At 43.6% G+C, this 71,769-nt stretch overlaps 1 protein-coding gene and 2 long non-coding RNA genes across 7 annotated transcripts; 1 reads left to right on the top strand and 2 right to left on the bottom strand.

Annotated features, from left to right (window-relative positions):
- Window positions 1-3,761: 3,761 nt before the first annotated feature.
- Window positions 3,762-9,949, bottom strand: LOC119701776. Of its 3 annotated transcripts, none has more exons than XR_005257179.1 (4): window positions 9,882-9,949; window positions 9,413-9,493; window positions 4,890-5,035; window positions 3,762-4,376 (listed from the first exon to the last, which is right to left on the bottom strand). It is a non-coding gene; the product is annotated as an uncharacterized LOC119701776 (long non-coding RNA). The 3 variants fall into 3 exon arrangements; XR_005257180.1 differs by lacking the exon at window positions 9,882-9,949 and adding an exon at window positions 9,672-9,690; XR_005257178.1 differs by lacking the exon at window positions 9,882-9,949 and having other exon boundaries at window positions 9,413-9,846.
- Window positions 9,950-15,266: 5,317 nt separating this feature from the next.
- On the bottom strand, window positions 15,267-17,727 carry LOC119702132. 3 transcript variants are annotated; one of them, XR_005257259.1, is made up of 4 exons: window positions 17,392-17,708; window positions 17,080-17,135; window positions 16,364-16,509; window positions 15,267-15,881 (listed from the first exon to the last, which is right to left on the bottom strand). XR_005257259.1 is itself a non-coding variant. In XM_038139663.1 (3 exons), the coding sequence occupies exons 1-3, from the start codon at window positions 17,680-17,682 to the stop codon at window positions 15,774-15,776; spliced, it is 735 nt and encodes a 244-aa protein (XP_037995591.1). In that variant the 5' UTR covers window positions 17,683-17,727; the 3' UTR covers window positions 15,267-15,773. The 3 variants fall into 3 exon arrangements, 1 of the variants encoding a protein (XP_037995591.1); XR_005257258.1 differs by lacking the exon at window positions 17,080-17,135 and having other exon boundaries at window positions 17,392-17,687; XM_038139663.1 differs by lacking the exon at window positions 17,080-17,135 and having other exon boundaries at window positions 17,202-17,727.
- A 4,913-nt stretch (window positions 17,728-22,640) lies between these two features.
- Window positions 22,641-39,527, top strand: LOC119702189. The gene is made up of 3 exons (XR_005257277.1): window positions 22,641-23,140; window positions 33,226-33,366; window positions 34,827-39,527. It is a non-coding gene; the product is annotated as an uncharacterized LOC119702189 (long non-coding RNA).
- Window positions 39,528-71,769: the final 32,242 nt, after the last annotated feature.

The following is a 71,769-nucleotide window of genomic DNA, read 5'->3' as shown; positions in this document are numbered from 1 at the left end:
TCAAATAAAACCCCTGCCTCTACCCAAATGCAAGCCAAAAAGAACCCCTTTCTTTTAAACAGCATTTTAGTTTGAAAACATGCCCTATTTTTACATTGCCATTCCCATTTCAAATGTCTATGGATGGGTAGTGCTGTCTGTAGTCTATATTAGGTCTCTTCGGCTACACTCGGCTGTTCTCGACAACACTCGGCTATGGCCCGCTCTTCGGCTGCACTCGGCTACGGTCGGCTATTATCGGCTCTTCGGCTAAAGCCGGCTATTATCGGCTGCACTCGGCTCTTCGGCTGCACTCGGCTACCGTCGGCTACGCTCGGCTCTTCGGCTGCATTCGGCTACTCTCGGCTACGCCCGGCTACGCTCGGCTCTTCGGCTGCACTCGGCTGCACTCGGCTCAGCTGGATTTGCGCGCCCTTTTTGCCGCCATCTTGAGAAGGTCAAACCAGTCCGCGACACGCCACACTCAACAGGGCGGCGGGGAGGGGACCTCGGCAGGGAGATAGGCGTTTAGCGCCAATGCCTGTCACAAACCCGCCGAAATACGCCCGCCCGCGGCGCCGCTGAGCCCACAGCCCGTCTCCAAGGTACCCGAAGCGCCACAGAAAATCCCGCTCGCGCCGCGCCGGCGCCGGTGTTCCGTTCCGGCAGTCCAGTAGACGGACCGCGGTCCTCCGATTTGCGCGCCTTTTTTGCCGCCATCTTGAGAAGGTCAAACCAGTCCGCGACACGCCACACTCAACAGGGCGGCGGGGAGGGGACCTCGGCAGGGAGATAGGCGTTTAGCGCCAATGCCTGTCACAAACCCGCCGAAATACGCCCGCCCGCGGCGCCGCTGAGCCCACAGCCCGTCTCCAAGCTAGCCGAAGCGCCACAGAAAATCCCGCTCGCGCCGCGCCGGCGCCGGTGTTCCGTTCCGGCAGTCCAGTAGACGGACCGCGGTCCTCCGATTTGCGCGCCTTTTTTGCCGCCATCTTGAGAAGGTCAAGCCCGTCCGCGACACGCCACACTCAACAGGGCGGCGGGGAGGGGACCTCGGCAGGGAGATAGGCGTTTAGCGCCAATGCCTGTCACAAACCCGCCGAAATACGCCCGCCCCGCGGCGCCGCTGAGCAAACAGCCCGTCTCCAAGGTACCCGAAGCGCCACAGAAAATCCCGCTCGCGCCGCGCCGGCGCCGGTGTTCCGTGCGGGCAGTCCAGTAGCTGGACCGCGGTCCTCCGATTTGCGCGCCTTTTTTGCCGCCATCTTGAGAAGGTCAAACCAGTCCGCGACACGCCACACTCAACAGGGCGGCGGGGAGGGGACCTCGGCAGGGAGATAGGCGTTTAGCGCCAATGCCTGTCACAAACCCGCCGAAATACGCCCGCCCGCGGCGCCGCTGAGCCCACAGCCCGTCTCCAAGCTACCCGAAGCGCCACAGAAAATCCCGCTCGGGCCGCGCCGGCGCCGGTGTTCCGTTCCGGCAGTCCAGTAGACGCACCGCGGTCCTCCGATTTGCGCGCCTTTTTTGCCGCCATCTTGAGAAGGTCAAGCCCGTCCGCGACACGCCGCGCCCGCCCTGCCGCCCGCCGCCGCACACAGGCGTGCCCGCCGAGCGCCGCTCGGCCGCCGAGCGCCGCTCGCCTGCACTACCGCGCTCTGCCCACAGGGTGGCAGCACCGCCGCCCGCCCCACCCCACGCCGCGGCGCTGCCGCCGGGGAAGGCGGCAAAAACCGGCAGCTGCCACCGCAACGGGAGCCGCCCCCGGCAAAAAAACCCTCCAGAATCAATGCCCCCCCGACAACGCGAAAGGAGAAAAAGAAAAAAAAAAAAAACAAAAACAAAACCCTGCCTCTACCCAAATGAAAGCCAAAAAGAACCCCTTTCTTTTCAACTGCATTTAAGTTTGAAAAAACGCCAAATTTTTATATTTACATTCCCATTTCCATTTAAAATGTCTATTGATGTGTAGTGCTATCTGTATTCTATATTACATCTCTTCCTATCCCTTCTATTCATGTATATTTTATATTTCTGGAAATATTTTTTAAATCGTGATTATATGTCTCTCTATGTAGAACTGTGTAACACTATCAAGATCTGTATTATTTAAAATAAAATAATTAAAATAATCAATTAAAATAAAAAACCCCGCCTCAAACCAAATAAAAAGCAACCCCCCCCCCCCCCTTGATTTAAACCATCTTTTTTAGAGTACTACATTCAAGGTATTACTTGTAGTATAGTGGAAATTTTTTAGGCTATTACATTTTTCATAATTATATATTCATATTTCCATTTATATTTTTATTTATTATGTAGATTATACATGTTATATAAAGTACCTTTTAATATATTTTTATATATACATAAATATATATACATATATATGTACATACTATTCTTAGATATCTCTCTTACTTCTATTAATTCATAGGTAATATTTATAGATGTCATTATAGATATATTTGGATCTTTGGATTTGTATTTTTAGATTATTTCTATTTATGTTACTGAGTAAAAAACCTGCCTATCAACTAATAAAAACCAAAAAAACGCCCCGTTTATTTTAAACTGTATGTCATTATTTTTATATTTACGATCTATAGTTAGATATTTTTGCGTATATAGAATAGACTGTGTTTTGTATATGTTATACCAGGTTACAAGAACATACTATATATTACAGTTTGATTTGTTTCGATTCTTATGTTTACCCTTATAATGTGATCTTTTTAAATGGATATTTCTTTCTATTTTAAACTAGATCTCGAACCCCATAAATTCACTAACCTAACACATCAGAACCACAAAAATGCTGCACCCTCCTCGGCACCGCCACGCGCTCACATCCCAGCACAACACAGAAAAACAGAGCCCACTCCTGTTGCCAACAGAGCGGAGATCCCACAAGGCTTCCCCCGATTAGAAACTCAAGCAAACCCATCTATAAAGAAATGTAAAAATCCCATTAGAGCTAGCCCAAAACCTCCGTGCTTCCTCATCATAAACTTCCTCCTCAACCAATTCCTCAGAAACCCAAAAAACTCCAATACACATCCAAAAGGAAAGAACTGCTAAGAAAAACAAAAACCTGTACAAAATAAATCAAACCAGCTCCCTAAACTCCAGACTGTACAACTGACCCTAAACATTACTAAAAAGACCCCCGAAGCTCTACCTTTATGCTAACTCACAAGTAATGAACAATAATCTGTAGAAATAATTTTAAATTAAAAAAAAACTAATGAAAAGCATAAAAAAAATTCTAAGCTATTAAAATGTCAAAAAATATCACTGCTAAAATTTTAAAAAAATATATACTGCCTATAAACACCCACCATATAAATGCTCCTGTCCCCAAAAAGAAAACTAAACCCCCCCCCCCCCCCCACACCGGCTGCACACAACATGAAGCAAGACAATTAATTCTAAAAACCACCTTAAGCCACTACGTAAAAAAACCTTTCAAAAATTAAAAACTGCAGGTAACAAAAGCCATCCAATCACTTAAACACCCAAAACTCCAGCAGCCGAGCTGCCCCTACCAAATCTCTGTGTTTATACCTACGATAAACTAAGCCAAAATCCCAGCAATACATCTCAGAAGTCTATTAAAGAAACCTGTTGAAATTAATTCTGCCTCAAATACAAACCAAGCCATCCACAGAGTTATCTTCACTCAAAAAACAAATGACACAGAGTTAACAACACCAAAAAAGAAGACAACACACCGTACACCACCAAAGAGTATCACGTTGAAGGAAAAAAAAAATAAATTATTTGGCTTTTTTTCAAACTAACTTCTTTTATTAGCTAGAACTAAAGCTTTCAAAACTCCATACGTATCGCAAGCAACGTGCAGTTCTGGTTTCTCCCCGTACACTCTTTGTACAAAGGGCCTGGGCACAGCACAGGGCCGGGATTCAATGGAATGAATGCATCCCCCACGACCTTTCAAAGAGCTCCGGCACCGCGGCTCGCAGATCCGGACTGCCGTGCTCAGCTACCCTCACGGCCACGTTCAAGCACAATCCACCAGATTGCTCAGAGAATTCCCACTAAAACTCAGCTATAATCACTGAGCAGAAAGTCCTTTGGGGTGCTGCTCCATCTCTCAGCTGCTCCGGGCAGAGGGAAGACGGCTTCTCGTCACGCACGGCAGCAGCAGCGATGGATCCTGGAGGTGGGGGGGGGGAGGGCTGGGGTTTTTTTGTGGATGTAAAAAAAAAGGGTAATGAAATGAAACCAGGTCTGATATAAATGTCTTGAAGCGCCATTCGAGCTTCTTAAACCCAAGAAAACCGTTCCGATTCCTGAGTCCGGTCTTCCGCTGCCTCCTCGCTCTTTGTGCTCGCAGCCCGTTGCAGGAAGCTCTGCAGCCTTTCTTCCCCATCCTGTGTTAGAGAGGGGACAGCTATTAGGGGCACGCACACGCACAAACGGTCTTCAAAAAGATCAAATGCCTGCAGTAAAAATTACATAAGTAATATCCTCTCTCAAACTGTTCAAGAAAAGGGAAACTGGAGGTTTAATGTCCCTCTGAGGGATATGGGATAAAATCTTCCCCCTGAGTGTGCACACAGTAATAAAATACTGATTTTTTGGACCAAACGAGGTAGGTCTGTATGAGACCTACAGCTCAGGGGGCTTTCACGGCTCCCGGCGATGAGGACTGAGCACAGAAGAAAGTTAAAGATGAAGTGTTAGTCCCCTGAATTATTGCCCTGATGTAGGGGTTTTTTTTGGTTTGTTTTTTTTTTGTTGTTGTTTTTTTTTTTTTTTTGTTTTTGTTTTTGTTTTTGTTTTTGTTTTGTTTTTTTTTTTTTGTTTTGGTTTTTTTTTTTTGTTTGTTTTTTGGGGTTTTTTTGGGTTTTTGTTTTTTTTTTTCCCCCTGCTAAGAGACATACCAGCTTCTTCCCTTTGTTTCTGGGTTTCCAAGTCACCCTGTAATTCGTAACCTGCACCAAGCTGACACGGCTAAGTGAGGAATCCGGCTGCTGTGCTCCAAGCCACGTGTCCCTGGCGTGACGGGAAGTCAGGAGTACAGAAACAGCTGTGGGAAGAAAGGTGAGAGGAAGATCAGAACAGATATGCTCCTAGTTCCCCACAGCTCAAGTGGAGCTGGCTTTTAAATAGCACACATAAACTTAAATTAGCAACAAGCAAAAAAAATATTCCTAACACAATAAACCCCAAAAGGCCTCAAACTACCAAAATAAAAATACCACCTAGTAAGAAACGTGAAGGCAAAAAAGAAACGTAACCAGAAACACTATCTCCCAAAGGATCCGTGTGAGATACAAAGCTGTGTTTCGTGTCAGGTACATACAGGCAGCGTGTATACTTGTGATTGTGATATGTGTAGAAACTGATCATGGGACAATTAGAGGATGAATTCTTAAAAAATAACTGAGGTAGTAAAGCATGGAAGAAGGCCTTTGAACTTATCCTTTGTTTGCAATTAACTGTTATAGCATCTGAATTAAAGCTTTAAAGATGTTGCTGCTGGACAGGAACTTTCTGCACGTAGCTAAGCATTTAACAGCTTTGCAATAATAACCTTTTGAAGTATAATTTTAGAATATTACTTGTAGTAAGGAGCTTTGAAAATATAAGTTTAGAATATATGTAAAGGAAATATGCTTATCTCAACACCTTAGCAAAACAGTAAAAAGCAGCTTAAGAAAGGAAGATGGACATCAACCCAAGGATTGATGGCTTCAACCAAGGGAAGCTGGACATCACTGTTACAAGATTTATAGTCTTTGCAATTAAAAGGTGGGCCCACATCTGGAGTCCGGACCGCACCAGCTGGGAGGCCTCTTTCTTCTTTCGGAAGTCGGACCCCACCATCTGGGGATACTCCTTTCTGGGGTACATCCTGAGAAAACTAACTCACAATAGTGTACAGAATTGTGACGTAAAAATCGGGAATAGAAACTGCTGAGAAAAGCTTATGTGTACCCCTATAAATACCTGTACGCCACAACCATCGGTGTGCAGTTGGAGGGAATAGTCTAAGTCTGCTTGGGACCTCTAATTAGGGCTATCTACATTATAAACAAAAATAAGAAAAATAATCGCCTCCCAGGCAGTGTAAGGGTTAGGTACGTGCCAGGCTCACCCTTCTCTGAGATATCTGGTCCTAGGGCACAGAAAGAAGTGCCCTGAAATGCACATTTAAACCCTTAAAATGCTGAAAAAGGCAGAGCTTCCTTCAAGTGAACCCCTTCAAATGAGAAAATGGGGCAGTTGCCTCCACTGAAACTGATACAATGGCAAATAAATGCCTTCTGCCCTTTAATTTAATCCCCTAAAATATTGGGAAAAGAGCAGGTTTTCTTACTGTAAATCTCTCCAGTGATGAAAAAAATAGGGATTTTTCCCTCAATCCAAACCCTTAAGAAGGAGAGATAGCTGGGCATCCCCCTCAGTTTAAGCCTTAGGAAAACAAAAAAGAGGGTGGTTACCCTTAAATCAAACCCATAAAAAACATCGTTAAGGTTTTCCCCTTCTATTTAAACTGGAAAATAATGGAAAATGGTGACTCCCTGTCAATTAGCCCCCCCTAACAGCATAGAAAAGGCAGGATTCTTTCAACTGAGACCATTAAAATTGCAGGGGAAGCAGATTCCCTCACAATTTGAACACAAAAAATAGGGGAAAGGGAAGCTTTTTCCCTCCATTTAAACCCCTTTTCTCCTAATAACCCCTCTCTTTTCTGGGAGTACTGTGGAGGGTCTGGAGGCTCTGGGGAGGGACTGACACAGTAAAAGGGGAAAGTTGAAAGCTCTCCCCTGGAACCCCACATGCTGCCCGGCCCGCTCAGGTGCCGCCCCTTGGCGAGAGGGTTCTTCTCTTGGCATTTTCTCGAAGCGATGCTCCGTGCCCGGGTGGGTCCGGCTGCTCCCCTGTCCCTGCTGGATGTTCCGACCGTAGCTCTGGGAGGGACGCTCGGGATACCCCCGTTAGCCCCTCTGGACTAGCATCTCCCTGTGCGGGTGTGCCCGGGGAACCCCCTGAAAGCAGCTGGTCACACGGGGTGCTGCTAGACCTTGGACTGGGGGGTGAGGTGAAGAAAGGTCCTGTGAAGAAAGTTCCCTCCCCTACACAGCCCTTCATCTGCCCCTTAAACAATGTGGTGCTAGACTTTCCTTTCCAAGGAAATTAACAGTCTTTCCCTTCTGCGTGCCCAGGGCCAAAACTGGGATTCTGCCTCCAAAACTGCAGACGGCAAACGATTTCTGGCAGACCGCAGCTGCCGAAGCCGAGAACTCTCGCTGCCCTTGGAGTGCCACGGGCCTCTTGTGAACGGACGTCCGCACGCGGCGGGGGTGAGTTTGGCTTTATGGGGAAAAGGGCTGGCGTTCCTGTCCGGGGGCCTATGCCTGCTCCGCTTCCGAACGGCGCGGGATCTCTCCCGGAGTGGAGCTGCCCCCGCCTAGAACTCGGGCTGCCCTGGCAGTTTGCTGAGCGCCTCCTGCAAACTGGCATCGGGAAACTCGGGGTGTGAGTTTTCCTGTGTGGAATTTCTCACAGACCAAAGCTAAGGGCATCTAACCCTAACTTTGACCGCAAGGACTTAGCTGGGTCTAAAACTTACGACTTTCGGACCGAGAGCGGGGGACAGGACCCGCTGTGCTGCCGCTGGCCCCTTTCTAATGCATTGCAGCCCTAAAACTTTGCCTTTTCAGAGGGTGTGTCCTCTGACCCTGCCCGTAATCTTCAAAATATGCTAAAGATTCCTAAAATAGCTTTGAAAAACCCCCAACAATACCCTAAAAAATCCCAGACAAGTCCTAAAAAACCTTCCAAAATCCCCTAAGTATGTTTAAAAGTTCTGGAACAAACCTCAAAAAAAACATGCTCAGCCTCCAAACTCTACCTATTGCTCTCTAGCCCTCAGATGTCGTCCCTATCTTTTTGCAGTGGTACTTGTTGTCCTCTGAGGGTTCTGTCATTGTCCTGGTGTGAGGGTTGCTGTCTTGTCACACCGGGAGGGTTGCGGTGTGGTCTCACTGTTGGGGTTGCTGTGTTGTGCTGCTGTTGGGGGAAAAGGCTGTTGGTAGGGGGACTGCTTAGGGTGAAGTCAGGGCTGGGGTGTGTGTACCTGAACTTGCCTCCTAAGCTGTACCCTGTAGCCCTGATTTCCACTGGACTGTCCAGCCCTCAGGTCCTCTCCCTTTACCCCTAAATCCCTCCCTCTACGCCCCAGCCTTCAGGCTCTGTGTCACCCTCAAGCCCCTTCTCAGCTGCCCTTCGGCCTCTGTGTTTCGTGCTGTGAAAAGACCCCAGAAAACCCTAAGAATTCCCTAAAAAAAGCCCTAATCTTCAAAATGTCCTAAAACCCCCCAAAGAATACCCTTAAAATACACTAAAAATACCCTACTTTTAAAAACCCCAGAACACCCCTAACAACCCCTAAATATCCCCTAAATAGTCCTAAAAGAGCTCAAAAATAGCCCAAAAATCCTTAAAATGCCCTGACAAGACCTTTAAAACAGACCTAAAAATTCCCTCAGAAACTGTAGAAATACCCTATATCTAAAAAAGTCCTCCACATACCCTCAATAGTCCTAAAAAAGCCCCAAGAAGACTCAGAAACCCCCCTAAAAATTCTAAAAACTACTAAGAAAGCCCTTAAAATACCCTAAAAAGACCTCTTAAAAGCCCTGAAAGAGCCCTAAAATTATCCTAAACGTTCCCAGAAAATCCCTAAAAAACTCCCACAAACACAACCCTAAAATATCCTTTGCAACCCCTGAAAAAAGCCCTAAAAAAATGCACATCCCCCAACTCCTACCTTTCACTGTCTAGCCCACAAACATCATCGCTACCTTTTTACTACGGTCGCTGCCTTGTGCTGTTGTTGGGGAAAACTGGTGTCCTAGGGGTGCTGTTTGGGGTGAGCTTAGGGTTGGGGTGAGGGCTTCTGCAACTGTAGCCTAACCTTACCTATTACTCTGGGTCCTGTCCTTTTTACCCCTAACCCTCAGTGTAAGCTGCCCACTTGTCAAACCCCCCCTCTTTGCCCCTCAGCCCGGAATGTCTGTGTGTCACCCCAAGCCCTGCAACGTTGTCCCTTGGCCTCCTAACCTCCGATGGACGCTCTCCACCCGGGTAGGGTTGGTTTTTAGGGAGAGGTTAGGGGAGGTGTGAGTGCTGGTTCACCTGTCACCCTCAGGCACCCCCCACTTTTCCCCTCAAGGCTCTCCCCAAGCCTCTTCTTGTCACCCTCAAGTTCCCTAGAGTAGCCTCTCAGCATCTCTGTGACAATCTGGACCCCCCAGTCGCTCCTAAAGATTCCTTCTGCCTCTCAGCTACCCGATCCTCTGTCACCCTCCAGCCTACCCTCCTCAGCCCGCATCCTTTGTGACACCCTGCAGCCCAGCATCCACAGCGGCCAAAACCCGAAAATTCTGCTACTCACCATTCTCCTAAGAATGCCGGGCTCCTCGGGGCGCACGCTTCGGCTGCGCTCGGAGGCCGACGCCGTCGTCGCAGAGCCTGCCTGGATTAAGAAGAGATGAGGTGATTTGGCATTGCTGAAACGTGACGGGACGTTGGCTCGTTCTCCTCGCGGGGAGCGGACAGAGCGACCGGCACCGGCCGGGACCAGCGCAGCGCCCGCGCCGCCTCTTCCGCCCGCCGGCCCGGCAAAGCCCCCCTCGACTCCGCACGGCTCGCACCGCCTGCACGCCGGACCGGCGCCGCCCCGCCGGGATTTTCCGGCACACGGTCGCCTCCACCGTCTGGAGCGGGGCGCGCGCGGGGGCTAGGGGGGGTGCAGCCCTGTTCCGACGCCGCTCGCATGCCCCCGGCCCGTGCACCGCTGCGACCGCGCCCCTGCCGCCCGCCGAAACCGGCCCCGCCGGGCCGCCCTCGCCGCCGCCATTCACCTCAGCCACGGCGTCTCTTTACGCTTCTGAAACACCTTCGCCCCTCCCCGCTATTTACAGACACCGCCCCGCTCGCCGCTCGCTTCTCCCGCCCCTCGCCCTCCCCTCCCTCGGCAGCCGTCCTTCCCCCGCCCCCCCGGCGCCCAGCTGCGAGGGGCGGGGCGCTGGCTCGGGCGGGGCTGCAGTGCCGCGCTGTGTCCACAGGGGGCAGCACTCCCGCCGGCCGCAGCCGGGGGCTGCCGCTCGCCTGGAGGGAAGGGAGGCAAGAACAACAGGTGCGACCCCCTTCGAAAACTCATCAAAAATAAATGCCCCAAAAAAACCCGCACGAAAACTAAAAACACCCTGCCTGTAACCAAATAAAACCTCAAAACACCCTTTCCTTAAAATTATATTTAACTATTTTTTACATTTTTCAGATTCACATTTACATTTATAGTGTATATAAAAGTACAAATTATTTCTATTCTATATTACACCTATTGCTCATACTTATTTATATTTAAACTTTTGTATATATATCTATACATTTGTATATTTAGATTTAAATATATTTAGATTAGATTTATATATATATATTTCTAAATTTAGATTTCTATTCCTAAAATACATATGTTCTTTAAAACGAAACCCCTGCCTCTAACCAAAATCTGTCCATATTTTTAATATTAATTATAAATTATAAAAAAACCCTGCCTCTAAACAAATAAGAACAAAAACCCACTTTATTTAAAAATATACTTAGTTTTATATTTATATTTTCCACAATTATACTCACACTTACATTTCTTTAATATTCATATATTTGATTTATAGATACATATATATCATAATGTAATACTATAGCTACAGTATGATTTACATTATGTATTTTATCAATTTCTAAGACTTAGAATTTTCTCCCTTTTATATTTTTCTATATCTTTATATATTTATGATACAGGTCTATATTTGGATTTATATTTTTAATCAGTATTTCTTTTTTTATTATTTATAGTAAAAGCCCTGCCTATAACCAAACTTTTTTTAAAAATCCCACCGTTATTTAAAAAAAAATAATTATTTTTATATTTCTATTTTTTCATATTTCTATTCACATTTATATTTTATAGTGATGTATTCCATTTGCAGACGTAAATAGCATATAGCAAAATATAATTATATATATTCTAAAAAATATATCTATTTTTAATACTTATAATATCTAATTTTATTACTTATATTAACTTAGATTTTATATATGTATTTGTTCTATATTTCTATACTTAGATTTCAAGTTTTATAATTGTTATACATGTAAAATTAAAAAGCTGCCTAAAACCATATTAAAAAAAAAAAAACAAAAACAAAGCCTTCATTTTTATCGCTACTTAATTATTTTTATATTATATTCTTCATATTTATATTCAATTTACAATTTGTTATATATCTTATACGGATATACTATAGTTATCGATCTATTATATATTACACATAATATATTACAATATAAGAAGATATATAGAGTATTATTGGTAATATGAAGTGTATCTAGTTCTGTTATTTTGTATTTATTTCTATTTTATGCTTTTCTATATATCTTTATATATTTATAATATATTCCTATTTTTACATCGTTGACGTTGCTGTTTATAATCTGTATTTCTATATTTTACATAAACATCTAATGGACATAAAACATTATAATATCTTCCTGATATAATACAAAACTATGCTGCATGTTCTCTTTATTTATATTTATTTTATTTGAATTTTATATCTACAATTTATATTCCCATTTCCATATTTATATCTCTGTTTTGCTTATTTACACTGGTATGGCTGGGAGGCGGGGAGACGGGACAGGACGAAAGGGGACGAAACGGGAGAGGCACGGCACTACTATTATGATTTAAATAACACCCCTGCCTCTACGCAAATGCAAGCCAAAAAGAACCCCTTTCTTTTAAACAGCATTTTAGTTTGAGAACATGCCCTATTTTTACATTGCCATTCCCATTTCAAATGTCTATGGATGGGTAGTGCTGTCTGTAGTCTATATTAGGTCTCTTCGGCTACACTCGGCTGTTCTCGACAACACTCGGCTATGCCCCGCTCTTCGGCTGCACTCGGCTACGGTCGGCTATTATCGGCTCTTCGGCTAAAGCCGGCTATTATCGGCTGCACTCGGCTCTTCGGCTGCACTCGGCTACCGTCGGCTACGCTCGGCTCTTCGGCTGCATTCGGCTACTCTCGGCTACGCCCGGCTACGCTCGGCTCTTCGGCTGCACTCGGCTGCACTCGGCTCAGCTGGATTTGCGCGCCCTTTTTGCCGCCATCTTGAGAAGGTCAAACCAGTCCGCGACACGCCACACTCAACAGGGCGGCGGGGAGGGGACCTCGGCAGGGAGATAGGCGTTTAGCGCCAATGCCTGTCACAAACCCGCCGAAATACGCCCGCCCGCGGCGCCGCTGAGCCCACAGCCCGTCTCCAAGGTACCCGAAGCGCCACAGAAAATCCCGCTCGCGCCGCGCCGGCGCCGGTGTTCCGTGCGGGCAGTCCAGTAGACGGACCGCGGTCCTCCGATTTGCGCGCCTTTTTTGCCGCCATCTTGAGAAGGTCAAACCAGTCCGCGACACGCCACACTCAACAGGGCGGCGGGGAGGGGACCTCGGCAGGGAGATAGGCGTTTAGCGCCAATGCCTGTCACCAACCCGCCGAAATACGCCCGTCCGCGGCGCCGCTGAGCCCACAGCCCGTCTCCAAGCTACCCGAAGCGCCACAGAAAATCCCGCTCGCGCCGCGCCGGCGCCGGTGTTCCGTTCCGGCAGTCCAGTAGACGGACCGCGGTCCTCCGATTTGCGCGCCTTTTTTGCCGCCATCTTGAGAAGGTCAAACCAGTCCGCGACACGCCACACTCAACAGGGCGGCGGGGAGGGGACCTCGGCAGGGAGATAGGCGTTTAGCGCCAATGCCTGTCACAAACCCGCCGAAATACGCCCGCCCGCGGCGCCGCTGAGCCCACAGCCCGTCTCCAAGGTACCCGAAGCGCCACAGAAAATCCCGCTCGCGCCGCGCCGGCGCCGGTGTTCCGTTCCGGCAGTCCAGTAGACGGACCGCGGTCCTCCGATTTGCGCGCCTTTTTTGCCGCCATCTTGAGAAGGTCAAGCCCGTCCGCGACACGCCGCGCCCGCCCTGCCGCCCGCCGCCGCACACAGGCGTGCCCGCCGAGCGCCGCTCGGCCGCCGAGCGCCGCTCGCCTGCACTACCGCGCTCTGCCCACAGGGTGGCAGCACCGCCGCCCGCCCCACCCCACGCCGCGGCGCTGCCGCCGGGGAAGGCGGCAAAAACCGGCAGCTGCCACCGCAACGGGAGCCGCCCCCGGCAAAAAAACCCTCCAGAATCAATGCCCCCCCGACAACGCGAAAGGAGAAAAAGAAAAAAAAAAACAAAAACAAAACCCTGCCTCTACCCAAATGAAAGCCAAAAAGAACCCCTTTCTTTTCAACTGCATTTAAGTTTGAAAAAACGCCATATTTTTATATTTACATTCCCATTTCCATTTAAAATGTCTATTGATGTGTAGTGCTATCTGTATTCTATATTACATCTCTTCCTATCCCTTCTATTTATCTATATTTTATATTTCTGGAAATATTTTTTAAATCGTGATTATATGTCTCTCTATGTAGAACTGTGTAACACTATCAAGATCTGTATTATTTAAAATAAAATAATTAAAATAATCAATTAAAATAAAAAACCCCGCCTCAAACCAAATAAAAAGCAACCCCCCCCCCCCCCTTGATTTAAACCATATTTTTTAGAGTATTACATTCAAGGTATTACTTGTAGTATAGTGGAAATTTTTTAGGCTATTACATTTTTCATAATTATATATTCATATTTCCATTTATATTTTTTATTTATTATGTAGATTATACATGTTATATAAAATACCTTTTAATATATTTTTATATATACATAAATATATATACATATATATGTACATACTATTCTTAGATAACTCTCTTACTTCTATTAATTCATAGGTAATATTTATAGATGTCATTATAGATATATTTGGATCTTTGGATTTCTATTTTTAGATTATTTCTATTTCTGTTACTGAGTAAAAAACCTGCCTATCAACTAATAAAAACCAAAAAAACGCCCCGTTTATTTTAAACTGTATGTCATTATTTTTATATTTACGATCTATAGTTAGATATTTTTGCGTATATAGAATAGACTGTGTTTTGTATATGTTATACCAGGTTACAAGAACATACTATATATTACAGTTTGATTTGTTTCGATTCTTATGTTTACCCTTATAATGTGATCTTTTTAAATGGATATTTCTTTCTATTTTAAACTAGATATCGAACCCCATAAATTCACTAACCTAACACATCAGAACCACAAAAATGCTGCACCCTCCTCGGCACCGCCACGCGCTCACATCCCAGCACAACACAGAAAAACAGAGCCCGCTCCTGTTGCCAACAGAGCGGAGATCCCACAAGGCTTCCCCCGATTAGAAACTCAAGCAAACCCATCTATAAAGAAATGTAAAAATCCCATTAGAGCTAGCCCAAAACCTCCGTGCTTCCTCATCATAAACTTCCTCCTCAACCAATTCCTCAGAAACCCAAAAAACTCCAATACACATCCAAAAGGAAAGAACTGCTAAGAAAAACAAAAACCTGTACAAAATAAATCAAACCAGCTCCCTAAACTCCAGACTGTACAACTGACCCTAAACATTACTAAAAAGACCCCCGAAGCTCTACCTTTATGCTAACTCACAAGTAATGAACAATAATCTGTAGAAATAATTTTAAATTTAAAAAAAAACTAATGAAAATCATAAAAAAAATTCTAAGCTATTAAAATGTCAAAAAATATCACTGCTAAAATTTTAAAAAAATATATACTGCCTATAAACACCCACCATATAAATGCTCCTGTCCCCAAAAAGAAAACTAAACCCCCCCCCCCCCCCCCCCCCCCAACACCGGCTGCACACAACATGAAGCAAGACAATTAATTCTAAAAACCACCTTAAGCCACTACGTAAAAAAACCTTTCAAAAATTAAAAACTGCAGGTAACAAAAGCCATCCAATCACTTAAACACCCAAAACTCCAGCAGCCGAGCTGCCCCTACCAAATCTCTGTGTTTATACCTACGATAAACAAAGCCAAAATCCCAGCAATACATCTCAGAAGTCTATTAAAGAAACCTGTTGAAATTAATTCTGCCTCAAATACAAACCAAGCCATCCACAGAGTTATCTTCACTCAAAAAACAAATGACACAGAGTTAACAACACCAAAAAAGAAGACAACACACCGTACACCACCAAAGAGTATCACGTTGAAGGAAAAAAAAATAAATTATTTGGCTTTTTTTCAAACTAACTTCTTTTATTAGCTAGAACTAAAGCTTTCAAAACTCCATACGTATCGCAAGCAACGTGCAGTTCTGGTTTCTCCCCGTACCCTCTTTGTACAAAGGGCCTGGGCACAGCACAGGGCCGGGATTCAATGGAATGAATGCATCCCCCACGACCTTTCAAAGAGCTCCGGCACCGCGGCTCGCAGATCCGGACTGCCGTGCTCAGCTACCCTCACGGCCACGTTCAAGCACAATCCACCAGATTGCTCAGAGAATTCCCACTAAAACTCAGCTATAATCACTGAGCAGAAAGTCCTTTGGGGTGCTGCTCCATCTCTCAGCTGCTCCGGGCAGAGGGAAGACGGCTTCTCGTCACGCACGGCAGCAGCAGCGATGGATCCTGGAGGTGGGGGGGGGGAGGGTTGGGGTTTTTTTGTGGATGTAAAAAAAAAGGGTAATGAAATTAAACCAGGTCTGATATAAATGTCTTGAAGCGCCATTCGAGCTTCTTAAACCCAAGAAAACCGTTCCGATTCCTGAGTCCGGTCTTCCGCTGCCTCCTCGCTCTTTGCGCTCGCAGCCCGTTGCAGGAAGCTCTGCAGCCTTTCTTCCCCATCCTGTGTTAGAGAGGGGACAGCTATTAGGGGCACGCACACGCACAAACGGTCTTCAAAAAGATCAAATGCCTGCAGTAAAAATTACATAAGTAATATCCTCTCTCAAACTGTTCAAGAAAAGGGAAACTGGAGGTTTAATGTCCCTCTGAGGGATATGGGATAAAATCTTCCCCCTGAGTGTGCACACAGTAATAAAATACTGATTTTTTGGACCAAACGAGGTAGGTCTGTATGAGACCTACAGCTCAGGGGGCTTTCACGGCTCCCGGCGATGAGGACTGAGCACAGAAGAAAGTTAAAGATGAAGTGTTAGTCCCCTGAATTATTGCCCTGATGTAGGGGTTTTTTTTGGTTTGGTTTTTGTTTTTTTTTTGTTTGTTTGTTTGTTTTTTTTGGTTTTTTTGTTTGTTTGTTTTTTTTTTTTTTGGTTTTTTGGGGTTTTTTTGGTGTTTTTTTTTTTTTTCCCCTGCTAAGAGACATACCAGCTTCTTCCCTTTGTTTCTGGGTTTCCAAGTCACCCTGTAATTCGTAACCTGCACCAAGCTGACACGGCTAAGTGAGGAATCCGGCTGCTGTGCTCCAAGCCACGTGTCCCTGGCGTGACGGGAAGTCAGGAGTACAGAAACAGCTGTGGGAAGAAAGGTGAGAGGAAGATCAGAACAGATATGCTCCTAGTTCCCCACAGCTCAAGTGGAGCTGGCTTTTAAATAGCACACATAAACTTAAATTAGCAACAAGCAAAAAAAAATATTCCTAACACAATAAACCCCAAAAGGCCTCAAACTACCAAAATAAAAATACCACCTAGTAAGAAACGTGAAGGCAAAAAAGAAACGTAACCAGAAACACTATCTCCCAAAGGATCCGTAACAATCAAACATATGCTCCGATCAAACAATCCAAAGAAATAAAAGCCCTGTAAGATAAGAAACAAGAATGCGACTATAAAGATTAAAAACCCCTAAGTAACTGCACGACACTACCTCGAACCCACCGAAACAAACGCTGCATACTCAAGCTAACAAAAGGCACCACCACAGAATCCAAAACCTGACTTCTACTTCATGCTACGACCCATAAAACCCACGGTAAACCCTAGAAAACGTCTAGCGGGGGGGGAAGGGGGGGGGGGGAAGGGGAATTAAAAAAAAAAAAAAAAAAAAAATCCGACCACAAAACTGAATTCAAAACAACCTACTCATCAACACCTGAGCCGAGAACCATAACATTCAAGAAGTGCAGCACATCCACCAGCTGCAAACAAAACAAAACGATACAATAAATTCCTAAAAGCCGCGTCAAAAGCAGGACATCAAAGACCTTTCCAAAATCGCTCCCCGCGCTCCCGGCGCCGGACGGAGCGCGGCTCCCGGCAGGAAAGCGGCTCCTCCGGCGGCTCCTCCGGCGGCTCCTCGGGCGCGCAGGGGCGGCGCCGCGCCGGGAGAGCCCCGGCCACTGCGCCCTGCCCGGCAGGAGCCGGCCGGCCCCTCATGGTGCTCGCGGCTCCCACCTGGGTCGGCTCTCGGCGTGAAGTCGTTTCATTTCGGCTTTTGGTCTGAACCGGTCTCGTTTCGGCTCCTGGGCTGAAGCGGGCTCGGTTCGGCGAAAGTCGGGGACGATCGGCTTTGAGGGGAAACTCGGCTGCGCGCGGCCACCCGGGGCTCCCGCCGGCTCTCGGGCTGCACTCGGCTGCACTCGGCTGCACTCGGCTGCACTCGGCAGCACTCGGCTGCACTCGGCTCTCCGGCCGCGCTCGGCAATCATTGGCCAAGCTGCAGTGTCCCGCCCTTTCTGCCGCCATCTTGAGAAGGTCAAGCCCGTCCGCGACACGCCGCGCCCGCCCTGCCGCCCGCCGCCGCACACAGGCGTGCCCGCCGAGCGCCGCTCGGCCGCCGAGCGCCGCTCGCCTGCACTACCGCGCTCTGCCCACAGGGCGGCAGCACCGCCGCCCGCCCCACCCCACGCCGCGGCGCTGCCGCCGGGGAAGGCGGCAAAAACCGGCAGCTGCCACCGCAACGGGAGCCGCCCCCGGCAAAAAAACCCTCCAGAATAAACGCCAGAAAAACTGCCTCGAACCCAACAACAACCAAAAAAGCTCCCTTTTTTTAAAACCAAAGTAAAATATATTTAAAATTTATCTTTTTCCTATTTAGATTCAAACGCATATTTATAGCAGACACTGAGGTGTTATATAATTCATATTCTATATTACATCTATTCCTATTACTTACATATATTTATATTTTGTAGTTTTAAAAATATCTATTTTTATTGATTGTATATTTCTATATTTCTATTTATATTTTAAAAATACTTTTAAAAATAATAACCCCATCTCTAACCAAATAAAGACCAGAAAAAGCATTCTTTTAAACTATATTGAAATATTTTTATATTAATACTTTGCATAGGTATATTCACATATCTATTTAGAGTCTCTATTGATGTACTATTCTTTTAATTATATATAATGTATATCATAATCTAATAATATAGATAAATGATTATACTATATATCACAACTACTGCTACAACTTTTTTTCTTATATATTTAATTTTTACATAAATCTTTATGTGTTTATTATAAATTTCTATACTTAGAGTTCTACCTTTATATTATTTGTATTTATAATCTCTTAAGCAAAAACCCTGTCTATTGCCAAGAAGAAACATAACCCCCTCTTTATATAAACCATTTGAAAATACTTTGATATATTTATTTCTAATTTGTTATATATTATATGATAATGTACTGATGTGCAAAATATATATTTTATATATATTCCAATAATAGACTATAATAGGATATATAAAATATTACTTGTATTATGCATTGTATCCATTTATATTATTTTATATTTCTGAATATTTTTATATAAGTCTGCATGTATTTGTATAACATTTCTATATTTATATTTTGTATGGGTTTTTTATATTTGTAATCTATATTTATATTTATTTCTATAAACATATAAAATACTCTATATTAAACAATATAATACCTTATTGTAATATATGATTTATGTTACATGTTTTATTTTTAAGATTTAAAATTTTATATTTAAAATTTAAGTTTTAATTTAAAAACTTAATTAGACTTAAAACTTAATATAGACTTAAAATTTAAGTCTATATTTAAAATTTAAGTTTTTCATTCCCATTTCTATATATATTTCTTTTGTTTAATTATAGATATAGATATAGATCTAAAACCCAATTCCTAAATAAAATGACCAAAAAAAGCATCAAATTCCCAGGAATATCCTCCAAAAACATCAAAAGAGCTCCACCAGCCAACCAACTGCCAGCATAAAAACGCCACACTATTCTCTTTTCACTAACAATTCTCATCATATCACAAAAATGGAACACAAGTAAAAACCAACCCTTATAGAAACAAACACAGCAAGTCCCCAAAACTACTAAAAAAAAAAAAATCAAACCAACTTACTAAACTCCAAACCATACCACTGACCCTGAACGTGACTAAAAAAATAATCAAAACTCTACCTCTACACTAACTCAAAGAACAACCAATGCTCTAGAACAATAACTACAAAACCACTAAGTAATTAACGACATGAAAAAAAATCTCAACCACTAAAAACTAAGAAAATAACTACCCAAATAAAAACACACCTAAAAAGATTCACCATATAAATACCCATATTCCAAAAAAAAACCACAACAACCTAATATAGTGCAACCAAATACATCAACGGATAAAAAAAAAATCAAAACCAAATAAACTTAAAAACAAAAATAGTATTTATAACACAATAAACCCCAAAATGCCTCAAACTATCAAAATAAAAAAATAGCACCTAGAAATAAACAAGAAGCCTAAATATAAATGTAGTCATAAACAATAACTCCCAAATGATCCGTAACGATCAAACATACGCTTCGATCAAACAATCCAAAGAAATAAAAGCCCTGTAAGATAAGAAACAAGAATGCGACTATAAAGATTAAAAACCCCTCACCAAGTAACTACACGACACTACCTCGAACCCACCGAAACAAACGCTGCATACTCAAGCTAACAAAAGGCACCACCACAGAATCCAAAACCTAACTTCTACTTCATGCTACGACCCATAAAACCCACGGTAAACCCTAGAAAACGGAATAGCCATGGGGGAAAAAAAAAAAATCCGACCACAAAACTGAATTCAAAACAACCTACTCATCAACACCTGACCCGAGAACCATAACATTCGAGAAGTGCAGCGCATCCCGTACCATCCACCAGCTGCAAACAAATCAAAACGATACAATAAATTCCTAAAAGCCGCGTCAAAAGCAGGACATCAAAGACCTTTCCAAAATCGCTCCCCGCGCTCCCGGCGCCGGACGGAGCGCGGCTCCCGGCAGGAAAGCGGCTCCTCCGGCGGCTCCTCCGGCGGCTCCTCGGGCGCGCAGGGGCGGCGCCGCGCCGGGAGAGCCCCGGCTGCTCCCCCCTGCCCGGCGGGGCCGGCACCGGGCCCAGGGAGCCCCGGCGGCGCCCGAGCCCCGCGCCCGGAGCGGACAGAGCGACCGGCACCGGCCGGGACCAGCGCAGCGCCCGCGCCGCCTCTCCCGCCCGCCGGCCCGGCAAAGCCCCCCTCGGCTCCGCACGGCTCCGCACGGCTCGCACCGGCGCGGCCCGGGCAGTCCCGCGGCAGCCCGGCCGCCCCAAATTTCCCTCCGCCTCAGCAGCTCCCCGGGCGGTGCCAGCCGGGCTCCCGCGCGGGAACGTTTGGGGCCGGGACACCGGCAGGAGAAGCGCCCTGGAATGCAGCGGCACAGCCCGACTTCAACCCTGCAAACGCTGCGAGAGCTGGAGGCTCCTGCAGTTGAACCCCCGAAACTAACTCAACAGAGGTGCTCACCTCATTTCAACAAGGGCAAATAAATGCCTTCACCGCTTCAATTTCATCCGCTACAATACCAGAAAAGGGATTTTCCTCAAATTACGGTAAAAGGGTTATTTTGACCTCAATTCAAACCCTTTAAAAGGAGGGACAATAGGGCGGCCCTCTCAATTTAAACCTTAAGATGATGAAAATGGTGGGGCTGCCCTCAAATCAAACCCATAATATGACAAGAGTTTTTTTCCCCTTCCATTTAAAATAGGACACTGGGATTTCCTGTCACCCCTGAGATACCCCTAACACCTTGGAAAAGGCAGGTTTTCCTTCAATCAGTACCCTTATAACCACGAGTGAAGGGGGATCCCACCCCATTCAAACACAGACAAGAATGGAAGAGGAGCTGCTTACCTCTTTTTAATTTCTTTTTTCCTCATAACCCTTTTTTTTTTTTTTTTTTTCTTTTTTTTCCTGGGAGGGTTTAGCAAGATGAAATTGAAAAGGGCAAGGAGAAAGGTCCCCGCTACAAATACACAAGGACTGACCTGTTCGGCTGCTGCTTCCCGGCACAAAGCTTTGTCCCTCGGCACCTCCTTTAAGCAATGCTCCACGCATCCAAGCGCGTATCCAGGTGTTCCCCCCCTGTGACAAGCTGTCATCGTCCTTCCAAGTGACAGCCCTAGCAGCCCCCCATAAACGCCTCTACTCAGCAGCTCCATGCAAAAGGGAGCTGAGGCAAACCCTCCCCCTAAAATAGCCTCCCCCTCCTCATCCTCACAGATCATACCTGGGGCTGCTCTGGCTTTCTTCCCAAAGAAATATAGAGAAAAATTCCTGTTCTTTACCAATACCTTTAAAAACGAAAAGCTTGACAGGTTTTGGTATTCTACACACACCCTCCCTGTGAATCCTGCGGCAGCTTTGGGTGCCTCTGGGGGACGGCACCCAGCATGACCCCCCTCATCCGCCACCCGCCTGCTCCTCCACCGCAGCGCGGCTCCCTCTCCTCGGGACCATGGGGTGCCCCAAACGACATCAGAGCCCCGAGACTTCACTCCCTTTTCCTGACCCCCCAAGAAGGCAACTGCCCTGGACAGCAGCGCGGCGCTTCCTTCAAGCCCTTTCCACGTGTACATCCCCCCAGAAAGGGACTCCGCTGCAACAAGAAAGGGGGGGCAGCCCCCAGAAGGGTTGAAGTTCCTCCCCAGCCTCGCTGTCACAGGCGAGGGGCAGAAGGAGGGAACGACAGAGACGGCGGGGACGCGGCGGCACGGCACGGCACGGCACGGCACGGCACGGCACGGCACGGCACGGCACGGCACAGAGCGGGGCCGCTCTCAGCGCGATGCCGGGAAAGCCGCAGGTCCGGCAGTGCCGGGCGGTGTGTCACCGGCATGGGGGATCCGTGCGGGGACTCTGCAGGGGCCGAGGGGCGCCGGGCTCCGGCCCTCTGGGCTTTATTCTCCGGCACCCCGAGCCCCGCGGCTGCGGGGGAAAGAAGGAAAGGGGGCACGGGAAGAGAGGAGGGAGAGCAGGGGATGAGAAAGGGTAGGGAGGGAGGTCGGGCTGTGGAGGAAAGCGGGAGGGGAAGGGAAAGGCCGGGAGGGGGGAAGAGGGACGGTGGACAGAGGAGGGAGAGAGGGGGAACAGAACGGAGCAGTGGGGTAGGGACAGGACAGGAAGGAGTGACGGGGGCAGGGGGTCGGGATTGGGAGTGAGACGAGGACAGGGTCTTGGGGATAAAGAAGAGAAATACGGGGACGAGGAAGGAAGGGTAGAGGCGGGGACGGGAGGGCAGTCCAGAGAAGGGAAGGAAAGGGGTCGGCTTTGGGGAGAGAGGGAAATAGGGAAAAGAGAGAGAAAGAAGGGGAACACGGGGAGGAGGAAGGAGGGGTAGAGAGAGGGACAGGAGGGCAAGCCTCACAGAGCCCCGGCTCCACCCCGAGCCCGCCCCGCCCTGCCCGGGATGCTGCGCTCGGCAGAGCTCGGCTACTGTCGACTGCATTCGGCTGCGTTCACCTCTTCGGCGCAGCTCGGCTCCCTTCGGCCGAACCCGGAGCCGCTCGCTCCGCTCGGCTCGGCTCGGTTGAACCCGGAACCGCTCCGTTCGGCTCGGCTCGGCTCGGCTCGGCTCGGCTCGGCTCGGCTCGGCTCGGCTCGGCTCGGCTCCCTGAGGCCGGCGCCGCCCCACGTTCGGCGCGCTCAGCTCGCTGCTCTGCTGCTGCCGGGGCCGTGCGCCGCCCGGGCGTCCCACGGAACCCGCCACGGAAACTTAGACAAAACAGTTTCTATGTTAAACCCTTTTTATCCTATAAGAAGAAAACTTCTCTGCCTCCTTCGTTTTCTCATTTTTCTTCTTTGATTTCAAAATCTGAGTTTCAAAAACCTACTCAAGTACAAGACTTGGTAAGTAGTCAATAAAGTAGTCCCGTAAATTGCATTACCTGAAGAAAATATTATACTTCTGTTTCCAAAAAAAGAAATCAAATGATATTCCTACTCACTGTGTCAAACCTTATTTAAAACACACCAAAAAACCCCAAGATAAATAGTTCTACAACTGAAACAAAATGTATAAGCAACACTGACTAAAACCACACAGCCTAAACGCTGTGTTTATTGGTCACCAATCCTAAAAATCCATTTTCTACATGCCTTGTTAGTATACCTACTAACAACTAACCTTTTCCCTCACAAACTTTAACTTGTAAACCAAGAAATTCCTATACATAACATAAACTCTTACAATATAATTTCTATATTCTTACCCAAATTACACTTCAACAAAAAAAATTAAAATTAGTAAATACATTACAAAGAAATACTTGTATAATATTTTGTTACAAAAAAAAAAACCCCAAAACCCCCCCCAGAAAACAACCAAAAAAACCCCACCCCAAACAAAAATCCACAAAACCAGAAAGAAGTTACTTCAAAATATCAAAACTACAATTTAAAACAATAAACCCCACTAAGACCCAACATAACAATAATACATTAAAAAAACAAAAAACAAAACAAAACAAAACAAAACAAAAAAAACCACAAAAAAAACCAAAACCAAAACCTAAAACCCAAAACCCAATCACTCGAACACAAATTCACTCCCCAGTAACAATTCCCATGAGAGCGACGAACCGGGTCTGTTGGCCAGTTGCTGAGGGGGTCTCGGCGTAATACCAGTGGACCACCTAAAGCACACAAATAAGAATGGCAGCTAAGAGCTGTACCAGAAATTGAGACCTGAGCAATACCAATTGCTTCCATCTGCTCACTCCCATCACTGCTCACCTTGCCCTCTTACCTTGACTACTAACATCCTTCCCTAGAAATTAAAATGCATGTCAAAAATTTTGCCCTCTTCTCTGCCTTGTTCCTACCAAGCAGAAGAAGCCAGACCTGAAGGAAGTTTAAAAACCTCTCTCCTCTTGGGTTCTGTACGTAGTGATAGCTCATTATTAATCTGCGAAGGACTGTTCCTGGAATTCTAATTGGAAGGTTACGTCACAGCAAATGTTCATAATCAGCTGGAGCAGCCCATGTGGCCGGGGTGACTGATTCACTCCCGGTAACTGACCCAGCTCGGGGTCAGCCGCAGCTGTGCCCCTAAACTGCCCAAGTTCCACCCCAGACTGACGTGTTTGGCGGTGTGGGTTTTTTTTTCTTTTCTATAATTTAGAAAAATTTTTGAAAAGTGAAAACTAGGGCAAAGGAGGTTGCCTTTTCAAAACCCTTGATTTTAGGAGTTTCCAGTGCTTTTCCACTTCATGATAATTAGTAGTTTTTGATTTTGATTTTGTTTTTGCCCATTAAAACGTGTGTGTAGGGGGTCTTTGTTTCTGGCTGCAACAATCCATGCAGTTTCTGAAAGAAATGTCGCAGTTTTGGGCTTCTGAGAAAGACAAATCTGCTGGGATTCATGGAAGGAGAAACAAAACCTTTACCCCAAACTGTTTTGTTATTTCCTCTCATACACTTTAATATATTTACACTCAACTATTTAGCCTATGTCTATTTGCACTTAATATACAGAATATCTGTTTATACCTACAGATCTATTGACACATCAGTTTAACTTCTGTTAACACACAAACCACATATTTAGAGTGTTTAGGCTTGTGTATTTTGACACTTTGGTATCACTTGAGACTTTTCTAGTTCGACTTTAATATCTTCTTATCTAAAAGCTCTGCTTAGATTACTGCTAGTATCTACTTAGACTTTGTGTGCAAGAGCTAAGAAAGGTATTAGCTCTTTTTAATTCCTTCATATATAATATTTTGTTACATTTTGAAGTCCTTTATTGGGTAATTTATATATATACAAGAGTTATATTTGCATTTTAAAATCTTGTATCTTTCTGTGTTGGGCTCACATGGACAAGGCTGGGTAGTAGCGGCGAGGGCGGCGGGTGGGGGGTGGGGAGGCTACAGCAGTGGCTTCTGCAGGGACCTTTTGGAAGCTTCCACTGTGTTTGGCAGAGCCAGTCCCTGGTGGCTTCAAAGAGAGGATGTGCTGCTGGTCAAGGCTGGAGCAGTTAGAAATGGTATAACACCTCAGTGATAACATATTTCAGAAGAAACAAAAAAGTTTATTGCACAGTTGTAACTGGGACCAGAGAAGAGCAGGTGAGAATATGTGAGAGGAACAACTCTGCAGTCACCGAGGCAGAGTGGAAAAGGAGAGGGAAGAGGCACTCCAGGCACTGGAGCTGATATTCCTCTATAGCTCATGGTGAGGACCCTGGTAAAGCAGCTGTGCCCCTCCAGCCTTTGGAGGTTCATGGGGATGGAGAGATCTGCCTGCAGCCCGTGGAGGAGCCCATGCTGGAGCAGCCTGTCCTTGAAGGTCTGCACCCTGTGTAAGAATGACCCAGGCTGCAGCAGTTCAGAGATCTGTTACTCATGAGATGGACTCACACTGGAGAAGTTTGAGGAGAACCGTCTGTCATGGGAGAAACAATGGATGATATAATGACCATAACCCCCATTCCCTGTTGCCCTGAACTGTTGAGGTAGGAGGTAGAGCTGAGAAGGAGGGAGGGACAGGGGGAAAGTGTTTTTAAGGTTTTATTTTACATCTTATCCTGCTCTGATTTTGTTAGCAATACATTCAATTAATATCTCTAATTTGAGCCTGTTTTGCCCATGATGTTGTTTGATGAGCACTCTCTCCCGGTCCTTGACTCATGAACCCTTTGTTATATTTTCTCTCCTCTGTCCAGCTGCAGAGAGGAGTGAATGAGTGGCTTTCGTGGGTGCCTGGCATCGGGCCTGGGCCAACCCACAACATTTAGACAAAACATCTGTCATGTGAAAAGGAGAGATTTCCTCCACCCTTAGTGGGAGCAGATGTACTGGAGCCTTAATATTTAATTTGCCTGTCAGCACTCCAGGAAAGCTGAAACCCTTGTGCCCGAGCAGTCTGTCAGCACCCCGTTAGCGGTACACCCCACTGAGCAGTCCTGCTGGATCAAAGGATGGCTCAACTGACTTATTCAGGGACACGCATACAGCATAAGGGAGACGCCACAGCAGATCTTCCCACTTCATTTATGTCACCCACTGCCAGTTTGCTGCTGTTTGTGAAGGACTCATGTCAACAGTTTATGGAACAAGACTTAATATAAAACAGTGACAGGTTAAGGTTCAAGGATTGTCGGTGATAGTATCTGACTGCAAAGCATATTCAAAGAAGTACACAGAGAAGCTCTAATCCCCAGTGAAGGTGTTCAGTGCACACAGAATACAGTTCAGGCTGGACGGCGGGGCCCAGAGCATGGTGTTGCATCCTGTTGGTGGTCAGGTACTAGTGCTGTCCCCTGGGAATCAGTGCTGGGCCCAGCCCTGTTTAATACCTTATCAATTATTTGGATGAGGGGATTGAGTCAAGCACCAGCAAATCTGCAGATGACACCAAGTTGGCGGGGGAGGAGTATCGACTTGGTGGAAAGTAGGAGGGCTCTGCAGAGGGACCTAGACCTGCGTAGATGGGCCGAATCCAACAATATGGAGTTTTAACAAGACCGAGTGTTGGATCCTGCAGTTCGGCCACAAAAGCTCCGTGCAGCACTAAAAGCTGCGGGCAGAGTGGCTGGGCAGCAGCCAGGCAGAAAGAGACCTGAGGGAACAGACGGACAGCAGGCTGGACATGAGCCAGCAGCGCGTGGTGGCCAAGGCCAACGGCATCCCGGCCTGTCAGGAACAGTGCGGCCAGCAGCACCAGGGCAGGGGTTCTTCTCCTGTACTCGGCCTTGGTTACGCCGTACCTTAGTCTGGTTCTGGATGTGCTTCCTTAGTTTGGCCTAAAAAGAGAAAGGAAGCCCATTTCAACCCTAACCTGAGCATCCTTCTCCTTTCTGTCCCATGCAGGGAATGTTGCTGACTAATGAGAAGAGTAAGTGGCGGGGGAGTAGGAATAATTAATTTTAATGACGTGTCCGTTTCTAACTCCGGATGAATCCCGGGAGGGGGGGAATCCGCTCACTCACCGGAGTTTCCGTTCCAGCCTTAATTAACAACTCCGTGACAACGGGCCTCGTTCTGGTCAGCGCATGCGCGCTGCCTGGGCTGCAGTGCCGCGTTGTGCCGGCAGGGCGCGCCAGCGGTCCCTGGAGCGCCGCGTGCCCGCGCCTTTCCCGCTTCCCGCCTGGGGCAGCTCCGGCTGAGGGCAGCGCGCCCCGCGGGCCGCTTCACCGGCCTGAGGCAAGACGTTTGATGTTGGTTTTGTTAGGAAAATTAATCCACAAACATCAGAGGTTTATATCCAAAAAGGAGGCAGAGGAGTCCTTTTACTTTATTCGAATAAACGGAGAGGCCATGGGCATTCCCCTGGGGTCTCTCAAATTTTTTGAGGACGCAGCCTCCTTTTTATCCTAATTTCCCGGCCGCATTTCCCTTCTCTCTTTCCCCATTGGCTGAGGTACTTGAGAGGTACAGACTTCCTGATACACCTGATACCAAAGATCTCCCTCTCAGGTACAACCCTCCCTTTTAATTTTTATGGAATGCAGGGTTTTTTTCTTCCCCATTGTTTCTTTCATCTTTCAATGTTTAATTTCATTTATCAGCAAACCTGAAGTTTATTTGTAAAGGCAATATCTTTTTCCATTAATCATTCAGTGGAATCCTTCCCATTATTTCTTTTCTCTCCCAGTGCTAGTTTACCTACTAGCAGACCCACAGCTTGTTTGTAAAGACAAATCCGCTATTCCTCCCAGTTTGTTGTTTTGCTTTTGTGGTTTTTTTTTTTTTTATCTACTGCTCTAAAAATGCATAAATATCCATAAAAATAACACTTTCCTTAGTGCACTGGTTGAGGGTACTAATGATAAACTTATTCCAACTAGTTTATTTTATGTAATATTTACTAAGGAGTATAAACAACTGTTAGCCACACTATTTTTTTTTCTTTTCCCCCTCTGCTAATGGACAGAAAATTGCTAAATAAGTATGGACCAAAGGATGTGACTGACAGTTTCCTATTCTTTCCTGATTTGCTAGTCAATATAGCTATTCTTACTAAACTAAAAATGTGATTGTTGTTGTTTTAGTGGACTCAAGAGTAAAGGGTCTTAATATCTATAAATTCATGTTTGATAATGTTTTTGACACTGCTTGCAAAACTTGGAAGTTTTACTTGGAGGCAGCAGGTCTGTCCCTGACTCATTCTTTAATGAAGTCTGAAATTGGGCTGTTGATGCTTCCCAAACTTTTAGTATTCTCTTTAAAACATGTTGTGTTGGAAGTCTCCCAGTGATTCAGCTGTTTCTTATTTTGCTGTATTTTCTGTTCTTGCTGGACAGTGAGGCTGAGAAGATCAGTCTGATTTGTTTGAATATTCAGACTTCTTGTGGTGGCTATACAGCTGCATCATGGCCAAATGGAGTGTGGAAAAATTTGGCACCATGAACCATTCCTATTATCAGAAAGTGAACAATTGTTTGGAATGTGAGCTGGTCTCTTTCTCATATGACAGCAGCTAATGGAGTTTCTGCATCTTGCAGACAGGAAAGTACATGAGAAAACAGATTTCTGAAAGCTGTCCCTACTGTGTACAAGAAGGATGTCACAGATGCTCAGTGTGTTTTGGTATCTGATCCAGAAAGGCAAATGCATGCCAACATAGAGATAATCCTGGGAAATTTGGTGCCCTCCTGCTGGTTTTGCCTGTGCAGCATACTTGATCTGCCTTTGTCAATGTCAGTCCTTCTTGTTTCATCTGAGTCATGTTTGCACTCTCAGTCACTTAAAGTGAATACTGCCCATCAAATGCAGCTGTAACATAACAGAAAGCACTCTCAGGCATCTAATAGAGGAGTGGTGCTGCTTTGCTTCCCACCCCTGTCAGGAGAGCTTGTTTCATGTCTAATAATTGGGTCATCTTTCATGTAGTCAGTCCTTAAGTGTAAACGCAGCTTCTCTACAGGAAGATGGAAGGATGCATTTACTAGAGGCCAAGCACACCACTTAGATTAATGGGAAATGGAATCACTCATCAATGTGAAAATTAAATCTTTCTCAGAGTTTGCACTGCTGTGTATTTTGTTTTGGTTTGTTTGGTTCATGATAGATATACATTCTGACAAGTGCAGGCTGCTATTTCTAAAGAAAATTTTCTCTCTGGTTGTAACTGCAGAAGATATCAATGGTGCTTCTAAACTATGTCATTCCCATTTAGGGATTTGCCTGGAAGCAATGTACTGTACATATTTTATAGTGAATAAATAGTTGCTTAACATTTTTGTCAGTTTTCTGGCTATTAATAAGCAAACAAATATATCTATTTAGATATTATACAAACAATTTGCAAGAACAAATTCTAGTGTCTGTGTGATGAGTTTGGTTCTTACTATTTAGTATTCCTGTTGATGGTTTATTTCAGTCATTAATGAGCTCTTTTTTGCTTGAGTACGGCACAGGAAACATGTAAATAGAACAATAGAAGGCACTCTGCTTAAAGGCTACTGATTACATTTACGTTTGAATACTGAGTGCTAAAGTTAACTATTCCTGAACATTGGCGAAGAAATGCAGCAGTCCTATTCACAGCAGTAGTCATGAACATCAGAGAAAAGCACACGGCAGAGTTTGATAAGTTTATTCTTACTGGAAATAGGTACCTGCCAAAGCTGTTTTTGTTCTGGGGCCAGCTTGTAAGTCCTGCAATGGTATCACCCCTCCTGTTGTCCCAGCTGCTTGTCCTTGCTTTGAGAGGATGACCTAGGTGACAGTGGAAACTGGCACGGTTTACACTCACCTGATGTCACATCACCAACACCTGGAGAAGGTTAATGTGGCTCTTGCTATTAAGTGACAATTGGCAGTGGGCAGTCAATATGGTTTTCTCCTAGAGAACTGGCCTGTGCCATAAGGGCCAATGTGGTCACTGTGCCTGAAGCCATCACTACTGTCACCAGCACTGTCACTATGTAGTGGCAGTTTTGCACTGGCCCCCAGAACTGGCAGCTGCTGTGCCACAGTTGGATCTGTCTGTTGTGTGTTGTCACACTTGACTTCCATGCTTTCTATCCTCAGGTACACACCAGCTGCGGACACGGCCCCAAGTTCTCTGGCTGTGCACCGAGAGGGGACTGGTGTGCACAAAGAGCCCATGTTGAAGTTACTACTGACTGATTTAAAGAAAAAATGAAAAAAACTCCCATCCCTCTTTTTGAAAACAAACACTCCACAAAACTGAATTTTGTTTTCTTTTTCCCCATGGATGGCATAAAGAATTCATTGTTAATAAAATACAGATTGATCAAAAGGATTGAGGATCAGAGCAAAGCTTTCTGACTTCCCTGGTCCTTACCAGGGTTAGGGGCATATTCCCCGAGCACCAAGACTATCATTGTTCCTGGAGGGCCTGGCTGTCTTGATGCCCTGTGTGCAGCCAGTCCAGAAGGAATAGTGGCCTTGTTGCCTGAGAGGACCCATTGTGAAGGAAACCTTCACCTTTCCTTTTCTGAATGTTTGGGACCATGCGCACAGCCCTGCACAGCTCTGCATGTGCTGCTGCTGTCTGTCCAGCCTAGCACAGGCTTCGGCTAGGTGTCATTGTCAGAGAACCTCTGGGACTGTCTCAGCAAAATTGGAGTTGAAAGGAATGAACACAGACAGATGTGAGGAGTGCCTTGCTCCAAACTGAGGGACAACTTCAGCTGAATTCCCTTGTGGAATGGGAAGGGGAAGTTAAGAACATGCTCAGTGTCTCGTAGAACAGCATGTGCTGCTTTCATCAAGCATTTATTTAAGGACTATAAAATGTTTCTGGTAAGTGCTATGGGTCCCCAAAACATGGCTGGCTCTGAGGCTGCAGTTCAGTCATGACAAGTTTAACAGTACCCATTTGCAACTGTTTATCCTTATCCAGGCAACTGGGCAAGTAACATCCACAGTGGCGTTTCAGAACAGCATGTTTCTTTTTAGCTGAAACCAGAAAGGTCTACTAGAACCTTTTCTTTCCTCTCTCCGGAATATTTTTTTTCCTTCCCCTAAATATTCTGCTGTTCAGAAAACCAGACAGATTCTTATTTTACTTTGTTTATGGAGATGCACAGGATGCTTTGCCTTATTTGTCTCTCTTTCCTTCTTTCCTTGAATACTGAAAGTATTCAAGGTAGGATGTCTTTCTCTCTGAGTTTTTTGTTTGTTTGTTTAGGAATAATAACTGTGAAAGTGAGTTTAAGAATGGACTGACATGAAACTCAATGTGTTTTTATTCTGACTCATCTCCATAGTTAACTTTGCTGCCACTCTAAATTGCTGAAATACAGAGCTATGGAAATACAGACCAGTGAACTTCAGTTCCCAGGAAAACTGTTGCTCCAAAGTGAATCAATGTGGTGTCTTGAGAGGGCTTGTAAGTGTGAAAGTTTTAGAATAGAAGCAGAAAATTGAAATAAGAAGTGAAGGTGCTTAAAAAAAAAGTAACTTAAAAAGTTGCATTTTAAAGTCAGACTTAAAAAGAAATAAAATTAAATTAAATTTGAGTATTCTTGAGCCGGCTCACACTAAACTCTGCTGCAGACTTCAAAGATGTCAAAAGATGTCAAAGATGTCAACGATGTCAACCTCTAGAGGCAACCTCTTCAAGACTTATACTGCTGAGAAGAACTCCCGGTAAAATACCAACATAGCTACAATAAAAACATTACTTGAGTTTAATGTTACAGATTAAAAATGTTTTTAAGCTAATAATAATTTGGCTATTCGTTTACTAAAAACAGCTTGGAATTCTCACATATGAGTGAAAATATTGTGCTCCAGGTTATTTGATTAGCTAATAAAAAATGAGTGTCTAAAAGGTCTTCGCACTCTTTTGCACAAGCTTTAGGAGAAGTTTTAGGATGGAACAATGAGTGAAAGAAGGAAATGAGGGAAAAAGGACCTGCTAAAGTGAGTTGAAAATTTTCAAAAAATCCTATTTCAAGATGTGCAAGGCATCATCAATTTTACTGATAATAAAGCTAGGCCATCTACAATGCCTCTTGTTTTATTTCCTTCAAGCTTACCTCTGTAGGTGAGTATCATTTGCCAAAAAAAGCTTGCTTAACTTTGCTGATAAATATTCTTTCCATAAACAGGAAAAGCTTAAGAACCTGATTCATGTATTCATGGAATATTTTTAGTTGGAATGGACCAACAAGGATTATTGAAGTCCAACTCTTAAGTGAATTGCCCATGGACTGAGCTCATGACCTTGGCATTATCAGGACCTTGTTCTAACCAACTGAATGAACTACATTTGATGAAGAACAAAACCTGGACATCATTTATATTATTCTCATGCTGTGCCTTGATTTGAAGTGCAACTTGATTTGAATCACACGGTTGTGCTGTTTCTCCAAGGAGTCAGGAGTGTTTGCGTGGTGTTTTGTATGACCCTTAGCAAAGCCGTGGGCGTGTAACGGGAGGTGCAAGGTCTGAGGGAACTCAGCTGTGCTGGATGTCTGACAGGTCTTGTTTGGTTACTGAGTGCTTTCTGTGCACACTGATCTGTGTGCACTGATCTACACAGGCAAGGCAGAGGGAAGCTGGTTTGCCCGGTTGCTGAGCCAGGGATGGCTGTACCTCCCTGCGCTCCCGCAGCCTCCGGGGAACATGTGGAACGTGCAGGAAGGCTGGCACAGCCCAAGGGGCTTGCCACAGCAGTTTCTCTGCTGCTGTTGGAGAAGCAGCACCAGATGAGCCACAGGCAGAGACCTGAGAGTCTGGAAGGTGCTTTCCACAGCCCAGAAGCACTGAGGGGTGCCATGAGCATCTGCACAGGTGCAATGGACTGTAGTGGTCCTCTTGATGCAGATGTTGTGTTGCTGGCAGCATAGAACAAATGGATGCTGTAGCCAGTGACTGTGTGCAGGGCTGGACAGTGTGGTGGAGGTTTTTAGCAATGAATGAGAGCAATTCTCCAATTACCACAGGATTTTTTTTTTTTTTTTTTTTTTTTTTTTTTTTTTTTTTTTTTTTTTTTTTTTTGGTTTTGTTCAGGTGCCTTCTGCAATCTGGAACAGATCCAGTCTACATCTGCACCTTTGAGCAGGGATCTTCTCAGTGCCATGGAGCTGTGCATTTCTTATTCTAGTGCTTCCCTGGAGGAATGACTGTTTCCAGTTACCCGTGCCCTCACCTGTAAGTACAATGCGCAATTATCCTTTCTAATAGAGGTAATCAACACATTGATTAAAAATCTTCAGTTAGTCCATTTAATTTATTCATAAGATGCTGAAAACTCTTGACATGAGAATGGAAAAGAATGAAATTATTGAAAGGATTCTTGTTTAAATCTTATCCTGATATTGACTGGAATAATTCTGTTTGCATACTGGAGTAACTTTTTTTAAAATAGATTGTTAGTAATATGACATTATCAGTAAGTTACTTGTACCTTCTTCAGAGGAAAAATACTTCCCTTAGTGATAAGCATTCTAACCAGCTATCATGACCTTGTATTTTCTAACCTTTCTTTTACAGGCTTATATCTTAAGAAGATTGTTGCTTTTATCTGTGTGTTTGTTTTCCTTTTTTGTTTTTTTTCCTTGATCAAAACCAGAATAAAAACTAAGATTAGTGGCAGAGTTAGTTAAAAAGAATTTGTAAAATAATGTAGAGGTAAATGGAGATAAAAGATAAAATGGAAAAATAATTGAGGAGAAGTAAACTTTTGGTTCTATTGGGATGGGAGTGGCAGCACACTGTCAAAGATTATGTGGATAGAGGACTCTAGAGAGTCTAGTGTGTGCCTTGGTATGAATAACAGGTGGCCATATCTATCTCTTGATTCTGTGTTAGGACCAAAAATGCAACTGAATATTGTGAAAGTATTGCTTAGGAAATGTAAGGAAGAAAGAATTTTCATGAAAGACTTTGTGACTTTAATATTTTCAATTCTTCTAAAATTGCCTCAGTAAGGTAGAAAATGACTGACATTGATTCCCTCTGTTACTGCATAACAAAATTATTTTGTTTTAAACCACTGCTTGTTAAGAATAGCATCTTTTGTGTTCCTTAGAAATGGCAAACCACCCCAGTCATGGCAGGTGCAGGAGACCTCAGCAAGCCATGCCCTGGAGACCTCGGGCAGGTTCGAAGTCCTCTGTGAGAAGACAAGGGAAAGGGATAGAAGGAGGAGGAATCCTCAATCTCCAGAGCAGCTGCAGGTGGTCACCACTCATTTCATTCCAGACAAACAGTGTGAAATAACTCTAGTGGTTGCTACAGACACACAATGCCAACATGCAGCTGCATAGTGAAGAGGGGAGAGAAACATTAGTTTGAGCACAAATGAGTAGCACTAGGCAGACCAGAATTCAATTAGATGGAAAAACTGAAGCCAGCTGTTCCCCAGTCTACCATCTGCCCTGCAAGAGACAGAGGGGTTTGCTTCATGTTTTTTTCACCCTTCTAGTCACTTGTTTGCTAAAAGCATAAAACTTTTTAACTGAAGACCTGAGGTTCCAGTGCTTGCCAGATATTTGTTACATTTATTTGTTCTATTTCTCAGATGTTTTATTATCTTTGTTGTGCAAGCAAAAACTATTTGTGTACCAGCAATCAGTGATTTGTATTGTCAAGCTGTTTTCTTTTTCCAGGAAGATCCAGCCCTGCAGACAGGATTCAACTCAAATAAAAGAAAGTTTTCATGCTAATGGCAAATTGGGGTGACCCTCCATTCCTCTGAGTCTTCCCATGTGAGTCAGCTGTTCCAGTTCTCCTGTATGGATCAGAGCAGCTGACATGGATGCACAAGAATAGAGCAGTGCTTCAAAACCACGGTCTGTTGACAGACCCTTGTTATTAATGCCTGGCTAAGTCAGAAAATGCACACATATTAATCCTTGTTTTGCTTTTATTTGCAATGGTAAAAATATTAAAAGAAATCATAAACATTAGTCTGAGAAATATGATTGCATGCTGCTCTGTCCTTGCTACCAAAGACCAGGCACTGAAGGAACATACCACAAACTGTGCCAGTTATATTTCTGCTCTGATAGGCCAGGAACCACCAGGAACAGGCCAGGAACCACCAGGAATAGGCCAGGAATGACAGCAATCTGATGCAGAGCACAGCTCAGTGCTGTGTGGTAGATACTGCACCTTTCATACCTGCATCATTTACCTACATTTTAAAACTCCTAGGACAGGTCATGATGTAAATATTTCTGTTCATTCAGAAAATGTTATACCCTTGAAAACAGGACAGGAAGTTCCTTCTATGGAACATATCTAGAAATAACTGCAATGATGTTCCCTGCTTGTATTATAGCCCTGTCTCTACAAAAGGAACCAACATTTTCTTTGTATTTAAGGAGATAGTTCTGACTACACTGTAAAGCAGCAGTTGAAACAAGGAGGTAGTGAGTTGATTTCACCAGAACTAGGAAGAAGAGCCACCTCCTTCTAAGATCCTCAAAAAAAAGAATTAGGTTTATTCCAAAAAATATTGCATCCTGATTGATCAAGTAAGCATAATGTCGGTCTGAGTGCAGCATCTGCTCTTGTCTTTTTATGTGCATATCAAGGCTTTAGAGAGGGATAAAAATATTAGTTGTGTTGTAGTCTGCGTTTCTAAAGGCATATCTATACAACTGCTACACAATGAAAAGGGACAAATAGAAATTATTTGTCTGACCAGGGTTCAGATAAGACCTACTCAGTGTCCTGAACTAGTGTCTGTGATTTCCTTTTGCTCTGCAGGAGCTCAGGTGTTTGAAGGGAAGGAGTCTGCTTCTACCATTGCTATGACTGAGGTGGGACAGGGCGTGGTGGAGGAGTGTGATGGCTTCTGGAGGAGACATGGTCCAGCTTTTCCCAATATGCAGTAAATCCACCAACATATTCATATCTGGGTGGTAATGGGGTGCCCTGTGAGGTATCTTTGGATGGAGATTTTACAAATAAGGGCTGTTATAACAGCAACCAACTTTGTCAGTCTGGAGGATTTAATTTTACCGAGTTATTTAGCCAAAACTGTCTCAGGAAGTCCCTGTGCTACAAATTGCTGAAAGGTATGAAAGTACCTAGGAAAGGCATATATTCCCATGCTTTCTAAATTTCTGATAAGACATAACTTAAGTCCCTGCCTGAGATACATGGGATGAAGCTTTGAGACAAAATGTTACAGATGCTTTCATATTGGTGGTGATAGGAATGGGTTTCTAAGAAGTAGTAAAATACATTTGAAGCTAATAATTATTCAACTAAGAAAAGTAGATCCTAAACATAGGATGCACAAGTATCAAAACAAGTCATGCACAAGTATCAAAACCTTTCATTCCTGTAGTATGGAGAGAAAGAAGTACCATTGTACTGGAAATGCAAGCTGAAGATAAGGCAAGGCCTTAGGGACAGCAAGTGTGGTCCTGCTGTGACCAGCTGGCCAAACAAAAATAGTTTTTGACAACCTCAGCTCCCTGGTAGGATTACTTAATCATCAAGAAAATGTCCATATTCTCATTCCCAAGAGGACTATTATTAAACTGAATTAAATCAAAGAAATTGTATTAAAGGACTTGTGCTTCGGCATTGCATAATTCTCTTTTGCATCTGAGATTTCTTGTTCTGTGGTGAAGTTTTCTAATAGCTGATAGTTTGAAAGAAAGATTTAAAAATAATTTAGCTTGTTTCTTACAAAGAGATAAAGTCCTTTTACCTTTATAGTAGGTCTACTTTTCACTTAAGCTAAAAAAGATGGTAAGACACCATCTGCAGCAGCCTTTATTAGCTGAGAATCAAATGTATGTAGACTTTTCCTGATAGGATTTGTAAATTTCTGTTGAAAGTTATTTAACTCCAGCAAGGAATCAAAGGAAAGATCCATAGTTTGATCACCTTGAGCCACTGCCTTTCCCTTATGGCATAGCTCCCCCCAAATCTGCTTATCCTCATGGTGGATGCTTGTTCTCTGGAGAAGAGAAACAGAAGGCTGTTCAGGGTTCTGTTGTCAGCTTCACTTTTTTTCACACATCTTACTATAAGATAGGGCTGAGAGAGCTACAGGGCTACATAGTGTCCTCCTGAGCACCCTGCAGTGTTTAAACCATGGCTAATCGGCTTTTGACTGCTAGATCCAACTGCAGCCTAAAGGATCAGTTTAATTAAATGGGAGATTAGCAAGAGTAAGTTTTCCCCTGAGATTTTAAAATTCTATTGTGATTTTTACACAGTGCATTCTAAGTCAATATAAGCAGCAATAATTTAGATTTTCTGCTTATTTTTAAATTCTGTCAGGGACTCAGTATAGATCAAAAGTAAAAGTGTATTTGTAAGCACTGTGTTACTTCTGTAACAACCTTTGTATTAACTGCTTACTGTTAAACTGTGGAAATTGGATTTTGCTTCATGAAACTTTCATGCAGTTTTCATGAATTTCCTAGGGACTGATCAACAGATCTTTCAATGCATATCCAGCTGATGAGACACAGTCAAGTCTCTTGAGTCCTAAGTCCTATTTCCTCTCTGAAAATCCACAGCATTTAAAAAGAAATATTACAATGCATTATGAAAAATCTATAACCTCTCTGAAAGAAATATGGGCTAGATACCAAGTGCTTACATTTTGGTAGTTCTGGAAAGGGAAGGATATTGTTTGCAACTCCATCCCTCCTTGACCCATGCTGTATTCGTCTGTCTGTCTCAGACTTGTAAGAATTGCCAGCCTTGTCAATAATTCCATACTGCAAAACCCTCTTCTGAGTTGTTTGATAAAATCCTAAATTATCTTGGCACTATTTAAGGCAATATCCACTACAGCTTGCAGCTGGCTTCCCTCTTAAACATTCTGTCCAGCTTAGTGAATCCTCTCCAACTCACCATGCAAATTCTTGCCACCTGGTTCAATACTTTTGCTCAGGGGCCCTTTGATGTGATGTGTGATTCCCTCTGTACACTACAAAGGGGTCCCAGTATCTGCAAGTGTCTGATACAGCAGAGCTCCCTCTGAGTGCCCAGAAATACCTGTGAACCGGTCATCACAGAGGGTTTAACATCCAGTTCTATCCCTGTGGGTTGGGAGTTGAAATGGCAGCTTCTCCAGTCTCTTCCCCCACACTTCCCACTTTGTCCAAGCAGCCTGACAAAAAGTATTGCAGCAAATATGGAAGAGCCTTCTGCACATGAGAGATGTGCTGATCCAGGGTCCTGCTGAGTCAGGTACAGACACCTTTCTGATGTATGCAGTAAGCTACCACGTTCTGTATGGCAGCAAATCCAACTTGGGGCACCCTGTTCTAACATTATTGTAAAGGCAGTGAGGGATTTTACAGTTTAAATGAGACTACCTTGAGTAAAATGAATATAAACATTGTGGCTCAAAGTACATAGTTGCAAAAGCATGTGTCAAACTCTAAATAGTACAAACTGTATTGAATTACTATAATATTACAAGACCAAGCAATTTTTCGTTAGAAATCTACCTTCATTTTGTATTTTTCATTTGCATATATGGATAATTTTCTTGCTTTTTTGCAGTTGATTTGCCTGCATTTACTGCATTGCTTTAAGCTGATTTGTCTTCCTCTCTTTTTTTGTTCCCCCAAAAGAAATCACTAAAGAGGTCAAATCGGTTTCAAAAAATAGGGGAAAGCAGAGTTTACACATTATTTTGTTGAACTGGGTGGGATAAAAGGGATTGCTTTTTCATCTTTCAGTGATAGATAAATATAAAGTGTACACTTCAGTTGTATAAACTGCTTTTTGAAATTAAAATTGAAATGCATTTTAGAGAGCTTGTATAACTTCTTATCTATCACCAGAACATGAGAATTTCTAAATACATTAAAGAGTGTATGGCAATTAGGTTGTTGCTCTTAAAAACCAATTATTTCAAATTACTAACGTTTTTCAACAACATCTTGTTTCCTCGATCAAGGTATTTCTTTGAGAGAAAGCAGAGAAAGTCTTCCTGTATAAAATTAGGCTTATAATGTTTTATGTACATAATAAATACAAAACAACGGCTGAGAACTTACCAATTGCCCTGATCAATTTTGGTGCATTTCACAAAAGGAGATGCTATTTTAAAAAACATTCTTCTCTAATGCAGGTGAGACCATAAGTGTATAAGCTTAGAAACTATTAGACAAACAGTGTTTCTTTTCTTCATGGAAACAGGGAGAAAGATTAAAAGGGTTTTCATATTGAGTTTTGTGGTGCTTCAACATGCCACCACTCACATTTTGATAAGGCTCTTGAAGCTTTGTGAAGTTTTTCTTTCTGCTGCTTTTGAGAGTATCTTTCTATTAAGAGATATTATGGTTGCCTTGTTTTTCCTGTAAAATAGATTCCATTTTATTCAAACTGCTCCAAACACACATCTCAAACACTGCCTAAATTTACCCTTGACATCCCAGGGTGGCTGCTCACCATCCTGCTGTGAGCAGTGCTGCTGTTGCTGTCGTGCAGCTGATGCTCTCCTGCAGCTTTGCATGAACGTTTTGTAGGATGGTTCTGAATGCTCCAGCCTGATTTCTTGATAGCTTTGTGCTGGCAGGCGCAGAGAGCACCACTGGTGCTTTGGGAAGGCCGGGTGTGTCCTTTTTGGTCCGGTACCTGATCCTTCTCCTGGTCATCCCAGAGCAGACAAACATGGAGTGTGATATGCAGCCCCTTCCAAAGAGAGATCTCTGCCCAAAGAACTGTTTTTCAGGCAAGGGATATTTCACTTTCACTTTTCCCTTTCCCTTTCACTTTTCACTTTCATTCATCACCTCTTTCACAGCTTTTTCTCTGTCCAAGCCCTGCCCACTTCAGCCTCCCCTGATGCTATGACATATGCTTCAAACATGTCCAACAAAGGGACCTGGAGTGTGTAAGGCCCCAAAACCAAAACGAGCCTCTTAAAAGGGCTTATGGCTTTTTAAACTGTATTTGTACCATAAATAATGAGAATTAGTATCTATAATGTATTGAATAAATTAAAAGTATTATTGCATTACCACTATGTTAATTATATTTTATCATATATTACAGACATTAGTTATATGTACATTATGTATAATCTATATATATTATGTCTAATAACAATCTGTATAATAAAATAAATTCCTAGTAATGTGAAATGCTCATACTGTGACTGTTGGTACAGAAGTCAATCTGAGTAACGTATGAGTGGCCTTGCTAAATTCTGTTTAAAGCTTCTGCTAGCAGCAGATAGTGCTGCTAGTGTTCATTTTAGTCTTACAAATTGAGAAATTTGCATAACAATTTCAGTGTAACAAGCAGAGTATAAATATCTCACTGAGAAAGTGTTATATAACAACTCAGCAGTGATTAATTGAAGACCCGTGTTACTTGCTCTGTAATCCAGGAGTAATCCAGGGTGACAAAAATGCTACCCACTGGGTAATGTTTTACTCAGAGTGTCATTAAATATTAGTGCTAGTTTCAAATATTAGTGTAGTTATTAAGTATTAGAGCTACTTCTGCTTTATTCCTTTGAAAAGTAATAGAATTTAAAGTAATAGAAAATGAGGTAGTTTTAATGGGATTATGGAGTGTAGTGAGAGCACCTTATCAGCTTTATTTACATAGCACACACAAACACTGATTTTGTTTATATATCCCCATTTAACAAAATGCAATGAAAAACAAAACTAATATTCCTTGATTTATCCTGACCAGACTCCAATGACATTTCTGTCAAAGCATTCATTTTGCATGAACTTTTGTTTTTTTTATCTGGCTGGTGCTGTGAGAACAAGTTGTGACTCTCTCAGAGGTGTGTTGTTTATGCTAGAATATTTTGTGTCAGATTATTTGCAATTATGCAGCTCTTCAGAAATTCAGTGCAGAACAGTTTACTGATGGGGTGGAGAGATTATCTGACTTATTTCCACACTATGTCTCGAAGAATACTGCAAATGTGAAAACTTGAAATAGTGCATGTCACAGGGAGAGTGGGAGCTGCAGATGAAGTTCACTTAAGAAGCTTTGCTATCGTCTGAGAAGTTTGTCTGAGAGGCAGAAAGAACTCCTTTGTGTATTTAATCTCCTTCACAGAAAAGGGTTTAAATGAAGGTAAATCCTTCTTTAGCCTCAGATTTTGGCAACAATTTAAATTTAAGGAAGCACTTTGTTCCGCAAGTTCTAATGATGGCAAATCAGATATATTTATATAAAAATGAATTATTTATTATGACAAATGAACAGACATAACAGGCAAAATATCTTAATCAAAATTACTATAGATTATAAAACTAAAATAACTACTCGTAGATCATAGCATCACTTAGAACAGTGCACTGTATCAAGGGACCTATATTAAAGCTAGGAAAAGAAGTAATACTGATTAGGAGTTGAATGTAACTTCCTGCCACAATGGTGATGATATGCACTAATTCCTTCACTCAGCCCCTGGTGAGTAACTGTGAAACAATTGTCCCTACTGATGGGAGAAACTCCACGGGTTTCCAGGAAACTGTATGGAAGATTTCTGCTTTGAGGAAGTGTGCTGTGGCTTTTATAGTTGTAAAGTAAATGGTTGTCACTCAGAAATTCAGCTTATCTTCCAGATCTCACTTCAAAGTAAAATGTTTATTGGTAGTTGAGAGATGCCAGACCAGTGTCAACCCTGGTGCCAAGATGATGCCAGAATGGCTCACTACAAGACAACTTGTCCTGCTTGAGTTATCTGACTGGTTAACAAACAATAGGTAAGTTTTTGTGGGGAGTAAGATGCCCTGCTAGAGTGCAATAGCTTCCTATATTTACCTACAAGCCAGTCCAAGTAGGTTTGCATTACTTCCAGTGGAATGATAAATATAGGTGCCAAGTTCTGTACTCCTAGAAGGGATGACACATGGCCACCTGTGTCTGCATCAATAACTCAGGGAAAGAAAGTGCGAAATGCTCAGAGACGGTCATCTTATCTCACAGAAATTTGTGTACCTTATTTGTGCATTTAATCCTGATCACATCTAAGCACCAGAACCAACTCTGCAGAGAAGTGCTTGGTTCTTCATTTCTGGATGTCTTTGAATTAGAAAATAATTATATTTAACTAAGGATATCTCCAGAAATACAAACACAGGAGCAATAGAGTTAGATTTAAAGACCCAAATAATGCTGAAGTTTAAGCAAGATATACTCTAGTGTCTGCTTCAGAATTTGTACTTAGTTGCTTTCTCAAGTGCTGTGGTGGCATTGTTCATGCCTGTATGGGTCTTTCACTTAAAATAACCATGCAGGAATGTCTTTTATAGGAAAACCCATGGCAGTTTATTCTGTATTCCGGCCTTTAATCTCTGCCAACCAGGTAGATTCTGCCAGTGTGGTGAGGAAGCTGCAGTCCCTTGCAGCCACCTGGCCGGGTTCTGCTGCCTCCTGCAGCAGGGACATTGCCCATGTCACGAGCTATGCAGTCTCTACAAGAGGTCTGCTGCCATGCCTGTACAAAGACTGTGATGCCCAGTGCCCAGTGCCAATGCCTCCATGCAATTCCTGTGTTCAACTTCGGTGATACATAAATGTGATTCTATTAATCTCTTTAGGAAAAGACAGTCCCTGTCAAATGCATAAATGTACTATCAAAATGACAGGTTGGATACCATTCTGAATGTTGTTTATAGCATTTTATTTACCACTGGCGATTCTATTTTATAAACTACATGGTGCTGCTATACTCTTATTTACTAGGTGGATAAACTGTACATCCATCAAATTTAGACCTAGTTTTAAGCAGAATACATGTCTATGCTTAAATTATGCTATGAACTACACCTCACCAAACAGTGACTACACACTTGGTGAGAGTGTTTTCCATCCCAAATCATTTAGGAAGATGTTGAGCTATGTGCGACCCAGTATCAGTCCCTGGGGGAGCTCACCTCTGACAAGCTGCCAGCCTGAGCAAAACACATTGGTCCGTGCTCTGAGGGCAGACTATTTGGCAGTTTCTCACCCGTCTTAGAGACCAACCAGGCAACCTGTGTCTTGTCCATTTGTCCAGGAGGTGTCTGTGGGAAATGGTGTTGAATGTTTTGCTGAAGTCCAGCAACAACCACCACTGTTCCCCTGTGCAGACAGAAAGTGGTACCTTGTTAAACAGAGCAGGATAGGATAGGATAGGACAGGATAGGACAGGATAGGACAGGATAGGATAGGATAGGACGGGATAGGACAGGATAGGATAGGATAGGATGGGATGGGACGGGACGGGACGGGATGGGATAGGATGGGATGGGATGGGATGGGATGGGATGGGATGGGATGGGATGGGATGGGATGGGATGGGATGGGATGGGATGGGATGGGATGGGATGGGATGGGATAGGATGGGATGGGATGGGATAGGATAGGATAGGATGGGATGGGATGGGATGGGATGGGATGGGATGGGATGGGATAGGACAGGACAGGACAGGATAGGATAGGATAGGATAGGATAGGATAGGATAGGATAGGATAGGATAGGATAGGACAGGGCAGGACAGGACAGGACAGGACAGGTCAGTTGAAAGGAACATACCATAAACATCTGGCCCAATTGCCCGATCACTTTAGGGCTGACCAAAATTTAAGCATGCTGTTAAGGATATTGTCCAAATGCTTCTTCAGCATGGGCAGGCTTGGGACATGAACTGCCTCTCTAGAAAGTCTGTTCCAGTGTTTGACCCACCCTCCCAGTAAATAAATGCTTTCTAATGTCTGGTCTGAGTCTCCCTCCATGCAGCTTTGAGCCATTCCCAGGCATCCAGTCCCTGGATTGCAGAGGGAAGAGCTCAGCCACTCCATCTCCATGTATCCCTCTTAGGAAGCTGCAGGAGGCCATGAGGTTGCCTCCCAGCCTCCTTTTTACCAGAGTAGACAAACACTTTGTCTCATTAAAAGGAGCAAAAAATGTACAAAGTTAATACTTCATTATCCCTTGTGACACAGAGATGAGAAGAAGGCATATTAACATTATCTAGATTGAATATAACTGAAAATACGTAATAGTTTCAAAAAATATATTCAAAAATATTTCTTTTTGAACATGTTATGGTAACTTTATCTTACAAAAATATTGTTGATAATTTAGGCATTCAAAAAAATCAGCATTTAAACAATCATCTCTGTACTTTAATCCTTTAGTAAAGACAATAAAAATTACTGGAAAGTTCTACCTTATGACCAATATTACATTGTAAAAATAAAAATATGCATTATCAGATTAAGCACTATGGATATGATGACATTTCCAGGCTAACAACACAGGTTTAAAGGCCTTAGAAACTAAAAATTAGACTCTGTCATTAACATTCAAAGTGTAACATTTGCATTATTTGTCATTTTATCTCGATACTGTATAAATATTCATAGACACACACCTTGATTGCCACCAGTGACAATGGCAAGCATTTCTAAATTATTCAGCTACATATATTATCTATATTTATGATTCTTGTTCAATTAACATTGGCTGAAAAATGAATTACTTTTCATAATTCATATATTCATAAATATAATGTTGTATATATTATTACTAGTTAACTTTTTTTATCCTCTGTACAAAACTGAAAAAAGAGAAACAGTATTCATTAAGATGAAAGCAATAAATAATGCAGAGCAGTTCACCAGAATCCCAGCCCTTGATGTTTCAACCCCTGCCTGCGACTCAGAGTCAAGAACTGACATGGTCAGCAGGAGATAACCAGAGCCAGGTTTCCCACTGCGTCACAGGCATTGTGTAGCCCCACAGTCCTTCCTGCAGATCCACCCAAGCCCCTCGAGTGTCCAGGGAGAGCCCCTGCAGCAGCCTCTGGAGGCTGTGGGGAACAGCAGAGGCTCAGCTGCAGTAGGATGTTCTGCTTTGCTCCCAGGATGTGGCTCGGTGCTCAGCCAGCTCGTGTAGTGCTGCAGGAAGCTGGGTGCTGAGTAACGCAGATTGCTGCCATAGAAGTTTGCAGAGGAGGAGAAAGACGTGAAGGTGATGGTAGGTTTGAGGCTGGATGTATCCCAGCTGCGTGTGTTGGCAGCCTAGAAACCAGCCGTGACCTGGGCTGCATCCTCCCAGTGTGGGCAGGTATGGGGGGTTCTGCTGCTCTCCTCTGTTCAGCTGAGGTCCCACCTGGAGTCCTGCATCCAGCTTTGGGACCTCTGCACAAGAAGGATGTGGATATTTTCCAGCACTTGCAGCTTTGTAAAATTCATTGTGAGGTTTTGCATACAGTTTAGCTGAGGGGATGCATAATAATATATGGCCAGTATTTCCTTTGCAATGAGGTAGGTCAGTTTATAAATATATTCAGTTCTCTGTGATTTAATAAGGCTGAACAACTCTGAGTCACAAGACATTAGGACACTGGTGGGGAAGAGAGTGTGAGGTGACGCAACACAGCCTGGTGCCACCTGTAACCTGTCTTCAGCATAGTCCAGCTTCCCCAGGATGCAGAGCACTGGCAGGGTTTTGCTGAGACAGGTGCCTCAGACATGAGTACAATGGCATGCTGGCAAGATTAAGCAGGATCCGACTGTGCAGATTTGATGCTCCTCCTTTCAAGAAATAGACTGGGAAAAGAAGAGAAGCATTTGAATAGTTGTCAGGGGGAGTTTGCCTCTGCTCTGACATGATCTGACAGCAAAGGAATGTCTGGCTACGCAGTGCACTACAGCACTTTAGGCTTTCCAGTTTGTGCACTCTGCCTGTTGAGTTTGCCTGATCTTTGGTGTGTTTATCAAGGACTCAAAGAACTGCAGGCAGGTTCCTTCCTCTGCTTCTAGCGTACTTCTGTTGTCTCTTGAGAAATGTCTCCTGTTTTGTGGATGTCCTGGGTTCTCAGTACATGAGCAAAATGATGCAGGCCTGCTGGGCACCCATGCTGCCAGGAAGCAGCTCCCACTGTCCCTCTCAGCTGATTGCTCAGACATCAACCTGCCATCTCTGACTGTATCCACTCAGGGATCTGCCCAAGGGAACTGGTCACAACTGGCTTCTTCCCATAGAAAAAATGGGGGAACAAGGTGGAGTGAAAATCATGAGGCTGAAGTAGGGGGTGAAGTCCACCTGAGTGGGGAGTAATTTACTCATGATTGCAAAGGAGCAGCCTGTGGAAGTCAGTGCTGGACAAGCACAGTGGCTTTGGACCATCACGCTGTGTGAACCTGGGCTTTCTGCATGTGATAGACATAGGTGCAGTACAGAGCAATCATATGACCAGCACCTTCATATTGAAAAATCTAGAACAAAACAGAGAAGTTCATGGGTTGAGAGGTGCAAAGTAAAATCACTGCCAGTCTCTGCTACTGTTTCTCACCAGTTTTCATGGGTGTGTTTTTCTGTAGGGATGTGCAATTGCTCCTAAGTAATATGTTCCTGAATTTGGTTTCTGCATTAATATACTTTATTTTTTTTGGGGAATGCTGACCTCTGTATGAACACAGCACACCATATATGTGGTCATTTTTGCCACCTCTCAAGTACAACTAGTGCTTGTTTAATTTTTGTCCTCCAATCCAGCACTTTCTGCTCTTTATTTCTTCATGCAGTGATTTTTACTTCCATCTTCTCCTTCCAGCATTGCAAAATTCTGTCCCCATTTTTCTCATCTTGTTTTGTGTTTCAGGTGCGAATAAAACGTACATGTAAAAGAAACTTCATAACCCACTGATGTCCTTTTTCTGTTTGACTTTATCAGAGAGGAACTGGAACATCTCTGTGAGGTTTTGTGTTGCCTGACACCACCAGTGTGGGTCTGTGATGCTGGGTGTGCTCATGTAAGTGCATTTAATGGAAAAGACCAAGTGGGGAAAATGGCCTATAATAATCCCATAATAATTCCTCATTATATCAATCTATTTTTCAACAATGACAACCTCAGGTCTTCAGATCATTCATGATTTTGCAGATTCCTTTGCATTTACTGTCTTCTTCCAATGCTTCCCTTGCATGCATTTTCAGCTGAAACAAGGCTGTGCGCTCAAATAAGAGTCACTGAAGCCTTAAAAAATAAGAGGTCTGTTTTCCATGCTCGATATGCTAATAGGGACATATACATCTATGGCTGTAAAGTGTATGTGTGCTTTTGCATGTGGCCTATGAGATATTGGGGTGAAATTCTTCCCTGTGAGGGTCAGGAGGCCCTGGCACAGGTTGCCCAGAGAAGCTGTGACTGTCCTGTCCCTGGAAGTGTACAAGGCCAGGCTGGACAGTGGGAGGTCTCCCTGCCCATGGCAGAGGGGTTGGAACTAGGTGGTCTGGAAGGTCCCTTCCCCCACAAACAATTCTTTGATTTTATGTCACTTGCAGGTCCAGGGCAGTAAAAGGTGACAAGTATTTTTATAGGAACAGTACAGGCACAAAACCTGGGAATCCCTCCAGGCATCTGAGCACCTAAACACTGCAAGAGCAAGATGAATATTTCTGAGATCCATGGGATCAGGAGCCTGCCAGCATCCAGGGAGCCAGATACCAGGCTGCCCTGCAGATGGCAATCCTGCACTGTGGCTGCCTGGCACGGTGGTGCTCAGGGCTCGGGCTCTGCGGTGTAAAGGGGTACTTGGTGTTACCTTGCCTTTGCTCTGAAGCAGACTGTGTCACAGCATTTTATGGCTTCAGTAAAACATGCTGGGAACATGATTCATAGCTGTTATTTACTTTTGTAAAACAAATGTGCAGATTTCCTGTGTTGCAGGGTCATTAATGTCAAAGGTGTTTTGAATACATGACAAAGCACACATCGTGGCAGTGACCAGGTCACCTGTCAGACCCTGCTGACTAAAGGCTTTGCCTAGTGGCCATTACACCCATACTTTCACTTTGGTTCAGGCAGCAAAGAGCAAGAAAATCAATGTCACAAAAAACACATACAGCTTTCCCTCTGAAATGTTTGTCTAAACATTTTCTAACATCTTTCCCTTGAAAAATATCCTGCTGGGGGAGAGTCATGGGACTGAGAAAGGTGGAGATGGATGGGAAAGAAGAAAGGAAATTTCATACTAACATGTGTGTCATATTGTAACCATGTAGGCCTGTAACATAGGATTGCTTTTGCCAATAACATGCCCTGAGCTCTGTGCTGTTTGCCAGGCCCCGTCACACTTGCTCTGCCCAAACTGGGTGTGACCTGCTTGCAGCTCCTTCTTATCCAGTTGAGCTGTGACAACAATTTTTCTAAGTCACCATGTGTCTGTACAACCATCATTTTTCACAGACCTGGAGCTCTGGATGGACAGCCCCCACAGCCCAGGCTGCTTTATCAGGAGTGCTGTCAGCAAGTCCAAGGCAGGCAGCACAGCCTTCTGTCCAGCACTGCATCTCATGTGTATCCACAGGTGTGTGGATCCCAGTATGAAAAGCTTACCAAGGAACTGGGGAGAGTGTAATAAATGGGATTCAAGGTGGGGCTGAACATGTGGAATGTGAAGAGCAATGGAGGGAGCTGGGTTTGATTAGCTGGGTGACGAGGCTGCTAGTGGACAACCTAAGCCTACAGGTACTTGAAAGTGAGGTAAGATTCTGTGACCTAGATAGGTCAAAGCACAGACAAATCAAAAGACATAATATATAATAATATCATAATATCAAAAAGACATAAATGCCCCTTTTTCTTGACTCATTGTTTCCTTGTTTCCCCTTGTTTGTCTGCTCCACTTGCCTTATTCTCACAGCGAACGTCTGTACTGATGTTTCTGAGCAGACTCCTTTCTGATCTGTACTTGTGCAGCAAGTAGAAGAACAGGGCTGTAATTCATGCCTGAATTTCCTGGATATCACACAATTAGAGCTGGCAGCAATAATAATAGACCATTCTGCACACAATATAGGTAACTGTGTATAAATAACCACAAAGATGAAAAAAATAACAGAAAAGATGGGAATTTTCACGTTACCTAGAGACAAACTATGAGTTGCTGTCTCTTGTATTCAGCTCATTAACTGCAGCTGTCTGAGAGGGAAAATTGTGCATGAATGAGCTGTGATATGTAAGCCACGTCCTGGCTGATGCTGGGCCTGCAAAGTTGTGCAGTGATTTCTTTTTCTGTGTCAATTGACACAATGATTTCTTCCTTTCACACCAGTTTACAGACGGCAAATTACTCTGGAGCGGATTTGCACAAGTGCTCCATTCAGCCCTGAGAAGAAGTTTTCAGATTAAGCATTCAAAAATTAATGAATCCTAGACAATTCTTTCCTCCACCCCCTGAACACGCCTGGTCTTGGGAATAGAGACCCTGTTTAGACCATAAACCCAATCTGACTGGAAACAGGATTATAAACAATGTCAAGGATCGAGTCACCAAGAGGTTAGGGGAGGAATTGTTACAAGAATGTCAGGATGGGGGCTAAGCCCTCTAATGGGTCTATCTGACAAAAGAGATTAAACCACTTTAAAATGGACCCTTTGCTTCTTCTGAGGAGAAAATGGTGATGTAATATTGTGTGTTTCTCTGCCATCTTGGGCCCTGACTCTTTGTACTGGCAAATACATAAAGGTTCTGATAAAATATGATGTTATAAAATGAAAGGAAGCATTAGTTTGTTTCCTTCAAATGAATTAAAACAAACAAACAAACAAAAACCACATTTTCCTGACCAATATATAATTCCAAGCTTCAGAAAGAATCTTCAAACATGGTCCTAACATTTCAAGTGAGTTTTTATGTAGCGACATTAGTCATTTGAAAAGACTACTTCCAAAAGCAACCATGAGGGTGAGTAAAAGCAGAAGCATCTTGAATGTAGCAGAATTCTGGAATAAATCACATTGAAAGAATTATTTTTTTTCTCTGAAAAATATCCTGCATTAGAAAAAAAAAAAAAGAAAGAACAAGTTACAAACAGAAATTGATAAATTCATCTACCATGGGTCTTGGGAGTGTGGGGAGATTCCTGCTGACTGAAAGCTAGCCAATGCTATTTCAGTTTACAAGAAGGGCTTGAAGCAGGTCCCAGGAAACTACAAACATGCCAATCTTGCCTCAGTTCCTGGGAAAATTATGGAGAAAATTATATTGGCCACTATTGAAAGCCTCTGAAGAATAATGGAAAATACATATCAAAAAAACCCATAGCTATGAGTCCCTTGGAGTACTTTGGACCACAAAATAAACATGGATCTTGAGGGGTTTTTATCCTAATAGGAGAACTGATGGCAAGGGAAGCCTTTCTCTGTTCAGAATCTCTTCTTTCAAAGAAATTATACTCCCTGCAGAAGTAGTATGCTTATTGCATTTTAGGTGGCAGTTCACTTGAAACTAGCAGTGAAAGTTGAGATGATTAAAGCTCAGGGAGACTGACACTGCTAGCCTAGGAACAGTGCCTTCCACTTTAGTACACAGATAAAACTGATGGTTTGCATTCCTTAATGGATTCTCTGATTGTAACATCTTCAGCTGTCTTGGAGTGCAGACCTGTCTCTCTTGCAAGAGAAAGGAAGAACATATGATCTGTGCATACAGGAAGAAAACAGGGTAAAAGTAGGGCTGGATCCCAAACTCACACTGGCGCCATCTGTCTCTGCCATAAATCTGTTGGGGCACATGGCCTATGCTGACTTTGATTATGGGATGGGCACCACCAAGGAACAGAAATAGGAAGAAGTGGCAGTTAAATGTAAAATGGTCACTTAGGGGTAATAATGAGGAAATATATATTCTCTGCATCTCCTATCCAGAAGATGAAGGACACTTGCTTAACAAAGGCAAGAGTTTGAAATGAACACAAGGGACTTCATTATGCAACTTACGATTAGACTGAGGAAATTGCTGCTGGAGGAAGTTCTGGAGGTCAAGCAACAAATAGCATTCAAAATGTGATTGACTGCTATAAAGAATATTTTAAAATATGATCAAACATTTGTAAAAATATTGGAAAGTATATTCTTTTTTTTATGTCAGGCCATAACCTTTATGGGAGATGAAGATGAGTTAAAGCAGTTAACAGAGTTCATAAATGAAGGGCACATGACATAATTGAATTATTTTGTCATCGTAAATCATGGCACATGAAATCCTAATGTTAGTGCCTTTTATCTCAGAAATCTTTACTGGGCTAAAGCATTTCAGACTTTGGGACACTAGATGGAAAGCCATTGAAATCAAGAAGTTTTCAATTCTGGCAATTCTGAACCCTCTGAAAATGCTGTGGAGTAAATGAAGGCTTGAGTATCCCTTGCTGCTGAACTGTGTAAATGAACAGGTGATAATCCCAAAGATGCCTGTCAAACAGACTAGGGTTAGGGATGGGGTTTTGCAGGGGCTCCCTTCCTTTACAGCTCCTGGTGCACAGCACAGAGAGAGAAAAAGAAGGCTCTTCACACCACACAGGACAAATACTCATGTCATTAACACCTCATCACCCACTGCAGCCAAGTACTGAAAATGTCTGTGCTGCAGAAGGAATTGGGTGTTTCTTCTCTCTTCCTGCCTTAGTTGCTTGGTTAATTATACATCAAAGGAACATGGGCACCTAAGCATTGCAGTTGTCCAGCTGAAGTGACAAATTTGATGTGAGGCTGCAGCCATTGCCTCAAAGTAGAGCTGAAACTGTTATGCTCATGCCCCTTAAGTGCTTCTGTGCCCCACAAGACCCAGAAGCTGGTGAAAAAAGGGCTCAGACACAGCACAGGGGCCAAGATAAAGGCTGACGCCTCCTCTGAGGAAGTCCCCAGGTGCAACCACGGTGAGACATGGGGCACTGGAGAAGCAGACACCACTCTGGCTCCACTAGGTGGGACCAGAACCAAACCCACTTTCATTATTGTTACCAGAGCAGAGTAGGGCGTCCTTTCCTTTTCCGTGTTTTCTCCTGAAACTGAGCCCTGAGTTCAACTATCCGAGGATGTTTAAGCACACAGGGCACCAGCTAAGTGACTAAACAGAAACAGAAAACTTCACTGCCTTGCCATTAGCTCTCTCAAAGCAATGATCAGCCTCTGGAAAAGAGGAAATGTGCTACTACACAGTGTCTGAAGTCAGTGGTTTAATATCTCTAGAGAAGCAATGTGTCTCATAAAAATAAGCTCCAGGCTTCAGCTCCTATGCTCCTAAAAACTGTCTGGAAAGTCTTTTGTGTATAGGCATAAAAGTCAGTCAGCTTCACACTAGTCTGGTAGCTGCCTTACACTTAAATCTGATGTTCAGATATTTGTACCATTTCGTTGTTAATGGATACTTATTTGTCTACAGATTACATAAGTAAAAAACAATTCAAAAATTATTTTGTTTCAAAATAAATCACATTTTAATGAACCAGCAAGAGAAGCTTTTTTTTTTTTTTCTGCTAATTCTTCCCTTCTGATGACATTAGAAAGAAGAATCTTGTGACTGCAGAATGGGTATATGGGCCATGGTACTTGCTTTATGATTCTGCTTGTGCAGACTCCCTCAGTCAATAGGGGAGCTTAGCAAAATGGCAGGTGAGCCTTCAATGTGAGAACTGGGAGGGTACAACTGGGAAACCTTATGGGTTGACAGAAAGACACTTTAGTACATCAAGCAAAAATTTCACTTCCCAGCACAGCAAACCAAGGAATTCATTCCCTGCTTCCCATATCAGGCAGGTGCTCAGGCATCCCTGAGGCAGCCAGCCTCCAGCACCCATGACAGTGACTTGGGAAGACAAACCCCACCACTCTAAACGTCCCCCCGATTTCTTCCCCAGCTTTATATGCTGACCACAGTGTCCTGTGGTCTGGGACATCCCTTGGGGCAGTGGGGATCAGCTGTCCCAGCTGTGTCCCCCCAGCTCCTGGTGCCCCCCGGCTGTGGGGTGGGTGAGGAGCAGAGCAGCCCCTGGCCCTGGGCAAGGGCTCTTCAGCAGGGACTGACACACCCCCGTGGGATCCACACTGCTTCCAGCACAGATCACCATGCAAGCTACTGTGAAGAAAACCAACTCAGTCCCAGACAACAGCAGTACAAAGATCCAGATAAATAACTGGGTTAGAAATACTTTGGTGGAGATGGAAGTTTCCATGAAGGAGGGAAAGCTACAACATGCAGCAGCGTGGCTCGGAGGAAGGACATGTAACTGCAACCTCCTGAGTGTGTATGCTGCCTCTGTGTCATGCTCTGAACACCCCTGTAGGTTGCGGAGGACTACATCTATCATGGAATAGTGATTTTAACCTGATACTAGCCCCAGCAATGATTCCTGAGAGCATTAATCTCTTTCTGAAAACATGTTTTAGCAATATTTAAAGATGGCTAAAAAAGGATTTGTATAGCTGGCTAGAGAACTAAGCATAACTAAGTAATTAACTTTCCCCAAAGTAGGCAATCATTTGTAGATTTTTATAACCTGACAAAGCCAAGCAGTTGTGTTTCTCTGTTAACCCAGGCTAAAGATCTGCATAAAACAATGGTGCAAGTTTTAGAAGAGACAACCCAAACTTCTCTGAAACTGCAACTTTTCTATGGGTACTAAAATTGTTGCAAAAAGTACCCCAAAACCGAATGAAACGCAGCAGCACTCATGTGTCCACCAGTCAAGGTCATAATTTGTGGGTTGTGATAGCCACTGATTGTCGTGCATCCCTACAACTCTCCTACTGGCTGTGCCATGAAAAACATCTCTTCTCAGCAGGTGCCCTGGCTTGGTGCTGCTGCAGGGGGGTCACTATTGCACCTTTTTTTTACTGAAGAGTAACTGCTCATTCAGCAGCTGCCTTTCCCCACCACATTAATTCCTTGCAACTTGTTTGCAGTTAAAAACCCAGAGTGCTGACCCGTGCACTGGCTTTGACAGAGAGTGACTGTGCAGCACCCTCTCTTGCCAAGACTCTTCTGACTCTTCAGAACTCCTCCTGATTGTGCTTCTGTCTCATCAAAACTCATCCTGAAAAGTGCACCTCACTGTTGAAACAGGTGTGAATGCCAAAGCACTGATCAAAGACGTCTTAAAAACACGAAATATTTCAAATATTTTTAAGTGTAATGAAAACCAGTCTTATAACAGGAGTTGAAAGTTAAACTCCAGATATAGATAAAGCATGTATTTGCATTCTTATGCAAGTTTTGGTATGTGCATGGCAGTGTACAAATTTACAGACAGTAGGAAGGATCTAGCAATGATGGTGAGCCTTACAGGCATTACAAGGATTGAGAATTATATTATTCCTTCCACAGATCCTTCAGTCCATCTGAATTTTTAATGTTCCCTGAAACTGCCCTTGCCTCTGGCAGTTCTAATGAATTTTTATTTATTAAAAAACTTTTATTTTCATGAGGAATGTAATAACATTTTTCATTATGGAAATATGAGTCTGTCAACATGTTCTCTTGAGCTCTGGAAAAGACCACTTGGAGTTGCCTTTCCAAAGTGTCATCTCTGCTGTCAGTTTTGCCCATAGCTCAGGAAAGAGGCAGAGTTGCTAAAACTTTTCTTCCTGAAGCCATTTTAAAAAGCATTTGAATTTTAAAAGTGTTTTATAGGTTGCATAAGTACATGTACAGAATCTTTCATGGCATCACAAATATTGCCATATCCCCAGATGTTGACTCTTACCTGTAGTCCTACAAGTTAGAGATGTCTAAAAACCCCAGGTGGGGAGGGAGCTCCCTCCAACCTTTGAATCTGATAAGGCTGGTGTGTTTTGTTTATTTTAGCAGGTTCTTCAGATGTTTTTGTACCTTGAAAATCAAATAAACCACATCTGTATTGTCTTGGTTTTGTCCTTGCCCACAGCCAAAGAAAAGAAAATTAACAGAAGCCCAGGAAGGTTCCCTCTCCCCAGTCACTCTTTGCCAGGTCCAGAGCCTTCCCTTGGTGGTTTCCAGCAGTAACCTGTTCTGCAAGGGGTGGTCAGGCTGCAGGGACCACCCAGTCCCTGAAAAACAGAGTAGATCCTTCTCTTTACTCCAGCCCTCAGATCCAGACCGGTTTTTGCTCAGATTCTGAGTTATCTGTTTTATTCCTGGAGAAGGTGTGTTAAGCAAATTTTAGGCCACCTCCTTTCAGCTTGTCAACTCTCATGGTATCCACACTGCCAACGTCACTTGTCCCAGCAAGCTGCTCCAGAGGGAGGTGACAAACCCTTGTCACTTGTCATCTACAGAGTCTTTTGGTGGAATATTTGGCCTGTATCACTAGCTTTCATATACATTCAGAACCATTGTGTGTTTTGAATATCCTTCAGATAAGTCACAAAACCAGCAATGTTGTTCTGATAGTGCTGTTCTAGACTACTTAGGTCCAGCAGTTTGAGTCCAACAATAAATTCATGATGAAGCAAAAATACTGAAGACATTTAGAAATAATGAAGAGTTATTACACTGGCTAAGTTTATGCTAGTAACTATTTTATTATAAGAAAAAGTGAGAAAAATATATGGTAAATAAATGATTAATTATGGAACTAGATTGTATCATGCAAATTCTTTCATCTTTTTTTGCCTCTATGTTCCCATAGAACATAAAAAAGGAATATGCCTGAAACTAGAGTATGACTATTCAGTGAAAATCCTAGTTAAACACTCATGTTCAACGCCTAGAAATCAAAATCACTCACCATGATGTAGTAAAATAATTACTCACATGGCTGACATGAAAATCTATTTTAATTACTGTCATAGTCCAAGCACTGTAAGTATTGCATAGCATTAGAAATAGTTGCTTTCATGTGCGAAAGTTTATAAGTTTTCCTGCTTCTGCAGACCAGAAGAATAGTCAAGAAACACATTTTAAACTCTCACTCTATTATTTTGCAAGTGTTGGAACAGCAGACCATATTAGGTTTGATGAATTACTACCAGACCAGAAATTTTAAAAGTAGTTCCCTGACTTTTACAGACTGTCTCAGCCACATTTGTTTAATATCCTTAGATCATTTTAAATCAAAGAGGCCAGTCTTACCCCTCTATCTTTCTGTTCAGAACTGAGTAGTGATTAGAGGGCTTCTTAAAATCTATATATGCAATGACCTGAGAGAATTTTAAAATATACGAGCAAGTAAAAACATGCAGTATGAACATATCAGATGGGTAGCTGCATGTATGTTGCCCTTCTTTTTGAAGAATAATTTTTTCTGCTCACAGAATCCCAAATTCTTTGCTGTTATTTGGAGCAATTTTAGAGTTGTTGAGCTGATGGCCAAACAGAATGCTTAGTGTGCTTTGAACTTCAGCCTTTCCACACAACTGAAACAAGTCCCTTTGAATCCTAAACCAACATGCTTACCCCTGAATTCTCAGTCTTCCTATAAGGCTGTTGGAGAAAGGTGTGGGCTGTTTGTGCTGCTTTATGGGTACCTTGGCAGAGCCCTGGAAAGAAGCACCATTCACTGGACATGTCAAGGGAGCAAAGAACAGAGTACATTTTGTAGCTACTTTGGACATACTCTGTAAATGCAAGCATGGGTGGCACATAGGAGACTGAGGAAAAGGAGGGGCAAGAGCCCTGCTTGCATACTTCATCATCACTTCAGATTTATGGACTAATACAATGCACTTTCCAGTAAGGGCAGAGTTTCTGTGCTGAATCACAGAATATGCTGAGTTGGAAGGGACCATCAGGAGCATCAAGACCAACTCTTGTACCTATACAGGACACCCCACATTCACCATGTGTCTGAGAGCATTTTCCAAACATATCTACCTTCCAAAGAACATGTTGAAGTAGCCTGTGAAGCACCATGTCAAAATTGCTGCTCTAGAAAATGATACAGTGTGACTGAATTACTTTCCAGTGAGGGAAATAGGGCCGATAACGCTGGTTTGATACTGACATGCTGGCAGTGTACCAGTAGACTGACAATATTTTTAGCACTGGAAGGGATGCAATGGATGGATTACCAAGGAAAACACACAACAAAATGAAAAATCTTCTTAGTGACTCAAAGTTTTAGAAAACCAATAATCTCTAAATCTGGTATGTGTTCAATTACAAGTGATCTCATAATGCAACAATGAAACAAAGTGTAGAAGTTTATCTTTCTACTTGCATATTTTCTAGGTTCTGTTTTGCAGCTTCTTGTCATTACCCATAACTTGTATTTTCTAATTAATTTAAAAATAAATTCATAGTAGTTTTATGACTGAAAGGCTGTCACCAAAATAGTTTTATGACTAAATAGCTGTCATCAGAACTTGTAATATCCCTGCTTTATGTGCTTGAATTTTCTTTAATGGCGCTAGGAACTTAATAATCAGAAAGGTTTTGATTACCACAAAATGAGTGGTAAATTTCCACAGCAATAGCAGTGGGATTCATTTTTTTTTCTTTTTTAAGAACAGGCCTTTACATTTTTTAAGCTGTTATAAAACTCCGTTGTTTGAAATAGAGCTAACAAGATCAGCTTGCATGAAAGTTTGATAATGATTATTTTGCAAACTGTATTACTCATTATGAAAGCAATTAGCCCCTGTCTGTAAAGCCATGGACTGTACTCCAGGAAATTTTAAGTGCCCATACAGATAGAACTATACCGCAAATTTTATTTCTCCAAAAGAAGCAGGTTATTCTATTAGGGAATCTCTTCAACTGAAACATAAATGACAGTCATTCTGTAATTTGTAATTAAATTCTTTGTATGAATACTCTGCAGCTAGATTGTAGGATCAGGTTGTGGTGCTTCTCTGTAAAGTATTTTATACATAATACTAACTCAAAGGTGAGAGTGTATTTCTAAAGAGGAGGACAAGACTGTATCTTCCCAACATTCTGCACAGAATAACATGGCAGAAAAGCTTTGTTAAGGTACCAGATGGATGGGGTCTTTTGAAATCTCAATGCCAGATTTCTGCTGCTAGTCTTTAGCAGTAAGTAAGTAAGTAAGCTGAGATAAGTAGCTTCTGTATCTGGCTGGGTTCTGTGGGAACAGGAGATTCATATGGAGAAGGGCCTGGACTCAGTAAAATGACAATTCCTCTCTTGGGAATGGAGCAGGGGACTATGACACACTGGAGCCTGGTTGCATTTGAAATTTTCCCAACACTCCTATGCATGGGGAGCCCCCTGATTGTCACCAGGGCCACTTTTCAAAATCATACAAGTACATCTCAAAATGCTTCTTGTGCTTTTGGAGACGTATAGGTGTGATGCAAACTCTGCAGGTCCTTGGGATGCTCTGGTTATTCCTGACACTATGAGCTAGTGTCTGGGAACTTGGGCTTTGGTAAAGTCCTTGCTCTGAAGGCTCCTAGACAGGCAGTGCTAAGGCAGGTTCCTGCAAAAATCTGTGTGATATGATTGATGTGATTGATGTGATGTGATGAGATGTGAAAGCCCAGATAGGTGTAGAGAGAGCACAACTCTTCAGAGTAACTGTTCTGACTTGATACAGACCTCTGCTCCATAGGAAACTTGGCTCCTCCACCAGAGTTTGAACTGTTATACGGTTTTTTTCTTTCTTATCTCATGTGTTCTCTTTGCAACAAAAAGCAAACAGGACTAGACAGTGTGAAGACAAACCTCAACACCTCAAAATACTGACACTGAAATTCTTGGTTCAAATCTGACCTATATACTTATTAAAATTATATTACAAATTTTTTTCAAGTCACAAATAAATACATAAGATCCACAGAAAATGCCTTGAACTACCTGATTTAATAAGTTAATTTCTCTGAGTTTAGTTTAAAACAAACAAAAAACCCAAACCAAACAAACAAAAACCCAAACAAACAAAAAACACTCAGGCCCCCAAATTATACATTGACAGTCTATTTAGAGTGTGACTCAGTCTCCTTAAGAATCTCTTCTGCTAGAAGACAAAAGGGGTTGTATATTTAGTCTCTTTAACTAGAGTCACAAGTGATTAGGGCTCTTTATAAAGCAGTTCTGAAATAGTGATAAAACCCTTCAGAAATAGTGATACACTGAAAAGTGGCAGACTGGTTCAGGAAGAAGTAAATTTCGCAAATGATCCATCAAGCGATGAAGTCAAAATGAGACCCCTGTTGAAGACAGAGGCTAATAAGTGCTCCACAGATAAGAAAAGGACTACCCTTTTGTCTTAACGTTCAAGAGGGAAGGTTTGAGGCTTTAATTTGTTGCTCTATCAGGCAGGTGAAAAGAAACTGATTTAATACACTGTTCCCATAGTTTATGTTGGATGTAGTTCATTAGTTCTTTGATTTACCTCATACACTGATCTTCTTCAAAGATTCTAAAAGAGTTATGCAAAGATACAAAATAATGTGGATTGTCTTTTGCTGCTACAGGGGAGGCTGCAAGACACAGCTTGAGGCTTATGCTGCTTTTGAGAGGTTTCTCACACACCAGGGGCGTTCAAATTGTTCACACATCAGTTATTTAAAGTCAGTCCCCAGATGCTGAGACAGAAAACTGCTGTCGTTAGAGACAGGTTGTTGAGATCACTTGTTTGAACACTACAGAGTGCAAACAAAAGCTTTTCAGCACTGGTGGTTTCCTGTGTCTCCCTGGTGCTACACTGGAGCTCCTGGCACGTAGATGTTAGCAAAAAGGATTCTCTTTGAGGACAGATCCAATACTTAGATGCTTTGGAATTCATCAGTTTTCAAGCATCTTATGTTACATTTTACATATTTCACTCAAAGTTTCAAGTTTAAATTCAGTCATGCTTTTCAGCTCTAAGACCTATGGGGTTTCGTAAGTTAATTTTTCATTTATTGGGGATTTCTACTTTTAGGGATTTTTACCTTTTATAATACACTCTGGAATTCTCATGGGGTAGTTGACTACTTTTTAACAGTCAACATAACTGTAACAATATGAACATAAGTAGGCCAGTAGTAAACTATAAATAACAGCACTTTGAATATATCTTTCCTAACAAAAATTCTCATCATTTGTCTTTCCTGGCTGGATAGCTCTAGCTGAAAGTGAAGGAGCCTATCAGTGCATGAGAAACACAGAGATTTTTTTTTCTCTGACAGTGTCATTTTCAGTGTCATTTTAGAAAGCTAGTATTTCAGTTCTGGAAGCAGGCACTCTCAGTGCTGTCATTTTTGTAATTCTGATGGGAAATCTCAAGATAGTATTTTCTTTTCAAAACCCAACTTCTGGAGATGTGGTCTCATAATGTGTTGTACTTTTATTTCACTTGTTAAAACTTTAGACATCAAAGAATACTTTAGGTTCTGTTAGTGTACATAATTATTTTAAACATTTCTATTTCTCTTTATGCCTATGTCTTCATAAAGTGTGAGTTTAAATTGTGATTTTACATTCAAGGGCTGATTGTACTTTATAGTTTAATTTTTCCTTTTAATGATTGTTCAGAACAATTTTTCATTCTGACATTATGTTACAGTGTAACACATTATCCAGTATATTAGCAGACCATTTTCTCTGTTTGGAAAAATGCCTCACTTTAAATGTGCTTTGAGCATGCAAATGAAACCTACAATAGCTCTTGGCCAGGTGATGGTCAGTGACACAAGGAAAACCTCAGGGTAAGGGACAGCAGGAGACAGCAGAAACGAGCTGCAGTTTGCAGGGGTTCTGCTGAAGCAGCTTGTCCTCAAACCAGCCGGCTTTGGTTGTCTCTTGCAATCCTCCTCCTCTTCCTGAGACACAATATGCCCAGTGGGCTATTATTTTAAACACAATTTGCAGGTGGATTTCCCCAGGGTCTCTGGTGCTGCAGCGAGCACAGTCAATAGCTCAGGACACCTGCTGCCCTGGTGCAGGGTGGTTCTCGTGCTGGCCCAGCCTTGGTCATGAGTTACACAGCACGAGCTTTGCCAGCACTCAGGGATCCTTTTCTGTGTTGGCAAAGGAATTAAAGATGAGACTGCACGTGTGCAGCCAGGTGAGCCACCTTGCAGACTGAGCCGTGCCAAGCCAGGGAAGGTGCTGTCTCCAGTCATTGCTATCTTCAGCCTGTGATCCAGCAAGAAGAGCCTTTGCTTTTGTGACAGTTGTTTCAAACCTGGGAGATGAGGGAAGTGCAGCAATAAAATCACCCACATCTGCTGATAGCTCGTGCACTCCCACGGGACTCCCCTTGTGCAGGACATGCACTGGGGATGGTCTGTCACAGGGTCACTTGCCTGCTGCAGTGACCTTCAAGTGCTTCAGCCATCCATCGAGATCATACTTGTTGTTAGCAAAATATAAAATTGATTAGAATTAACAGAGATAAATAATTTGAAATGGAAATGTAATTGAGATGAGATGATGAAGAAATTAATATAGAATCTAATGAGGTAACTTAAAGTACTTAAAATTGAGATTACTTTGATTCTTTATACTAATTGCCAAACTTTAAATATGCAACAGGGTTGAAATTTAGGAAGACAATGTTGGCACCCTTGAGACATCCTTCCATGGTTGCATTCAGCAGCCAGACAGTGACATGCCATACAAGACCTCTCAGCTTCCATAGCCTCACTCAGATGGAAAGCCTAGAGTATAGAAAAAAACAGTACCAAAATTTCTCCTGACCTCCACTGGTCCAGAATGTCACTATTCCTACTTTAGTGACTACAAAGAAATACCTGCCAAACTTGTTCTCCAACTACATACAGAAATCTTTTCAGCGAAAACCGAAGTAATTAGAACAAGAAAACTGTTTTCTAGATAAGTTTTCCCATAGTCCCTAAATATTACTTATATAGGAAACGAATAATGAGGGAGATTTTCTTTAAAGCCACTGTTTATAATTCTGCTTTCAGCAAAAGATATTCCATGTGATTTGACAAGTTTTCTGAGCCTTTTTCTTCAAACAAAGTTAACTAAAAAACTATCAGATTCAACTTCTACATACCTCCCAAAGTAGCTCTGTAGGCAGGTGATGTACCTCTGGTGTCTCCTCAGGGAAACAGAGGGCACAGCCATCTGAGGACCTGGCACAGCAGGTTCAGCCAGCTAGGAGCAGCGTGGTGAGAGGCTGGCACCGTAGATACAGCATACGGCAGAGTGTAATGGGCTCCCAGGGCTGAACGGACTGTGGTCACAGGCTGTGAAAGAGGAACACGGGTGCTTGCCCTGAAAAAACTCAATTCCAGCTGCCCATCACATGGGGGCTTGCTGTAAGTGAGAAGGGATCATCAATGTGTGATCTGAGACCAGAGGATAAGAAATTAAATATCACCATTGAAAAGTGTTTAATCACTGCTCACATTTTGTGTTTACCTTTATGCTGATCTTTAAAGAGCCACTTGAGCTGCACTGAGTCAAGCCTCTGGACTGGCTCATGGACTCCTGGCATGCAGAGCAGCAGAACTTGGCAGGTGCTCTGGAAGAGACTTGTCACCTTCCAGAGTGTGGGGGGTATTTCTCAGTTATTTTCTGAGATGCCTCATGGCCCAGCAGCAGCAAGACTAAACTTGGCAGCCTCAAGGCTGAACTGGGACTCACCTACCTTTATCTCAGGTAAGGGAGGAGCTAGCTCACAGAAATATGGGAAAAGAGTTCATTTTCTTTGTTCTAATTGCCCTTTCATAATTAAAAAAACCTGGCTTCTTCTCTTGAGAGAATTCTCCCAAAGATTGAGGACTGTCCACATAGTCTTTTTGTGTAGGAACTCCACTGTCTGGTAGTACTGTGTCTTACCTATTGTTTTCAGAGATGCAGCAGATAGTTTTTCTTTTCTGCTGTATCAACGGTTCAGGTGGGATTTCTCGTATGACTGCTGTTCTCTGGTCCCCCAAAGAATAGAACAGGCAACTTGAATCCATATCACCTTATCATGCCCAACTTCATGATACAATCCTCTTTCTGTGGGGAGGTAGAGGAAAAGCAGCCTCTTCTCATACAGTGCCCGTGACTGTGCAGGACGTTCTTGGCAAGGCTCTTGATGGACTGTGGCAGCCACAAGCATTAAAGCACGAACACAGAAATGTCCCAAGGGCCAGCTGTGACAGCTGGCACAGCCTTGCAGAGGGCAGCTTGCAGCAGGTCAGACCAAGATCATCTGCCCTCATCCTGCTGCATAGGTGGGTCCCTGCTGTGTCTGCTGCTGGGGTCTGTAGAACCCCCAGAAACCCAAGGTGGGGCACACCTGGGACTTCTGGACCCCCTCTGTGCTGCCCCAAGCTGTCTGTGGGGCCAGGCGCAGCCCCTGCTCCCTGTGGCACTGGGCCTGCCTGCCCCGGGGGCGCTGACCATGCTGCTGCCCCCCAGCAGAACCAAGCCTAGCATCTTGCCTACTATTGCTCCATCACAGCTGGCTGTCTGAAATAGCAGTCCCCATTTAAGTCATAAGCTCTAATTGGTCATTAGGCCCTCAAAAGGGCAGGCTGTGCTACCAGGGAATAGGTGCAGGTGCCCTGACAGCTTCAGCAACAGTTCTGTGTTCTGCCTCAGCGGGGCTGCAATCTGCTGTCCTTTCAATGCCCTGGTCAGAATGCACAGCAGCAATAATTAATCTCTGCATGCCTTATAGGAACATCTTCCTGGAGGATTTACTGCTGCTCATGGGCTGGTGGTGGGTTTTACCAGCCCTGCAGAGGCAATGAGCCCCAGAAATGTCCCCTAAAGGGCCTGCAGAGCTGCCAGGACTGACTGGTCTGAGCCTGGCACTCTTACCTGATTGCTCTTCTATCTGAATTACAGAGCACAGAAGAACTGTCTTGGGGATTTTCTGGGGACATGGAAAATGTATATGCTTTGACTGGCACTGCTGTTAGAAAAGTATGATAGACTTATTGTGGGAAAATAAATTCTTTGTGCTGTAATTTTGCACTTCACTCCAATATGATTATTTTGTTTACATCACATACAATTCAGACACAGATGCATGGTGTGGTTTTACACACCTTATTCCTCAGCCATTTACACTTCTGTCCTCTACTGTCAGGAGAAAAAGGAATGCTCTTGTATATTTTCACTATGATAAAGCTTTTAGTCCACTGTTTCCTTTTTACTTTCCTAACCTCATGTTCAAGTGCTTTAAAAAAGAAAAAAGAATAATCAACAAATTATTTTGGTAGGTTTGATGTGATCTTGTTATTTTCACAAATACTCACCCCAACAATTTGTAATAAATATCTGCAGTCTAAAATCTAAAATAGCTGGCAGCTATGTCTATAAATAGCAACCTTTCCATGGTACCTTCCAGACTTTCTTAGCTGCTTGAAGACTTTGGTTACAATAGCTGATATTTTTGTCATCTTTCCCTCTGCAGATTCTCAGAGCTGTCCTGGACTTTCCCTCAGGGAAACAGAGATGAACAAGAGTAATAGAAATTAACAGCTGATAAACCAAATGTCATGAAAATGTTGGCCCCTCTCCTGGTGCTTTATTAAAAAATGAAACTTTTGCTTATCTGGAGTTCTTATGTGAAAAACCTCCTAGCCCCAGTGGGACATTGTGGGATCCAGGCACTGCTGCTGCAGGGAGGGTGCTGGGGTCTGCCAAGTGGGACAGCACCGATGCCAAGGAGGGGATTGATCTCTATGCACACCAGATACAGCTCTGGGGAACTCAGGGAAATTCAGCAAGACTCTCTTACAGCAAGGAAGAGCATGATAATGTGACCGATTTTGTCCTTTTGCAGAGCAGAAAGTGTGCCAGAAGCCATAAGGGACCGCAGCGCGGGTCTGAGCTCCAGCCAGGGAGAGCTGTCCCACTGTGCTCAGAGCAGCGCAGCTCCCCAGCTGCCTGTGGCCTGGGCTAGTCCTGCAGGGCTGGCAGGGTGTCAGCAGCCCAGCTATGACCCTGTGAAAGATGTCAGGAGCCCACGTGTGACCCTGGGAGATCAAGATTGTTTCCACAATTGCCTGTTCTGACAGCAGCTGACTGCCCAAGGGACGGAGCGCAGGCACACTCCGCTCTCAGCCTGCACTGCTGAGGGGTTTATCAGTTTGCTCTTCTGAATGACCTCCCTGGGAGAAACTCTGGGTTCAGGCCCGCAGGTGACAGGACGCCACTGGTGCAAGAGGAACAGGGCAGGAACATTGAGGTGCCCATGATGTGTGGGGGACCTCTCCACTAGCCTTGGTGCACAGGGTTGGCATCAGCTACCTTTCAGCTGTGCTGGTAATAATAGCAAAAAAAAAAAGTTCAAACCTGTTACAGGCAGTAATGTACATCTAAACATACATGTCATTTTACACTTTCAGTGTTACACTCATTGACATATACAACAGGCTGTAGGTTGTTAAACAATCTGAAGTCAAATTCAGATTTCTTAATATTTTTTTAAAATAGAAGAATACCAAATGGTAAGGGTTAATGAACTTCAGTTTTGATGTAAAAAGCAGAAATAATATTTTACTAAAGATTCCAAAGCTTAAAAAATGCACCTAAAATTTTGTTTATTGCCGTATTTAGTCCTAAATTTCAAATAAAGTGATATCATGATTTACACCTGCTTGTATTGTCTAGCATTATTCCCAGAAAGACTGATCAACAGATTTGATGCAAAAGATTAATTACAGTCCTCCCAGGAGACAGTTTGTTTACTAAACAATCAGTCATATGCAAATTCTTGACTTACTATGCCATGTTTAATGGCTTCTTGAGGGAGTGCAACAGTTTGTTTATGTTTTCACACAATTATTTCAGCTGAGAAGTTGCTTTTAGGGAAGAGGTGGAACTTGAAAGTGGTTGAACTTTATTGTCCAATGCACTGAAGGAAGACTCTTTCTGTGTAAACCAAACAGAGCTGGCTTCTGCATTCACTTTTAGGATAAAAAGCCACAACAATCCCATTTTTACATGGTTCCCAAAAAGCACTTGGCTGTGCTGACATTGTGTAAGAGCCCCTGAAAGGAATTGCAGCCAGGAAGCTGCACTTAGTGTCTGCAGGGTGTGAGCTGGCTGGTGCAAACCAAACATGCAAAAAACAACCCAAGTGAAAGATGGGGATTTTGCTGAGGGGTTGCTTCCACACCCACTTTATGGGGGGACTAAGTGATCAGCAGTGTGCTGAAGAACAAACGGATGGATTTAGGTTGTGGGTGCAGGAAATGGGAGTCCTGCAGAGCCCTGAGTGCAGACAAAGCCTGGAAAGTCCAGCAGAGCAAAGAGCCATGCAGGGGAGAGAGATGTCAAGCCATCAGACATTTTTCATTTTTTTTCCCCCAACTTTGGTTTTCTGTACAATTAATTTCAAATTAATTTTCATATGAAAAGACAGCTCATAGGATAAAAATGGCCAAGGACTAATTCCCTGTAAGAGTATGGGACTATGTAGCAGAATAACAGCTCATTTAGAACTAACAGATTGAAAAAATGATGCATTATTTGCTTCTTTTTATTTGTAATTCATGGTGTTACAAACCATTGTATGGTTCTGATTTAGGTCATTGCTCAAATGTTTGGTTGTACTTCTCAGCCTCCAAGAGAAAAACAACACTCTAGTGATTTCCCTTGTGGAAATGTGTCACTGAGTGCTGATGAGATAATAAAATCTCGCAGAATCTCCTGAGGGGAAAGAGACCCACAGGGATGACTCAGCCCCTGTCCCTGCCCAGACCCCCAACAACCCCACCCTGGGCATCCCTGGAGCGCTGTCCAAAGGCTCCTGGAGCTCTGGCAGCCTCGGGGCCGTGCCCATTCCCTGGGGAGCTGTTCCAGTGCTGATCCCTCTGGGGAAGAGCCTTTTCTGATCTCCAGCCTGACCTGCCCTGGCCCAGCCCCAGCTGCTCCCTGGCGCTGTCCCCGTCCCAGGGCAGGGAGCAGAGCTGCCCCTCTGCTGTCCCTTGGCAGGAGCTGCAGCCTCCCGACCTCAGTCTCCTCTTCTCCAGCTAACAAACCAAGTGTCCTCAGGCTCTGCTCCCATGGCCCCTCCAGACCCTTCACCACCTCTGTGTCCTTCCTTTGGACACTCTCTAAGTGTGTCCACTTAGGACACACTGTCCTAAGTGCCGATGTTAATTACGGAGAAATAATTTGGGTTAACTGTACGTAAAGCACTACCCTGCCTAATTTAGGAAACATGACTGGAATGTGTTCTTTAAAAGCCTCTATGTCCTTACACAGTAAGCCTTTACTCAAATAATTGCTAGAATATGTAAGCTCTGAAAATCAGCCTGTGATTTTTTTCAATGCAGCATCCCTTTCGTTGCTTTGCATGATTATACATACTACTAAAAATGTGTAGTTTTGATGCTCTCCTCTAATTAACTTTTAATTGTTTCCTAGTTATTAGTATTTCAGATATATTTATTCTCCTAACATGAACCACCTTTTAGGGACTTCTTGGTACTGACAATTCTATTTACATGTATATACAATGAACACTGCATTTATTCATTAATTAATGATGTAACATTATATGTTCTTTACATGCATATAAAATATATACCCTGTGTATGACATATGCGTGTCTGTTTGTGGAACCATCTACAGGAATCTTGTATAGTCAGAGGTATTTAACTGTAAAGGAAAGGTAAAAGCAATCTTGTTGCATAATCTAGTAACAGCAGCCAAATAAGTCAACTTTTATTCCCAGCCTTCTTTCTCTGTGTGCCTTAAAACATATTTTGCGTAACATTTAAAAACCAAGACATTTATTACAATTGTCATTATTCTGAAATTGCTAAAAGTGCAATTTCAGTGGCCGAACTTAACATTTACAGCATCACAAGTTTCCTATGCTATTAATTTCTTATCATTCTCTACCCCACCAACATGGGCAATATTGATATATGGAAACCATCTGGAAGTCTGTTAAATTTAACAGTGGAAAAGGAATTCAGTAGGGCTGGAGGACAACTTTAAAAATACCTAATTTTTCAATAAATTAGGAAAATAAACACTGTATAAAGGTTAAAACCATTTATTTCTTTTTTGACTCAGAAAATTTTAAACTTTTTTGATTAAAATTAGTAAATTTTCTGTAATTTACTGTGGGACATAATACCAACAGACAGGATATAGAGGTAAAGCTCTACAAATCCAGGCAGAGAACCTTGACATGATGCATTTGCAACTGATGCTAATGGTTTCCCACATCCATCCCCCATTTTCAGGATGACTGACATAATGTCATAAGCAAAAGAGCTGCAGATGAAAAATTAAAAGTACACTTGTGAGATCCAATAGCAAAAAGTCTGGCTGTTCTCAGCTGTGGAGAATAAAATGAGTGTCATTAGTGGGAAAATGCAAGAACTATCTTAAGAGATCCCATAAGCTTTTTTCAGAGGTCCTTTGGGAGATGTTGCAATGGGTACAAGATGTCCAGAAGAGCTGCAGGTCACACTGCAGGTAGCAGCAGTGCCCTTTGCTCTCCAGGTCATGGCTGAGCTGCAGCATCTCCCTGAGGACATGGTGGTGTGACAGCGTGGCACAGCCCTGGCAGCAGCAGTGCCAGGGGTCCTGGGCCCTGGGACTCCCCTGTGCCCACTGCCCATGGTGGGGGTCCCTCACTGCAGGGACCCTCCTGTGCTCAGTGCCCATGGTGGGGATCCTTCACCCCAGGGACCCTCCTGTGCCCAGTGCCCATGGAGGGGGTCCCTCACTGCAGGGACCTTCCTGTGCCCTCTGCCCATGGTGGGGATCCCTCACTGCAGGGACCCTCCTGTGCTCAGTGCCCATGGTGGGGATCCTTCACCCCAGGGACCCTCCTGTGCCCAGTGCCCATGGTGGGGGTCCCTCACCCCAGGGACCCTCCTGTGCCCTCTGCCCATGGTGGGGATCCCTCACTGCAGGGACCCTCCTGTGCTCAGTGCCCATGGTGGGGATCCTTCACCCCAGGGACCCTCCTGTGCCCACTGCCCATGGTGGGGATCCCTCACCCCGGGAACTCCCCTGTGCCCAGTGCCCATGGTGGGGGTCCCTCACCCCAGGGACCCTCCTGTGCCCAGTGCCCATGGAGGGGGTCCCTCACTGCAGGGACCCTCCTGTGCCCTCTGCCCATGGTGGGGATCCTTCACCCCAGGGACCCTCCTGTGCCCACTGCCCATGGTGGGGGTCCCTCACTGCAGGGACCCTCCTGTGCTCAGTGCCCATGGTGGGGATCCCTCACTGCAGGGACCCTCCTGTGCCCTCTGCCCATGGTGGGGATCCCTCACTGCAGGGACCTTCCTGTGCCCACTGCCCATGGTGGGGGTCCCTCACTGCAGGGACCCTCCTGTGCCCCAGCCCTGACACCAAGGCTGTGTGCTCAATCCCTGTATGTGCCATTTGCTGGAGGTTGGACTCTGTGATCCTTGTGGGTCCCTTTCACCTCACAATAGTGTGTGAATCTGGACTCTGTGATGTTCCAAACTAGCTGGCTGGGCGCTGCAGGGGAGCACTCCACCCTCTGTTCTTTGTCTGTACTTTGGATCTCTGTGATTCTTACTCCAGAGGATTCTCACACAGCTACAGTCTTTGCAGCTGGTCCTCTGTCTTCTTGTTTTAATAAAATATAGATAAGGCTGGACATTTTTAAAAAATAGAAATATATTATATGAGTTATTGGAGCAGTTATACTGGCACTTTACACGGCAGTTTTATTGCCATCTCAGCAAGTGTCATTTTAGCATAATTGCTTCTCAAGTAATACAGGATGGGTGCAGATACATATTATGTAATCACAGAAAAATGTTAATAAAGAAGCTTTTTCCAGCCTTTTGGGGGATTTCTTTTCCAGGCAGTGAAGCCTCACTGGAGCTAAGCTAATTAATGTCAACTTTATTGCAGAAAACATTTTTATCAGTTGCTTTGATACTAGGAAATGTAGGATGATTTTTCTATTTAACCCTCAAGAAAAATAATTAGCAAACCAGTCAGTCAGAGATATGGAGCTCTTGTACCAGTATTGGTATTTTGGATAACAATTTATGAACCTGCGTATCTATAGGTGTCTTTTTGAGCCTTTGTTTGATATATTTCTCATTGTTCTCCCACATCCAGGAGACACTTGCCTCAGGATCTGCCCAGCCCGGTTAACTCTCCTGGAACCTCCCATCACCTCAACAGGTCCTGGAGGAGGTGGGTCCCTTCCATGAGGGAAATTGATGAATTTTAACCACATCATCATCCCTTTTAAACTGGTACCAACTAAGAAGTAGCTGCCAATTGACTGAAACCAAATGTTTGGCTAAGGTATATTTATTTGTGTGTACAGATGGCAGGAAAACTCAGGCCTGAATAGCATGGAACTAGTGATGCAGCATAATCCAGGTGTCAGGGAACAGCATTACTGAGTAAAAGGTAACATGTCAGTAAGTTTTGGGTACTATCAAGCACAAATTACTGGATAGTTTGTTATTATCATCAGCTTTATTCCCCTCTTTCAGCATTTCACATCAATCTTAGTGCAAAGTGACAGACAGCTGGGGGATCTGATGGCATTACGTGAAAATTATACAAGCCACAGAGAGAATAAATGTTTTCCATCTATCTTTCTGTCAATGGCCTTGGGAAAGATCAACTGCAGATAAATAACATTCCTCTCCACCAGGCATCACCACTTGTATCTGAGGAACATGAATTGCAGGACATAATGGAGTTTGGGTTAAGCTCATTCAGTGCTCTGGGGTATTGAGGTAGGGGGGTTATTCCCAGTATTAGCACCTGGCCCATTGCCTCCACCATCTACCATGCTCCATCCCACCTGTTGGGCAATTGCTACAGGCTGTCTCACTTACTGAAATACTAAACTTTATTACCAAAGTTTGGATGACCTATGCATCTTAACTACACAGCAAGCATGTTTATGTGACTTGTAAAAATTGTCCGTGTGTGGACAAAGACTTGTATCCTAATTGATATGAATTAATGCCATGTATGAAGTTCAATAAACTAGTGGTGACTGTTTCACCCATGGCAAGGGTTGGTTACACAACTAAAACAAGTCATTACTGTGGTAACCAGAGATCTCTCCAGATATAAGTCACAAACTGAACTGCAGAATTTGTGATTTCAGTAGCATTAAAGAAGAATCAGCTATTGGAAAGATTATGAAAATTCTAAGTAAAACCATAATTTTTCCAGTCTGTTAAACTGGTTTGTATAAAGAAAGAACTGACCGTTTTGGGGAGGAAGTGGTGGTTGGGGTGTCCCAGTCCTGCCACTCAGTATGTGGATGCTCTCATCTTTAAGGGTGAAACGTTGTGTATGCCCTGTTGCTTTGTGCAGCATCACAGAATCTCAGCTCCATGCTCTGAACTCTCAGGAGTCAGTGGGAATTAAATTGGACATGTGGAAGAGGGTGAGCATGCTCCTGTACCTGTGACTAAATCTTGTTTTTAGTCCTGCCAGCAATAATCTGAGGGTGTACAGCAGTTAGATCTGCCACTGCAGTGTCTGAGCTGCCCCCCTGGCCCTGCCCAGGGTCCTGGAGCACTTGGGACCAGGCACTGCTGCTCACGAGTGGGCCGAGAGCAGCCCTGGGCTGCTCCCAGCTCGGGGGGAACATCCCAGGGCTGAAACCACGCCATGCCCCAGGGCTGGGGCTGGCAGAGCTCAGCACTTGCAGCCCCAGGAGCCATGTCTGGAGCTAAGCCCCAGCACAGGTCACAGCTGGTGACTGCGGTGTGGCACTCCTGACCCACGAGCTGCTGCAGGTAATGCCTGACTCAGAAAACAGGACTCTGAGTAGGGATAGGAATAAGTCAAGGAGCTCCTTGGCTGAATTTGGAGTTGCTCCAGCTCTGAAAAATAAAAAAAAGCCATAAAAAGCAAAGTCATAACCCCTCTCAACACATAGTGGATTTTGAATCTTCTCTTCCATTTCACATCTGGTCACTAAACTACTTTTGATCTTGAAGTGGACAGGGAAACTGTGGCCACAGCAGAAAGTCTGGGGAGTGACAT

This window comes from Motacilla alba, chromosome 5, assembly GCF_015832195.1.
Source record: "Motacilla alba alba isolate MOTALB_02 chromosome 5, Motacilla_alba_V1.0_pri, whole genome shotgun sequence".
Taxonomy (NCBI): Eukaryota; Metazoa; Chordata; class Aves; order Passeriformes; family Motacillidae; genus Motacilla; species Motacilla alba.
Note: the sequence above shows the minus strand (reverse complement) of the source record. Positions and strands in the feature narration are given on the sequence as shown.

Excerpts from the sequence above, each read along its gene's own strand:
- LOC119702132 (XM_038139663.1), bottom strand. The coding sequence starts at position 17,682 with ATGGCGGCAGAAAGGGCGGGACACTGCAGCTTGGCCAATGATTGCCGA. Across the intron at positions 16,510-17,201 it reads CGGGGAGCGATTTTGGAAAG|CTGTTTCTGTACTCCTGACT; the intron begins GTCTTTGATGTC and ends TTCTTCCCACAG. Across the intron at positions 15,882-16,363 it reads GAAACAAAGGGAAGAAGCTG|GATGGGGAAGAAAGGCTGCA; the intron begins GTATGTCTCTTA and ends TCTCTAACACAG.